A 72,089-nucleotide genomic window follows, 5' to 3' on the forward strand; every position below is an offset into this window, starting at 1 on the left:
TATCCCATCGCCATTGCCTTCTTTGGGTGTATCCACCATGTATATGTCATATGACGAGGTGGCTTTCCAGTGCCCTATAGGTGCCGGTTCATGTTCGTCTCCTACATCGTCGTCCATACCGTCGATGTCTTCGGAGTCGAAGTCGAGCATGTTGGTTAAATCATCGACAGTGGCTACGAAGTGGGTGGTTGGTGGGCGTCGAATTTCTTCGTCATCCGCATCCCAATCCTGTTGGCCATAATCCGGCCAGGGCTCTCCTGACAAAGAGAGAGACCTTAGTGAATTTAGAATGTCGGTACTGTTCGGCGGCAGAGCTAGGTCATAACCATCGCGACAGTGCGGCGCGCCCGGCTGTGGCTCGAATCCGTCGAAGATCAAGTCTCCGCGGATGTCGGCTGTGTAGTTCAAACTTCCAAATCTGACCTGATGGCCAGGGGCATAGCTTTCAATCTGCTCCAGATGGCCAAGCGAATTAGCCCGCAATGCAAAGCCGCCGAATATGAAGATCTGTCCAGGGAGAAAAGTCTCACCCTGGACCGCATCGCTATCAATGATAGTAGGAGCCATCAAGCCTAACGGCGACGACACAGAGGAACTCTAAATGAAAGCACCAATGTCGGTGTCAAAACCGGCGGATCTCGGGTAGGGGGTCCCGAACTGTGCGTCTAGGCCGGATGGTAACAGGAGGCAGGGGACACGATGTTTTACCCAGGTTCGGGCCCACTTGATGGAGGTAAAACCCTACGTCCTGCTTGATTGATATTGATGATATGGGTAGTACAAGAGTAGATCTACCACGAGATCAGAGAGGCTAAACCCTAGAAGCTAGCCTATGGTATGATTGTATGTTATGGTTGTTGTCCTACGGACTAAAACCCTTCGGTTTATATACACATCGGAGAGGGTTAGGGTTACACAAGGTCGGTTACAAAGGAGGAGATATCCATATTCGTATTGCCCAGCTTGCCTTCCACGCAAAGTAGAGTCCCATCCGGACACGAGACGAAGTCTTCAATCTTGTATCTTCATACTCTGATAGTCCGGCCAATGGAGACAGTCCGGCTATCCGGAGACCCCCTAATCCAGGACTCCCTCAAGTCCTAAGTTCCGTTAAAGCGAATATTGCAGGGCGTCGATGTAACACCCCGTATGTAACCTGCCATATTTGTATTCCAACTCTTGCCATTTCCGGCACTAAGTTATGTTATTTCCTCGTTGTAGGGTTTTTGTCTTCGTGTGCTTTGTCTTTGTCATGCATCTCTTATCATGTCATCATGTGCATTGCATTTGCATACGTGTTCGTCTCATGCATCCGAGCATTTTCCCCGTTGTCCGTTTTGCATTCCGGCGCTCCTATGTCCTCCGGTGTCCCTTTCTACCTCTTTTCGTGTGCGGGTGTTAAACGTTCTCGGATTGGACCGAGACTTGTCATGCGGCCTTGGTTTACTACCGGTAGGCCGCCTGTCAAGTTTCGTGCCATTTGGACTTCGTTTGATACTCCAACGGTTAACCGAGGGACCGAAAAGGCCTCGTGTGTGTTGCAGTCCAACACCTCTCCAAAGTGGCCCAAAACCCATCAAAACCCCTTCCATCACCTAGGCCATTCGATCACGATCGCGTGGCCAAAAACCGCACCTCATTTGGAGCCTCCTAGCTCCCTCTACCTCTATATTAGATCTCCCCCCGAAATTTTCGGGCAAACCCTAGTCCCCTCCCTCTCCACGCGCCGCCGGACAAAATTCCGTCCAGCCGGACACGTCCGCTCCGCCCGTCTGCCGCCACATGTCGGGCTGTCATTCGCCCCGCCCGGTGCCCACTTCACCGCGCCGCCCGAGGCCCGCGGAGCCCGAGCCGAGCCCCCGCGGCCCGAACCGTCTTCGCCGCCGCCCAGATCCATCGCCGCCTGCGCCTCCCTCGCTGCTCCGCCGCGGAGCCGCCTTCCGTCCTCGTCGCGGGCGAGCTCCGCCACCCGCCGACCCGCCGGACCGCAGCACCGCGCCTCCTTGCCTCTCCACCGCACCGACGCCATCCGCCGGCGCCGCTTCGACGTCGACGCCCGCAAGTCCCCTCTCCGACGAACTCCGGCGCAACTCCGGCCGGCCATCCTCGAATCCGCCGCCGCTACAGTACCCGCCGATCGGGTCTGGATCTGAAACCCTAGATCTGGGTTGACTTCTTCCCCTCTCCTAGATAATTTTTGCATACTTTGACACGCCATAACTCTCACTACTAGGGAAAAGCCTATACACAGAATTTTACCAGTAGCGCTGTACAAAATCAAGCGCTGCTGCTACTTAGTAGCAGAGCGCGTAAATAAACTGCGCTACTGCTATGACTTTAGCAGTAGCGCGTACTAGCGAAAAGCGCTGCTGCTACGTTTGAACTGGGCGCACATGGCTAGCCCAACCTAGCAGTAGCGCGTATAATGGCCCAGCGCTACTCCTAATCTCCTTAGCTGCAGCGTGTATTCTAGAATGCGCTGTAGCTAACGTAGCAGTAGCGCCCTTTCTGGAACGCGCTACTGGTACTTCTGACTTAACCACGCGGTTCGTCCTTCCCCACGGCCACTTAATCCCCCAAATCAACTCCACTCTCGCCACCGCCGTCGCCCCTCGGCCGCCGCGCGCTCTCCCCACGCCACCCCCGACCCCAGATTCAACGCCGGCCTCGCCCCCGACCTCAACGCCGCCCGGGACGCCGCCCCCGACCCCGACCTCAACGCCGCCCCGGACGCCGCCCCCGCCCCCCCGACCTCAACGCCGCCCCGGAGCCCCGACCACGACCTCGACGCCGCCTGCCCCTCCCTCGTCGCAGGCACCCGAGGTGAGCACGCCTGCTCCTCCCTCTCCCCTACCTCTTCCTAGGGTTTCTACCTCCATCAAATTAGTTAGGGTGGAAACGAATCGGATGCGGATGCGGCTCAAATGAGTTAGGGTTCATGTAAGGGTGGAAACGAATCAAATTTCTAAGATAAATCATAAAACGAGTAAAATTTGACAACTTATTTCACTTTATAGTTGGATAATTGGAATATCCGCTACCACTTTACACCCCTATAGGTTCATCAAATTAGATGGTACTTAGGGCAGTAGTTCTTAGGTACTAATTAGTTAGTAAGGACTAGGTACTAATTAGGTACTAGAATATTTTTATTTATAGTAAGTTTATTTTTAGTAAGAACTAGTTGAATTAATAGAACTAGTTAGTAAGAACTTGTTGCTATCTTTTTAGTTAAATCAATTTTCCCGCATCGACGTGGACGATGCCTATCCCGCATCCTCGTCGTCGAGTTGGCTTATTTCAGTGCAAGCAAACATGTCCAGCGCTTGGTAGACAGGACCTACTACTGTCCTGGGGCTGAACTAAACTGCGAGGAGCTAAGTCATTATGTTTCATGGCTTGAGGATCTTGATACCGTCAAGACAAATTTTCTTCCTGGACTTAGAAATCTTAGTACTGAAAACATGCGACCAATAGTGTTCGTCATGAACTACGGTCACATCTATTTAGGAAGGATGGTAAGATTTTTACTATTTGTCCTCAGTGCATATTTTCCATACATTATTTGTGAAGCTAAACTTCATTGCTAAGTATGTGACCATACGATGTTCTTCAACAGGGACTCCCGATGAATGTTGTGCCTTATGGGATCGAGACTAGAGGTACCATGAGTATTATTAGCTTACGGCCAAGATATCCTACATGTTACTTTAGTGCATTCAAGATCAGTGATGAATGCTTAATAGTGCAAGACTGGACCAGATATGTGATGGGGGAGCGCAGACAAGTACTAGGGGGCAGCAAACAGATGTGCTACCCAAAATTAGGAGACAGGTTCATCTGTATGCTCCAACTTGATCAAGGAGGAGAGCTACACATGTTTTATGTTGTTTTACCTAAGAGAGAGCAGCAGGAGTGATTAGCTAGAAATGAGTTTGAGGATGATGATGTGCTACACTATTACTATGATGATAAAATAGCTAGTGTTGGTGGTAATGACTGATGATTATTATTAGCTAGTGTTAGTGGTGATTAAATAAATATTGTTGGTGCTAATGATTATGATGATGATTAAATAGCTTGTGCTGGCGGATTAGATTCAAGTGGAGGCAACATGTGGTGCACATCGAAAGTACTACTAGTCCAAACTAGATCAAGTTTGGATTAGTAGTATACTTTTGACATGCACCACATATTGCCTCCACTTGAACCTAATCCACCTTCATTTGACACACTGTTATGGACATAATGATGTAAACCTCATAACTGGTATTGTACCAATATTTATATGATGGCGCATAAATACACTAAAAATAAAAAAATAAAAAAACAATACTAGTAGCGATGGAAAGAAAACACACTGCCAGTAGTTACATTAGCAGCAGCGTGGGAGTGAACAAGCGATGCAGCTATTTGTCCTAGCAGTAGCGCGTGCGGCACGCGTTACTGCTAAGCAATAGCTGTAGCGCCTTATTAGTAGCGCCTACCCGCGCTACTAGTGAGCACAAAACCAGCGCTACTACTAGGGTTTTCCCTAGTAGTGTCTGCATCCGTGGCTCCAATTCGTGCGTGTAGCATATCGAAATGTTCGTCTCGACGAGTACTCCATTTCATCTCATTGCATCATGTTCATTCGAGCTCATCTTGATGCCCTAAATGCTGTTGGAAGAGGGCTATGCGATGTTAGTTTCAGATCCTTATCAGCAATTGGACATTTGTCATTTTTGCCATGATTAATGTGTGTATGCTATGATCTTGAGCTCTACATGTGATTTGACGTATGCCATGCCATCTTTACAGGGGTGTATGCAATGTATTTTTGTGATCTCTGTGGTGACTAGCACAAGCATGCAAAGTAGCTTACTTAATGTTGCTGATTTCAGGGACTTAGAATTTCACTAAGTCCTTTTCCTGCTGTAATTTTTATGCCATGTGTTCATGTTGCTACCAAGTGATCCGTGCCTCTTTTGAGCATGATCAGTAAGGATGTTTTGTAGATATTGTGGCGCTTTATCCATCCATGTCCTGGTTTGCATTTATGGAGCACCCTAGCTTGAGTCAATCGAGCTCTACTTTTGCTATAAAATGTTCCTGGCAGAATGTTTACATGTTAAGCATTTTTGCCGAGCTTGTTGTAGTTGATCCATGCATGCTATGTTGTTGCTCTTGCCATGTCTAGCTTCTATGCCATGTCTACTTGCTGGGTGTATGCTTAGTTTCTCATGAAATGCCTTGTGGTGAGTACATCGAGCTCGTAAACATGCCTACTTGATATCTGTTTTTCCATGTTCCAGTTTTTCACTAAGTCTGAATCTGTTAACGATAATTGCTATGTTCACATGGTTGCCATTGTATTTTCTGATCCCTTTTGGCTTATGGTCAGTAAGGGACTTTTCTTGTATGCTTTGAGTAGCTTCATGCCATGCTTTGCTTTGCCATGATATGTTTCGGTAGCATGTCGTTATCTTGCTCTAAACATTGCTTCCTGATGTTAAATTCCTGACTTGATGTTAATTTCACTAAGTCTGAAACCTGATATCTTTTGCACTTTTGCCATGCTTGTTTGAACCTGCTATTGAGTGAATTAGCCGTAGGTCAGTGTTCATATTTTGTCAAGAATCTTGAGTGGATCCCTTCCATGTACTTTGTTGCTATGTTAGAGTGCTGTAGCATGTTGTTCTTGATGCATTTAGATGGCCTCGTGCTGTTAATCGCAGCTTTGTGCCATATTTGTTTTGCTTGTCATTTCCAAACCGTGCATCCGATTCCGGTGATCTTTATATCGATTTCGACCGAAATCAACTCACCTTTCCAGTGGAACTCTTGGTTTTCCAAGTTGAGGCCAGGTTCAATCATTCCTTTCCGAATCATGCATATGCATCGCATATTGCATCCCGCATATCATGACATGTTTTGCATCATGTTGCTTGTGCATTGCACGTGGTTGATTGTGTCTCCCTTTGCTTGTTGTTCTTGATTGGGTAGAGCCGGGATATGAGTACGTGATCGAGGAGCCCGTTGAGTACGCTTACGAGGATCAAGTCAACTCGGAGAACTTTGCAGGCAAGATGACCATACCCTCGAAATCACTTCTATCTTTGCTTGCTAGATCCTCGCTCTTTTGCTATGCCTATGCTACGATACCTACCACTTTCTTATGATGCCACCCATATTGCCATGTCAAACCTCTAACCCACCTTGTCCTAGCAAACCGTTGTTTGGCTATGTTACCGCTTTGCTCAGCCCCTCTTATAGCGTTGCTAGTTGCAGGTGAAGATTGGAGTTTGTTCCTTGTTGGAACATGTTTATTGTTGGGATATCATTGTCATATCTTGTTTATCTTAATGCACCTATACACTTGGTAAAGGATGGAAGGTTCGGCCTTATGCCTGGTGTTTTGTTCCACTCTTGCCGCCCTAGTTTCCGTCATACCGGTGTTATGTTCCTTGATTTTGCATTCCTTACACGGTTGGGTCATAATGGGAACCCTTTGACAGTTCGCCTTGAATAAAACTCCTCCAGCAAGGCCCAACCTTGGTTTTACCATTCGCCGCCTAGCCTTTTCCCTTGGGTTTCGTGGACTCAAGGGTCATCTTTATTTTAAACCCCCGGGCTAGTGCTTCTCGAAGTGTTGGTCCAACCCAGACCACCGTGCGGGGCCATCCCTTGGCAACTTGGGTTATGTTGGCTTCCGTACGCTTAGCTTATCCGGTGTGCCCTGAGAACGAGATATGTGCAGCTCCTATCGGGATTTGTCGGCACAGCGGGTGGTCTTGCTGGACTTGTTTTACCATTGTCGAGATGTCTTGTAACCGGGATTCCGAGTCTGATCGGATTGTCTTGGGAGAAGGAATATCCTTCATTGGTCGGGAGAGCTTGTGATGGGCTAAGTTGGGACACCCCTGCAAGGATTTGATTTTCGAAAGCCGTGCCCGCGGTTATGGGCAGATGGGAATTTGTTAATGTTCAGTTGTAGATAACCTTTAACTTAAATTAATTAAAATGAATCAACAGAGTGTGCGGCCGTGATGGTCTCTTTTCGGCGGAGTCCGGGAAGAGAACACGGTCTCGAGTTATGTTTGATCGTAGGTTGTTCTAGGGTCACTTCTTGATCATAGTTTATCGACCGTGCCTTTGCCTTCTCTTCTCGCTCTCATTTGCGTATGTTAGCCACCAAATATGCTAGTCGCTTGCTGCAGCTCCACCTCATACCTTTACCCTACCTATAAGCTTAAATAGTCTTGATCGCGAGGGTGTGAGATTGCTGAGTCCCCGTGACTCACAGATTACTTCAAAACCAGATGCAGGGACCGATGATACCGCTCCAGGTGATTCGACTGAGCTCAAGTGGGAGTTCGATGAGGACTCGGGACGATACTATGTTTCCTTTCCAGACAATCAGTAGTGGTGCCTAGTTGGGGCGATCGGGGACTTTGTCGCATTTGGGGTTGTTCTTTATTTTGGGTTCCGTAGTCTGACCTTGAGTGTATCTGGATGAATGTAATGATATTTATGCTATTTGTGTGACGTGGCGAGTGTAAGCCAACTATGTATCTCTTTCCCTTATGTATTACATGGGTTGTTGTGAAGATTACCTCACTTGCGACATTGCTTTCAATGCGGTTATGCCTCTAAGTCGTGCTTCGACATGTGGGAGATATAGTTGCATCGAGGGCGTTACAGTCGAGTCCATGTGCGGCTCCAACGCCGCGGACTCTGCGGCCTCGGATGGCTTGATCTGCTTCGGTTCTAAGGTCGTTGCAACCGTAGGAACCATCTCCTGGGTGTGATCCAATGACAGATTTAAGTCACGTTCATCGGGATGAGGGGGAGTGATCGCCACGGGGCCCCCTCAAAGATCAGGTCTCCACAGATATCCGCGATGTAGTTCAAGCTACCGAATCCGACCTGATGGCCAGGGGCGTAGCTGTCGATCTGCTCCAGATGGCCAAGCGAGTTGGCCCGCAGTACGAAGCCGCCGAATACGAAGATTTGTCCGGGGAGGAGGATCCCTCCTTGGACAGCGTCATTATTGACGATTGAAGGGGCCATCGAACCTTTTGTCGACGGCATAGTGGAACTCTCAATGAAAGCACCAATGTCGGTGTCAAAACCGGCGGATCTCGGGTAGGGGGTCCCGAACTGTGCATCTAGGATCGATGGTAACAGGAGATGAGGGACACGATGTTTACCCAGGTTCAGACCCTCTCTACGGAGGTAATACCCTACTTCCTGCTTGATTGATCTTGATGAATATGAGTATTACAAGAGTTGATCTACCACGAGATCGTAATGGCTAAACCCTAGAAGCCTAGCCTATGAATATGGTAATGAGTAAATGTGTTGTCCTTTCCGGACTATCCCCTTCGGTTTATATAGACACCGAGGGGATCTAGGGTTTACATAGAGTCAGTTACATCAGAAGGAATCTTCGATCGCCAAGCTTGCCTTCCATGCCAAGTAGAGTCCAATCCAGACACGGTGCAGTCGTCGGCCTTCATGTCTTCACAGCCCATCAGTCCGGCCCATGGATAACAGGCCGGACGCCCGAGGACCCCTTAGTCCCGAACTCCCTCAGTTAGGTTTACCTTAATACTTCTGTTGTAGTTGCGGATGCTTGCAATAGGGGTTAATCATAAGTGGGATGCTTGTCCAAGGAAGGACAGTACCCAAGCACCGGTCCACCCACATATAAAATTATCAAAGTACCGAACGCGAATCATATGAACGTGATAAAAACTAGCTTGACGATAATTCCCATGTGTCCTCGGGAGTGCTTTCCTTCATATAAGAGTTTGTTCAGACTTTTCCTTTGCTACAAAAAGGATTGGGCCATCTTTTTGCACCTTATTTACTTTTATTACTTGTTACTCGCTACAAATTAGCTAATCACAAAACTATATGTTACCGATAATTTCAGTGCTTGCAGAGAATACCTTGCTGAAAACCGCTTATCATTTCCTTCTACTCCTCATTGGGTTCGACACTCTTGCTTATCGAAAAGGCTACGATAGATCCCCTACACTTGTGGGTCATCAAGACTCTTTTCTAGCGCCGTTTCCGGGGAGTGAAGCGCCTTTGGTAGGTGGAATTTGGTAAGGAAAAATTTATACAGTGTGCTAAAATTTACTGTCACTTGTTACTATGGAACATAATCTTTTGAGGGGCTTGTTCAGGGTATCTTCACCCCTACCAGTAGAGCAAAGAGTTGCTCCTCAACCTACTGAACCTACTGAAAATGTTTACTTTGAAATTACTTCGGGTATGATAGAGAAATTGCTAGCTAATCCTTTCACAGGTGATGGAACATTACATCCCGATTTGCACCTAATCTATGTGGATGAAGTTTGTGGATTATTTAATCTTGCAGGTATGCCCGAGGATGTTATCAAGAAGAAGGGCTTCCCTTTATCTTTGAAGGGAGAGGCATTGACATGGTTTAGGCGATGTGATGATATGGGATCATGGAACTACAACCGATTGAAATTGGAATTTCATTAGAAGTTTTATCCTATGCATCTTGTTCATCGTGATCGTAATTATATATATAATTTTTGGCCTCGCGAAGGAGAAAGCATCTCTCAAACTTGGGGGAGGCTTAAGTCGATGTTATATTCATGCCCCAATCATGAGCTCTCAAACGAAATGATTATTCAAAAAAATTATGCTCAGCTTTCTCTCAGTAATCGCTCCATGCTCGACACTTCTTGTACTGGATCTTTTATGATGAAGACTATTGAATTCAAATGGGATTTATTGGAAAGAATTAAACGCAACTCTGAAGATTGGGATCTCGATGAAGGTATGGAGTCAGGTATAACACCTAAGTTTGATTGTGTTAAATCTTTTATGGATACCGATGCTTTCCGTGAATTTAGCACTAAATATGGACTTGACTCCGAGATAGTAGCTTCTTTCTATGAATCCTTTGCTACTCATGTTGATCTCCCTAAGGAGAAGTGGTTTAAATATAATCCTCCCATTGAAGTAAAAGTAGCTGCACCTATTAAAGTTGAAGAAAAGACTATCACTTATGATGATCATGTTGTTCCTACTACTCATATTGAGAAACCACCTTTCCTTGTTAGAATAAAGGATCATGCTAAAGCCTCAACTATGGTTCATAAGAGTAATACTAGAACACCTACTCCCTCAGAGCAAATTAAAGTTGAACGTAGTGTTGCTATGGTTAAAGATCTCTTGGCCGATAATATTGATGGGCATGTTATTTACTTCTGTGATGAATCTGCTAGAATTGCTAGACCCGATACTAAAAATAAACATAGACCTGTTGTAGGTATGCCTGTTATTTCTGTTAAAATAGGAGATCATTGCTATCATGGCTTATGTGATATGGGTGCTAGTGCAAGTGCAATACCTCATTCCTTATATAAAGAAATTATGCATGATATTGCACCTGCTGAGATAGAGGAAATTGATGTTACTATTAAACTTGCCAATAGAGACACTATTTCACCAGTTGGGATTGTTAGAGATGTTGAAGTCTTGTGTGGGAAAGTTAAATATCCTGCTGATTTTCTTGTTCTTGGTTCCCCACAAGATAACTTTTGTCCCATTATATTTGGTAGACCCTTCTTGAATACTGTTAATGCAAAGATAGACTGCAATAAGGATACTGTTTTTGTTGGTTTAGGGGATATGTCTCACGAATTTAATTTTGCTAAATTTCGTAGACAACCCCATGATAAAGAATTGCCTACTAAAGATGAAATTATTGGTCTCGCTTCTATTGCCGTGCCTCCTAGTGATCCTTTAGAACAATATTTGCTAGACCAAGAAAATGATATGTTTATGAATGAAAGAAGGGAAATAGATGAAGTATTCTTTAAACAGGGACCTATCTTGAGACACAACTTGCCTGTTGAAATCCTAGGGGACCCTCCTCCACCTAAGGGTGATCCCATGTTTGAGCTTAAACCTTTACCTGATACTCTTAAATATGCCTATCTTGATGAGAAAGAGATATATCTTGTTATTATTGGTGCTAACCTTTCAGAGCATGAAGAAAAGAAATTATTGAAAACCCTGAAGAAGCACCATGCTGCTATTGGATATACTCTTGATGATCTTAAGGGCATTAGTCCCACTCTCTGCCAGCACAAAATAAAATTGGAGAAAGACGCGAAACCGGTTGTTAATCACCAACGATGGTTAAATCCTACGATGAAAGAAGTGGTAAGAAAATAAATACTAAAGTTTCTAGAGGCAGGTATAATTTATCCCGTTGTTGATAGTCAATGGGTAAGTCCTGTCCATTGTGTCCCTAAGAAAGGAGGTATTACTGTTGTTCCTAATGATAAAGATGAATTGATCCCACAAAGAATTATTACAAATTATAGAACGGTAATTTATTTCCGCAAATTAAATAAAGCTACTAAAAAGGATCATTACCCTTTATCTTTTATTGATCAAATGCTAGAAAGATTATCCAAACATATACATTTTTGCTTTCTAGATGGTTATTCTGGTTTCTCTCAAATACATGTGTCAAAAGAGGATCAAGAAAAGACAACTTTTACTTGCCCTTTCAGTACCTTTGCTTATAGATGTATGCCTTTTGGTTTATGTAATGCACCTGCTACCTTTCAAAGATGTATGACTGCTATATTCTCTGACTTTTGTGAAAAGATTGTTGAGGTTTTCATGGATGATTTCTCCGTTTATGGAACTTCTTTTGATGATTGCTTAAGCAACCTTGATCGAGTTTTACAGAGATGTGAAGAAACTAATCTTGTCTTGAATTGGGAGAAGTGCCACTTTATGGTTAATGAAGGTATTGTCTTAGGGCATAAAATTTCTGAAAGAGGTATTGAAGATGATAAAGCTAAAGTTGATGCTATTGAAAAGATGTCATGTCCCAAGGACATTAAAGGTATAAGAAGTTTCCTTGGTCATGCCGGTTTTTATAGGAGGTTCATTAAGGACTTCTCTAAAATTTCTAGGCCTCTGACTAATCTCTTACAAAAAGATGTTACTTTTATCTTTGATGATGATTGTGTAGAAGCATTTGAAATACTTAAGAAAGCTTTGATTTCTGCACCTATTGTTCAGCCTCCTGATTGGAATTTACCCTTTGAAATCATGTGTGATGCTAGTGATTATGTTGTAGGGGTTGTTCTAGGACAAAGAGTTGATAAGAAATTAAATGTTATCCAATATGCTAGTAAAACTCTAGATAGTGCTCAAAGAAATTATGCTACTAGTGAAAAAGAATTTTTAGCAGTTGTGTTTGCTTGTGATAAGTTTAGACCTTATATTGTTGATTCTAAAGTAACTATTCACACTGATCACGTTGCTATTAAATATCTTATGGAAAAGAAAGATGCTAAAGCTAGACTTATTAGATGGGTTCTCTTACTACACGAATTTGATTTGCATATTATTGATAGAAAGGGGGCTGAGAACCCTATTGTAGACAACTTGTCTTGGTTAGAAAATGTTCTTGATGACCCACTACCTATTGATGATAGCTTTCCTGATGAACAATTTGCTATGCTAAATGTTTCTTGTACTGCTCCATGGTATGCTGATTATGCTAATTGCATTGTTGCTAAATTTATGCCACCTAGTTTCACATACCAGCAAAAGAAAAAAATCATGTAATTTAAGACATTACTTCTGGGATGACCCATATCTTTATAAAGAAGGAGTAGATGGTGTTATTAGACGTTGTGTACCTGAGCATGAACAGGAACAGATCCTACGCAGGTGTCACTTCAAGGCTTATGGAGGACACCATGCTGGAGATAGAACTGCACATAATGTATTGCAATCCGATTTTTATATGCCTACTCTCTTCAAGGATGCCCGTAAGTTTGTCTTGTCTTGTGATGAATGTCAAAGAATTGGTAATATTAGTAGACGTCAAGAAATGCCTATGAATTATTCACTTGTTATTGAACCATTTGATGTTTGGGGCTTTGACTACATGGGACCGTTTCCTTCCTTTAATGGTTATACACATATTTTAGTTGTTGTTGATTACGTTACTAAGTGGGTAGAAGTTATTCCAACTAGTAGTGTTGATCATAACACCTCTATTAAGATGCTTAAAGAAGTTATTTTTCCGAGGTTTGGAGTCCCTAGATATTTAATGACTGATGGTGGTTCACATTTTATTCATGGTGCCTTTCGTAAAATGCTTGCTAAGTATGATGTTAATCATAGAATTGCATCTCCATATCATCCACAGTCTACTGGTCAAGTAGAACTGAGCAATAGAGAGCTTAAATTAATTTTGCAAAAGACTGTTAATATATCTAGGAAGAATTGGTCCAAGAAACTTGATGATGCATTATGGGCCTATAGAACTCCATACAAAAATTCTATGGGTATGTCTCCGTATAAGATGGTTTATGGAAAGGCATGTCACTTACCTCTTGAACTAGAACATAAGGCATATTGGGCCATTAAAGAGCTCAATTATGATTTCAAACTTGCCGGTGAGAAGAGGCTTTTTGACATTAGCTCACTTGATGAATGGATAACCCAGGCCTATGAGAATTCCAAACTGTTTAAAGAAAAAGTCAAAAGATGGCATGACAAAAGGATACAAAAACGTGAGTTTAATGTAGGTGATTATGTATTATTATGCAACTCTCGTTTAAGATTTTTTGCAGGCAAACTTCTCTCTAAATGGGAAGGTCCTTACGTCATCGAGGAGGCCTACCATTCCGGTGCCATAAAAATCAACAACTTCGAAGGCACAAATACGAGGGTGGTGAACGGTCAAAGAATGAAACATTATATCTCAGGTAATCCCATAAATGTTGAAACTAATGTTATTGAAACCATAACCCCGGAGGAATACATAAGGGACACTTTCCAGAATGTTTCAGACTCCGAAAAGGAATAGGTACGTGGTACGGTAAGTAAACCGACTCCAAAACAGTTCTAATGGAAATTTTTCTCCGTTTTGGAATATTTAAGAAAATAGGAAAATAAGTAGTAGTCTGGAAAGGACACGAGGCTTCCACGAGGGTGGAGGGCGCGCCCCCTATCTCGTGGGCTCCTCGTGCGCTCTCTGGACTCCGTTTTCTTGCACGATACTTCTTTTGGTCAGTAAAAATTCATTATATAATCTTCCGAAGGTTTTGACCACCGTATCACGCAAATATCTTCTGTCTTTGTTTTGAGTTGTTTTTCTGATAGATCTAGATCGCCATGGCGTCTTCAAGTGTGCCCAAGGACAAGTTCTTCGAGAAGGTCATCAACCCCTACCTTGCGGAGGTGCTGTAACACCCTCAAACCATTGAGATGCATGAGGGGTTGCTGCAAATCCACGATGTTGAGGGACCAAGGAGGACCGGAAGCATGGAGACAAGGCTCGAGGCAATGGAGCAACAAGTTTTCAAGTGCCAGGAGATGGTGGAATGTGGACTCGACTCCAATCATATAATGATCATGGAGTTCACCTACAACCACAAGCTGGATGACAAGAACATTGGGGAGGCCATCTTCAAGCTTCACGAGAAAATCGAGCGCCTCCAAGCCCAGATCGATGACCTACAAAACCAAATCTGTGAGTATGAATATAGATTCAAGAGGATGAGTTTGGCTGCAGATTTGAGGATCCCGGAGAGTCGATCATCCTTCTATGATGGTGAGCCTATGCCTTGGAAGATGGACGACAATCCTACATCATCAGCAACTCCATCATCGCCACCTTCGAGGAAGGAGACATACACACATTGGTATGGGCACTCCCCTTGGAAATTGCCAAGCTTGGGGGAGTGCCCCGGTATCGTATCACCATCACTTTTATCTTTACTATTTTTCTTAGTTCGATCCTTTTGGTAATATCTTGATCTAGTAGAATAAAGTTTTAGTATGATCTAGCTTTGAGTTTTTCTTTATGATCCTTCTATGTAATCGAGTCCGTGAGCTATATATAATAAAGATTAGTGTTGAGTCAAGGGCTTGATTATCTTACTATGATCTTGAGAGAATAAAATAAAAGAAAAAAGAATAAAAATAAATAAAGAGATCATATGGATCTTATGGAGAGTAATGACTTCACATATAAAGAGTATGATGAATAAAAGTTGTTGAGAGTTGACAAGCATAGTTTTGGTCATCGTTGCAATTAATAGGAAGTAACAAAGAAAGAGAGGTTTTCAAATATAAATATACTATCTTGGACATCTTTTATGATTGTGAGCACTCATTAAAGTATGACATGCTAAAGAGTTGATGTTGGACAAGAAAGACAACGTAATGGGTTATGTTTTCTTACATCTGAGATAAATTATATTGTCATGGATCATCCAACATGTTGAGCTTGCCTTTCCCTCTCATGCTAGCCAAACTCGTTGCACCAAGTAGAGATACTACTTGTGCTTCCAAATATCCTTAAACTCAGTTTTTCCATGAGAGTCCATCATATCTACCTATGGATTGAGTAAGATCCTTCAAGTAAGTTGTCATCGTTGCAAGAAATAAAAATTGATCTCTAAATATGTATAATTTATTATTGCGGAGAAAATAAGCTTTATACGATCTTGTGATGTGGAAGAAATAAAAGCAACGAACTGCATAATAAAGGTCCATATCACAAGTGGCAATATAAAGTGACGTTCTTTTGCATTAAGATTTCGCGCATCCAACCATAAAAGCACATGACAACCTCTGCTTCCCTCTGCGAAGGGCCTATATTTTATTCTTATCTTATACTTCTTGCAAGAGTCACGGTGATCTTCACCTTTCCTTTTTTACATTTTATCCTTTGGCAAGCACAATGTGTTGGAAAGATCCTGATATATATAGCTAATTGGATGTGAGTTTTCATGAAATATTATTGTTGACATTACCATTGAGGTAAAAAGTTAGGAGGCAAAACTATAAGCCCCTATCTTTCTCTGTGTCCGACTAAAACTTCATAACCATAAATATCGCATGAGTGTTAGCAATTGTGAAAGACTAAATGATGGTTGAGTATGTGGACTTGCTGAAAAGCTCTTATATTGACTTTTTCTGATGTTATGATAAATTGCAATTGCTTCAATGACTGAGATTATAGTTTGTTCGTTTTCAATAAAGTTTATGATTCATACTTGAAACTGTGAATGAATTGTTACTTTAGCATAAGAGATCATATGACAATATATATATATATGTTGCTGTTCTAAGAATGATCATGATGCCCTCATGTCCGTATTTTATTTTATAGACACCTCTATTTCTAAACATGTGGACATATTTTTTGATTTCGGCTTTCGCTTGAGGACAAGCGAGGTCTAAGCTTGGGGGAGTTGATACGTCCATTTTGCATCATGCTTTTATATCAATATTTATTGCATTATGGGTTGTTATTACACATTATGTCACAATACTTATGCCTATTCTCTCTTATTTTACAAGGTTTACATGAAGAGGGGGAATGCCGGCACCTGGAATTCTGGGCTGGAAAAGGAGCAAATATTAGAGACCTATTCTGCACATCTCCAAAAGTCCTGAAACTTCACGGGAGCACGTTTCAGAATATATAAAAAATATTGGGCGGAAGAAGTACCAGAGGGGGCCACCCACCATACGCGAGGGTGGGGGCGCGCCCTACCCCCCCTGGGCGCGTCCCCTGCCTCCTGGGCCCACTGGCAGCCCTCTGATGCCCATCTTTGACTATATGGAGTCTTTCGTGGAGGAAAAAAATCATAAGCTAGCTCACGGGACGAAACTCTGCTGCCACGAGGCGAAACCTTGGCGGAACCAATCTAGGGCTCCGGCGAAGATGTTTTGCCGGGGAAACTTCCCTCCGGGAGGGGGAAATCATCACCATCGTCATCACCAACGATTCTCTCATTGGGAGGGGGTCAATCTCCATCAACATCTTCACCAGCACCATCTCATCTCAAACCCTAGTTCATCTCTTGTATCCAATCTTTGTATCCAAACCTCAGATTGGTACCTGTGGGTTGCTAGTAGTGTTGATTACTCCTTGTAGTTGATGCTAGTTGGCTTACTTGGTGGAAGATCATATGTTCAGATCCATTATGCATATTAATACCCCTCTGATTATGAACATGAATATGCTTTGTGAGTAGTTACGTTTGTTCCTGGGGACATGGGAGAAGTCTTGCTATAAGTAGTCATGTGAATTTGGTATTCGTTCGATATTTTGATGAGATGTATGTTGTCTTTCCTCTAGTGGTGTCATGTGAACGTCGACTACATGACACTTCACCATTGTTTGGGACTAAAGGAAGGCACTGGGAAGTAATAAGTAGATGATGGGTTGCTAGAGTGACAGAAGCTTAAACCCTAGTTTATGTGTTGCTTCGTAAGGGGCTGATTTGGATCCATCTGTTTCATGCTATGGTTAGGTTTACCTTAATACTTATGTTGTAGTTGTGGATGCTTGCAATAGGGGTTAATCATAAGTGGGATGCTTGTCCAAGGAAGGACAGTACCCAAGCACCGGTCCACCCAAATATCAAATTATCAAAGTACCGGACGTGAATCATATGAACGTGATGAAATCTAGCTTGACGATAATTCCCATGTGTCCTCGGGAGCGCTTTTCTTCATATAAGAGTTTGTTTAGGCTTGTCCTTTGCTAGAAAAAGGATTCCGCCATCTTGCTGCACCTTATTTACTTTTATTACTTGTTACTCGCTACAAATTATCTTATCACAAAACTATCTGTTACCGATAATTTCAGTGCTTGCAGAGAATACCTTGCTGAAAACCGCTTATCATTTCCTTCTGCTCCTTGTTGGGTTTGACACTCTTACTTATCGAAAAGGCTACGATAGATCCCCTACACTTGTGGGTCATCACATTGCGAAACACTCGATGCATGATGTCATAGACCTTCTCAAGATCCTTGGATTCTCCAATAATACCACGGCCCCGAATGTACAGAGGGGCAAGCTTCTCCTTAGGCATGGAATCAGGATGGTCGTGAGGATGAATGCCACCATTCCCTTCAAGTCCGGTATCGTCATACCCAATAGCATTGCAGAAAGCCCTCCAGGGCACTTGAAAGAGCTCATCACGGCACATGAACGTGAGAGTGCGAGTGGGCTTGGTGGGAATCACAACTTCTTCTCCATCAGACTCAACGGGGCGCTTGAGTCTCCTAGCCCTCTTCTTGGTCTTGCGAGGAGCAGAGCGAGAACCAGAGCCACCTGCACACACCCACACGAGGAGAACACAGGAAACCCAGCAAAGATGAGAGGATTGCACACATGAACAAAGGAATAGGTAGATTGCAAAACAGAGAAGATAGAACAGAGCTACGTGGTTCAGATACCGCAGTTGTACCGGCTCTACGACCGGTAGTACCGCTCCGGCGGTTGTACCGCCCATTGAGGCGGTAGAACCGCTGGGAAAGTAGCACTACCAGTTGGAGAAGGACTGGCCACGAGATATGAATCAATCTAACCATATTCTAACTTCTAAGAAGTGCAAACTAAGCAAGAGGCAAATATAGATCTCTTCCACCCAATAGTTTAAACAATAAACGCGGAATGCCAAGTAATGCCCTAGAAGAAGGTAAAGAACCCTAGAACGAAGAACGAAGGAAATGGGGCATTACCGGCATCCATGGGAAGAGATCGGGAAGGAGGGGGCCTCCACGGAGAGAATCCACAGAGAGCCCACACACCCGGAGCGCGAAGAGCACTCCGGGGCAGGGGCAATGGCGACCGGCGGCTTGGGAACGAGATGGGAAGGACAGAGGATGAAGGGAAAAGAAAACCCTTCAGCCCCGTCATATATATGCCCACGGCCGCGAAGCGGTTGTACCGCTCTAGGGAGCAGTTTACCGCTTCCTGGTATGTGCCAGCGGTTGCGAGCGGTACTTCCGTCGCCTAGAAGGCAGTGGTAGTACCGCCTGTAACCAACCGGTAGTACCGGCCAGAAGCAGACCCTGGGGTTGAGCGGTGGAACCGCTCACGCACCACTGGGAGTCCTCCTGGGACGGTACAACCCGAGTGTACCAGCGGTTGTACCGCCCGTAACACCGGTTGTATCGCCCAGTCACCATTACCCGAACCAAGATCAAATGTGTGCAATTGGATTGGATGGTTTTTAGGGGAAGGAAAAGGGCTTGGGATGGAGCACGACACTAGAATATGGTGTGGTGACCTCCAAAAGGGCACAAAGCAACCAAACAAGAGAAACCGCAACTTGGAGACATAGAACCTAACACAAGACTACGACAAGAACCAAAAGAAAGCCAAAACCAACTCCCTTCAAAAGGGAGGGTGATGGCTGAGGTCACCTATGTTTGAGTGAAAGGTATGGCACCGTGAAGATTTTAACCTTGGGCCCATGACCAAAACTCGTCTTTGAAGCACAAGTACCATAAAAATGGCTAATGTGAAAGATTATATTAATTTATGCATAATGGGGGAAGGGAGAGTTCATTGAGAGAACAACAATTCCCCTATGTCCATGCCTACACCTAAACAAGATAACAAGTTGAGTATGGTGGGGTGTGCAAGGGTTCAAGCAACATTGCTCGAATCAATGATATTTAGCTCATGCCTTAACTCGCGAAATCTTGCTTCATCCAAGGGCTTCGTGAAGATATCTGCAAGGTTATCAAGAGTGTTGACATAGTTGAGGTCGATCTCCCCTCGCCTAATATGATCCCATATGAAGTGATACCGAATCTCAATGTGCTTCGTCTTGAAGTGTTGCACCGGGTTGAGAAAAATCTTGATGGCACTTTCATTGTCACACCAAAGAGGCACTTTGTCACAAATGACACTGTAATCCTTTAAAGTTTGCCTCATCCATAGAAGTTGTGCACAACAACTACCGGCGGCCACATACTCCGCTTCGATGGATGAGAGAGACACGCAACTTTGCTTCTTAGAAGACCAACTCACCAAAGAGCAGCCAAGGAATTGGCACCCTTCGGAAGTTGACTTTCTATCCACTTTGTCTCCCGCCCAATCGGAGTTCGAATATCCTACAAGGTTGAAGCTTGCTCCTCTTGGGTACCATAAGCCAAAGTTTGTGTTATGAGCCAAATATCAAAAGATTCGCTTGACCGCCACAAAGTGGCTTTCCTTAGGTGCGGCTTGAAACCATGCATAAATTCCCACACTCAACATGATATCCGGTCTAGATGCACAAAGCTAAAGAAAGGAGCCAATCATGGAGTGGTATACCTTTTGATCCACCGCTTTACCATTGGGATCTATGTCAAGTTCGCATTTGACGGGCATTGGAGTGGAAGTCGGCCTGGCATCACTTAGCTTGAATCTCTTGAGCATGTCTTGAGTGTATTTGGCTTGGTTGATGAAGGTCCCTTCTCTTCTTTGCTTGACTTCGAACCCGAGAAAGAACTTAAACTCTCCCATCATGGACATCTTGAACTTTGAGGTCATGAGAGCGGCAAATTCCTCACTGAAAGCTTTGTTAGGGGAACCAAAGATAATATCATCAACATATAGTTGGCACACAAACAACTCCCCTTTGACCTTCTTAGTAAAAAGAGTGGGGTCGATTTTCCCAATTTCAAACCCACGATCTTGCAACAACTCAGTAAGGTGGTCATACCACGCACGTGAGGCTTGTTTAAGGCCATAGAGTGCCTTATCGAGTTGGTACACATGATCGGGGAAATAGGGATCCTCGAACCCAGGGGTTGTTTGACATACACCAACTCATCAATAGGACCATTAAGAAAAGCACTTTTCACATCCATTTGTTGCAACTTGAAATTATGATGAGAAGCATAAGAAATCAACAAACGAATAGATTCAAGGTGAGCAACGGGAGCAAAGGTTTTACCTAGTCGATACCCTGGACTTGGGAGTAGCCTTGTGCTACCAAACGAGCCTTGTTGCGGACTATAATTCCATGAGCATCTTGCTTGTTCTTGAATATCCACTTGGTTCCAATGACATTATGGTTCCCCATTGGCCTTGGCACCAATCTCCACACATTGTTGTGCTCGAAGTTTTTGAGTTCTTCATGCATGGCATTAAGCTAATCCGGATCTTCGAGCGCCTCATAGACCTTTTGGGGTTCAACACAAGAGACAAACGCGTGATGTTCACAATAGTTTGCCAACTGTCTACGAGTGCTTACCCCCTTTCATATGCTTCCAAGCATATTTGTCATGAGATGACCCTTGGTAGAGAGCTTGGATGCAATCTTGGCGGCACGACGCTCCAATTCCTCCTCAGGAGTGAGTGGAGGAGCGGTTACTTGATCATCTTGAGCGTCGTCTTAAGCTTGTTCTTGATCTTGAGCTTGCTCTTGATCTTGAACTTACTCGGAGGAGAGAACTTGACCTTGGGCATCACTTGGTGGTTCACCACCGTCTTGAGGTTGATCTTGCCCTTGGTCTTGTTCATGAGGTTGAGGGCCTTCACTTTGCTCTTCGGAAGCGTGTGGGCCTTGGGTTGGTGATGGATCCACTTGAGTGGAACATTGTCCTTCTCGTTCGGCCACAAGGGGTTCCTCAATGGGTAGGATAAAATCAACACCCATTCTTCTTATGGCTTGGGGAGGAATTTCATCACCTACATCACAAGTGCCACTTTGCTCCACTTGGGAGCCGTTATTCTCATCAAACTCCATGTTACACGTTTCCTCAATAAGTCCCGTGGACTTATTGAGGACACGGTAAGCATGAGAGTTTGTAGCATAACCAACAAATATGCCCTCTTGAGCTCTAGCCTCAAATTTAGACAAACGAACACCTTTCTTGAGAATGAAACACTTACACCCGAACACCCGAAAGTACTTGAGGTTGGGCTTGTTACCGGTGAGTATCTCATATGGAGTATTGTTCAAGCCTTTGCGGAGATAGAGCCGATTGGATGCATGACACGTGGTGTTGATGGCTTCGGCCCAAAAGTTATATGGAGACTTGAACTCAGCCATCATGGTCCTTGCTGCATCCATCAACGTCCGGTTCTTCCTATCCGCTACACCATTTTGTTGAGGGGTGTAAGGTGCGGAATATTGATGCTTGATCCCCTCATCACTAAGAAACTCATCCAAGGTGTAGTTCTTGAACTCGGTGCCGTTGTCACTTCTTATTGTCAAGATCTTTGCATTGTGTTGGCGTTGGGCTTCATTTTCAAAGTCAATGACGGTTTGTTGGGTCTCACTCTTCCTCCTGAAGAAGTATACCCAAGTGTATCTTGAATAATCATCCACAATTACCAAGCAATACTTCCTACCACCAAGACTATCAAAGGATGGAGGCCCAAAGAGATCCAAGTGAAGGAGCTCCAAAGGCCTCTTTGAGTAAATGATAGTCGTGGGAGGGTGAGCCTTCTCATGTAGCTTTTCTTCAATGCAAGCACTGCAAGCACGATCTTTGGCAAAACTAACATTTGTTAGTCCACGGACATGGTCCCCCTTGAGAAGACTTTGCAAAGATCTCATATTGACATGGGCTAAACGGCGATGTTAAAGCCATCCCACGTCAACTTTAGCCATTAGGCATGTCGCAGTCTTAGTGGGTCGCTCCGAAAAGCTAATCACATAGAGACTTTTCTCGACATGCCCAATAAAGGCTACTTTAAGAGTCTTGCTCCACAGGAGGGCCATGGTATCAATATTAAAGAAAGTGGCAAAGCCCATGATTGCAAGTTGACGAACGGAAAGTAAATTGTATGCAAGGGACTCAACAAGCATGACCTTCTCAATCGTGAGATCATGAGAAATGACAACCTTGTCAAGCCCCAATACCTTAGAGGACGAGGCATCACTCCACTCGACATTGGTGGGCATAGTTGGAATCTTGTGCACGTCCACCACCAAGTCCTTGCTTCTGGTCATATGATTAGTGGCTCCACTATCGAGCAACCATGATCCCCTACCGGAAGCAAACACCTACAAGAGACCAATGCTTGGTTTTAGGTACCCATTTTGTAATGGGTCATTTGATGTTAGTGACAAGGGTCTTAGGAACCCAAATAGACCATTCAATGTACTCATAAGGAGAACCAACAAATTTAGCATAAACATGCCCATCACTAGCACGACATAACACATAGGAAGGGTTAAGTCACCGGCTTTGTTGGAAGGGGTGGCATTGCCCTTCTTGACACCACCACCCTTCACATTGTTATTCTTCTCCTTAGAGGCACCCTCTCCCTCTTTGACAAAAGTTTGTGTGAGAGGAGGAGGTCGTTTGGCCTTGTCATTCTTCCTATTCTTGGACTTGGGTGCGAACCCAATCCCTTCCTTAGCCACAACTTCCTTTTGATTGCTCAAAAGATCGTTGAGATTCTTCTCACCTTGTATGCACGACACAAGGCCTTTCTCAAGTTGCTCCTTCAACTTTGCATTCTCCTCAACAAGATGCACATGCTCATAACAAGGATTAGTAGCATTTGCATTATCAATTAAAACCATATGAGTAAAAGTGGCTTTCTCCTTGGTTAGCCTCACTTGGAGTTGATCATGAGACTCTTTAAGACTAGCATGAGTACTCTTCAAGGCCTTGTGAGCCTTGTCAAGTATATCAAACTCCTCCTTGAGTCTAGCAAGATCCACCCCAAGTTTGACCTTCTCGAAATTTAGCACACGAGACACAACAAGAGCATGATCAAGATCTTTGTTTAATTTACCATGGTCATCGTTGTGTGACTCCTAAAGAGCCAATCGATGACCATGCTCTCCCTCAAGAGCATTAGAGAGATCCGATATCTCATCGGCATAGTCACGACTATGCCCCTCCATCTTAGAGATGGTGTCTTCGTGAGCCTCGATCATGTCATTGGCTTCACCAAGTTGTTCCAAGAGAGCAACGAAGTGCTTCTTGGATTTACCCTTGAGCTTACTCATAAAAGACTCAAACTCATTTTCCTCCTCGTTGGACCCCCACTTTCATCAATGCAATCCGTCAAAGAAGGATGAGTAATGATGGTAGTTTTTATGTTGGGGGTTACCTTGTTGGTGGCTTTAGCCATGAGGCACTTGGCGGTGATGTTCTCATTGGGTGAGTCGAAGAGGGACGCCCGTGGGGTTGTTGCAATGGCCACGGAGGCCATGGCAACCGTCTCACCGTCTTCATCATCATCATCGTCCTCATTGTACTCTTCTTGTGCCACCAATCCCTTGGGAGGAGTCTTCTTGGTGAAGTGGTTCTTATTGGGGAAAAACTTGGCCTTGTCCTTCTGGATGAGCTTGCCACCATTGTCTTCCCTCTTCTCATAGGGGCACTCCGCAACAAAGTGGATAACATTGCCACAATTGTAGCAAGTCCTCACACATTGCTTGCCCTTGGCGCCACTTGAGTTGCTCTTGTTGAAGTTGGGCCTTGAGTTCTTCTTTCTCCAAAATTGTCTTGAAGCGAGAGCCATGTGCTCATGATAATCATATTTTGTATCCTCGGGGTTGCTCTCCTCTTCTTCCTCTTCCTCCTCTTCTTCCACACTAGCCTTGGCTTTCAAGGCAAGGTTGGGCTTCTTTGCTCTTTGAGAACGCAACACCGCATTGTCGGCGGTCTTGTCCAATATACTCATTGCCACAAACTCATCCAACACTTCACTTGAGGACAAGGTGTGGAAGTCCGTCCTTTGACGGATGACGGAGGACATGGACTTATGGTAAGGCATCATGGCTTTGAGAAATTTCCGCTTGATCCAATTTTCATTTGTATCCTTGCTCCCATGATCTCGGAGTGAGACCGCGAGTGTGGTTAGTCTCCGGTAGAACTCACGAGGTTCTTCACCTTCATTCATAGCAAATTCATCGACTTTATCTTGCACTACTTCATAGTTGGAGCATTGAATGCTTGCGCTTCCCTTGTAAAGGGAAACAACATGGTGCCATGCTTCCTTTGCCACGGTGAATGGTCGGAGATGCGCAATATCTTTAGGAGGGATTGCATCTTGAATGATGAAGAGAGCATTCTCGTTGAATTGATGATCTGCGGCTTCTCTTGGGGTGAAGTTGCTTGGGTCATGCGGATAGAAACCTTGCTCAATGATTCTCCAAAGGTTAGTATTAACATGATTTAAATGACGTTTAAAGCGATAGACCCAAGCGTCAAAATCCTCATTTTTCACAATCTTAGGAGGAGAACTGGCATGATTTAAATGAGTGGAGGGAATCGTTCCTCCATAGGTAAGTGGAGGTTCCACATGGGCAAATATGCCATTTCCACTTTTACCACTAGACAGAGGAACTTTATCACTAGAAGCTTCCCCCTTGTCGGAGTTAGCATCCGTCACCTTGTTAGTGGGATCAACCACTTCCAACGGTGCAGTGGACAATTTAAGACCATCAAGAAAGTTCTTAAGCACGCCTTTGACCTCGGCCGTCATGGAGGTTTTAAATGTTCCCAAGGCCACATTGAGCTCCTTACGTCAGAGCGAGGTTCCCCCATCGGCCGTAGACGAGGATGGAATCACACCGGGTGCTCCTCCTCACCGTCTACGATGTCAACCATACTCTTCGGATGGCAAAGTCCTTAATAAAGAGACGAGTCTCTGATACCAATTGAAAGGATCGATATAGTTGACTAGAGGGGGGGTGAATAGGCAACTAACAATTTTTAGCTTTTCTTTACCAATTTAAACTTTGCATCAAAGTAGGTTTTCTAGATATGCAACTAGGTGAGCAACCTATATGACACAACAACAACAAGCACACAAGCAAGCAAAGGATACAACACAATATAAACTTGCACAAGTAAAGGTACGAGATAACCAAGAGTGGAGCCAGTGAAGACGAGGATATGTTACCGAAGTTCCTTCCTTTTGAGAGGAAGTACGTCTCCGTTGGAGCGGTGTGGAGGCACAATGCTCCCCAAGAAGCCACTAGGCCACCGTATTCTCCTCACGCCCTCACACTTTGCGAGATGCCGTGATTCCACTATTGGTTCCCTTGGAGGCAGCGACCGGACCTTTACAAACAAGGTTGGGGCTCTCTCCACAACTGAATTGGAGGCTCCCAATGAAACCACGGAGATTCACCACAATGGAATGTGGCTCCGAGGTGACCTCAACCGTCTAGGGTGCTCAAACACCCAAGAGTAACAAAATCCACACAAGAAAGTATGGGGGAAGCAAATATCCTTTGGTGGAAGTGTAGATCTAGGTCTCCTCCTTCAATCCCTAGAAAATTAACAAGTTTGAGTGGCTAGAGAGAGAGATCGGGCAAGAGAGCTTGAGTGGCATTAATGGTGGAGTGAGATAGGTAAGAGGTGAATGTGGTAGGTGGAAGAACCACCCTTATATAGCAAACCCTAAAATCCAACCATTAGTATGAAATCAGCACTACAGCGGTACAACCGCACCTCGTCCCGGTACAACCGGAACTCACGGTTTACCTGTAGAACCCTACCAGGCGGTACAACCGGGCGAGCGAGCGGTTGTACCGGTCGGTGTGAACAACCGGAACAACCGCCCAGCCACCGCTCAACCACCGCTTTGAAATAGTAGGGTGTCACCCCTGTGTGCGGTGATTGAGCGGTATAGCACCGGTGCAACCGGCTGGCCTTGGATGCTTGGGCGGCTAAGTCCCAAGCGGTAGAACCGCTCAGGGCACCGGTGGTACCGGTGTGCGGAGAACAACCGGACCAACCGGGCCACCACCGCCCAAGTACCGCATCAAAACAGAAGTTTGTCCGGTTGTTGAGCGATACTTGTCCGGAACAACTGCCGCAGTCATTGTTGAGCTTGGTGGCGGTACCACCGCCCGGGAGCATAGGTACAACCACTCGTTCACGGCTGGGTTGTCCAACCCTAGGGTATTTGTAGGATCGAAAGTATGTCTAGAGGGGGGGGGGTGATTAGACTACTTGACCAAATAAAAACTTAACCTTTTCCCAATTTTAGTTCTTGGCAGATTTTAGCTAATTTAGGACAAGTCAAGCAATCATCACATAATTCAAGCAAGCATGCAAAGAGTATATAGGTAGCGGAAAGTAAAGCATGCAACTTGCAAGAATGTAAAGGGAAGGGTTTGGAGAATTCAAACGTTATTGGAGACACGGATGTTTTTCCCGTGGTTCGGATAGGTGGTGCTATCCTACATCCACGTTGATGGAGACTTCAACCCACGAAGGGTAACGGTTGCGCGAGTCCACACAAGGCTCCACCCAAGGGTAACGGTTGCGCGAGTCCACACAGGGCTCCACCCACGAAGGGTCCACGAAGAAGCAACCACCCACAAAGGGTCCACGAAGAAGCAACCTTGTCTATCCCACCATGGCCATCGCCCACACAGGACTTGCCTCACTAGCGGTAGATCTTCACGAAGTAGGTGATCTCCTTACCCTTACAAACTCCTTGGTTCAACTCCACAATCTTGTCGAAGGCTCCTAAGTGACACCTAGCCAATCTAGGAGACACCACTCTCCAAGAAGTAACAAATGGTGTGTAGGTAATGAACTCCTTGCTCTTGTGCTTCAAATGATAGTCTCCCCAACACCCAACTCTCTCTCATAGGATTTGGATTTGGTGGAAAGAAGATTTGAGTGGAAAGCAACTTGGGAAGGCTAGAGATCAAGATTCATATGGTAGGAATGGAATGTCTTGGTCTCGACACATGAGTAGGTGGTTCTCTCTCAGAACATATGAGTTGGAATGGTGTGTGTGTTCTGATGGCTCTCTCCTCGAATGAGAAGAAGGTGGAGGGGTATATATAGCCTCCACACAAAATCCAACCGTTACACAGTTTTCCAATCTCGGTGGGACCGAATCAATAAACTCGGTCGGACCGAAAATGTAAACCTAGTGACCGTTAGAGATTTTCGGTGGGACTGACATGCAACTCGGTAGGACCGATGTGGTTAGGGTTTGGGCATAACGTAATCTCGGTGAGACCGATTACACAAACTCGGTGAGACCGAATTTGGTAATTAGCTAACCAGAGAGTTGGTCAGGCAAACTCGGTGGGACCGATTTGCTCTTTCGGTGAGACCGAGTGGAACTCGGTGAGACCAAAAAGTTACAAAGGGGAAACACTGAGTTTACATTGCAATCTCGGTGGGACCGATTCGCTCTTTCGGTGAGACCGAAAAGTTACGAAAGGGAAACAGAGAGTTTGCAACCCCATCTCGGTGAGACCGAGATCCTTATCGGTAGGACCGAATTGCTAGGGTTTGGCAGTGGCTAATGACAAGTGAAACTCGGTGGCGCCGGATAGGAAGAATCGGTAGGACCGAGTTTGGCTTAGGGTTTAGGTCATATGTGGATATGGGAAAGTAGTTGAGGGTTTTGGAGCATATCACTAAGCACATGAAGCAAGAGGCTCATTAAGCAACACCTCATCCCTCCTTGATAGTATTGGCTTTTCCTAAAGACTCAATGTGATCTTGGATCACTAAAATATAAAATGAAGAGTCTTGAGCTTTTGAGCTTGAGCCAATCCTTTGTCCTTAGTATTTTGAGGGTTCCACTTTCACATCCATGCCATGCCAATCATTGAGCTTTCCTGAAATAATCATCTTGGAATAGCATTAGCTCAGTGAGCTATATGTTGTTATGAATTACCAAAACCACCTAGGGATAGTTGCACTTTCAATCTCCCCCTTTTTGGTAATTGATGACAACATATAGATCAAAGCTTCGACAAATGATAATAAGCAAGAATTATATCGTCGCTTTGAGAAGTATGTGATAAGTAAGAGCTCCCCCTAAATTTGTGCATATTTAAAATTTGCTTTGGACTGCAAATGCACAAAGAGTTAGAGTCATGGGTTACTCTTCCATGTCACATACATCTTGGTGGAGCGCTCAAAATGATAAGAATGAAATACATGCACTCATCACCAAGAATAGTGAATGATCACACAAGATAGATAGGATAATAGCAATAAGCAAACATTAAGTGTAGCTTATGATCAAACACATGATCATCAATGTCTCACAAATAACGTAGTATCAAGCACTCAAAAGCAAACAAGTTTGAAAAACCACCAAATAAAGCAAGAGAGAAAAGTAACACTCTCTCTCTCTCGAAGCCTATGATCTATACATCTTCTCCCCCTTTGGCAACAAGTTACCAAAAAGTTCCTAGAAAATGCATAGTGCTAAATCGACGCTCAGGCTTGATCTTCTGGTGGTGGTGGAGTCCGAATCACTCCAAGGACGAAGGCTTCGGTAGATGCTGAAGTAGTCGCTGGAGTTGGAGCTGAAGTAGATGCTGGAGCTGAGGCTGTAGCTGGTGCTGAAGTGGTGGCTCTGGTGTCAGCAACTGGCATGGCAGACGACCTCGGACCTCTTGGCACTCTGGCAAAGGCAGTGGTAGTCCTGCCTCTTCTCTCCTGCATGTCCTCTTGGAGCTGCTCCACTGCAGACTGAACTTCCGTTACTTTGACATCCAAGTCATAGAACTTCTGTTCCATGATTCTCTCTAGGCTCTGCTGATTCTGAGTGAGGGTGGCCAGACTTTGCTCAATCCTCAGCGTGGATGCAATCAAGTAACCAAGTTGCTCTTGTTTGGTCTTCAAGAAGTACTCAGATGCCTCCTCTTGAGTAGGCATCTTGGCAGCTTTCTCCTTCCTCGCCTTCTCCTTCTTTGCAAATGCTTGGGCAGATGATGGCTCGTTCTCAGTCATGACAACTTGATTGTCCTCGAAATCTGGACGGATGGGCAGGTGTTCCTTGTCCAATAGATATATGCCCGTGCCCATCTTGGAGTTGATGAGCTCCTGAATTTGAGGGGCATATCCGCAGCTCCTCTTCTGATCTGCTGCAGTCCTCTTGATAGTTTCCACTATGAGGCTCATCACCGTAAACTTCTGAGGCACATCAAACACATGTAGCAAGTTGATAGCATGGCCTCTGATCATCTTGTGATCACCTGACTTGGGCAATAAGGTGTGCCTCAAGATCCAATTGATAGTCGGGAGCCCTGACAGAAGGTAATGTACTGATCCAAACTTGAAGGTATCAAGTGCTTCATTTGGGATCTCCTTGTACATATTCGACATCGAGTTGTGGTCCATCTTCTTCTTGGCATAGATATCCAAGTCATCATCTTGCTCCTCTGGGGCATTAATGATCTGTGCCCATTCAGCAACTGTGGATTGGTACCTTGTACCCTCAGACATCCATGTGATCCTCCCATCCGGATAAAAGTGTGACGTGGAGTAGAACTGCATGATGAGCTCCTCGTTCCACTTTGTGAGCTTCTGCCCAACAAAGTCAGCTACTCCACAAGCATGAAAGCTGTCATATACTCCTGGGTAGTGTTCCTCCTTCTCCCTCATGTAGGTCCAGTCAACCCATCTCATGTCACAGACAATTGGCTTCTTATCTAGCAAAACAGTCTCATAGAAATCCTGCTGCTCCTTGGTGTGAAACCTGTAGTCCACTGTTGTCCTTCTCCTTGAAGCATATGGGTCTGCTTCTCTCCATTTCCTTAGCCCTGAATCTCTCCTGAGCTTCATGTCCTCAGCCACAGGATGAGCATCGTTGTGGTCTGGGATCTTGGGCTTTAGCTTTCTCAGGACATTCTCTTCCTCATCCTCAGCAACAGTCTCAGGCACTGGGGCCTTGTTCTTCTCAGCTGCAGGAATGCTCCTTGTATTTCTCTTAGGCTTTGGCTTTGGAGCTGACTTGGCCTTGAAAGCAGCTCCCCCTGATTTTATGGCATCTCCCATTAGCTTGGGTGCCTTGGGCGCTAGTGCAGCTATCTCTTCTTCCTCTTCTTCTTCCATGATGGAAGCCTTTCCAAGCACTCTAGCCACAGTCTTCTTCACCCTCTCCTTCCTTTTCTTGCCCTCAGCTGCAACTGGCTCTTGGGGAGTGGGCTTCTCAGTTGAGGCTCTTGCCTTTGACATGGGCTGCCTGCCTGCTGGCCTTTTGATTTTCAGACCTGGCTTAGTGCCTTGAGCTGGCTCAATTCTCTTGGAAGTGGCCTCTTCCTCTGCCACATAGTCCTCATCTTCGGAATCTGAAGTTCTCTTATTCCTTTGTCTCGTGGCAGCCTTTGGCACATTGCTAGGAGTGCTCCTGCTGCCTTCATCAGATGAACTGGAGGGACTAGTGCCCTCACTCATCACCACTTGCTGCTCTGACATATTTTGGCTATCACTTTGATCAGACATGCTGCAAACTGACTGCTGACCCTGTGAATAGATTATAGATGAGATAGAAAAGATGAGCATCACAAAATGCAGAGATTTTTGCAAAAGAATGATCCAAAAACTTAGTTTTAGTTTCCCACTGAAATCATCTCGGATCTACCGATTTTCAAACTCGGTGATACCGACGCAGTTTTGAAACCTAACCTAGTGAACTCGGTAGGACCGAGTCACAGTTTGGTGGCACCGAGACTGCTAGGGTTTCACTGAGTTTAAAAATCGGTCACACCGATAAGTAATTCTCGGTCAGACCGAGTCTCACTTGTGCAATGGCATAAGCCAAATCGGTGGGACCGAGTTTTTAACTCGGTGGGTCCGAGATGGTTTCGGCGGAAACCTAAACCTAGAATTTTCGAATCAACCCTAATCTACGGGTGTTTTGACTGGATAGAAGTTTCTCAAACGTGGCTAGAATCAATATGATCACAATGTGCTAGGAATCAGATTGAGGAATAGCACAAAGATCAAGTCCATACCCTAGTTCGGCGGGGACTTGCTACGGCGGCAACGGCGGGGCAGAATTCCCGTTGACGGCGACGGAGACCAGCGACTGGAGGCTGCTGGCGGCGAGAAGACGATCCGGAGACCTCGAGGGCAGAGCAGGCTATCGCGCGGGCGAAGGGGTTCGGAGAAATTTCCAAAATTTTGCCCGTGACTATATATAGCCCGACCCTGTCGGTGTGACCGAGTGGAACAACTCGGTGGCACCGAGATTCATAACTGCAAGCAGTTACTGAAACTCGGTGTGACCGAAGTGTTCAAATCGGTTGCACCGAGATCGAAAACCTAGATCAACTTAATGATCTCGGTAGGACCGAAAGTGGAGTATCGGTCAGACCGAGAATCATAAAAAGGTTTTGGAAGTTTAAGTTTATGACGAATCGGGGACTCCGAGCGCTCCTCACACAGAGTGGTTCGAATCTGACTTGATCAAATTTTGTGATGCAGCATGAATAGAGTTTGAGACGAGAAAAGCATAGATACCTAGAGGAGGTTCTTAGGCATTCTTGTCCATCCACTTGGCGAAAGAAGATAAAACCAAACAATCAAAACAACAAGTGGATGTCCTCGAATGAGTAAATTATGCAACCAGCATGCTCACACAATAAGATGGCAAATGAAATATGTGTCAAGGCATGCACAACCAATTCTAGCATCTATCAAGCAATTTGTGATGACTAGGTCATCTATATATGAGTATATTGACTTAGGAGTCAAGTGAGAACACTTGATCATAGGTCATACTCATCGTTTAAGCTCAAGTGGGTTTATCACTTTTACATAAAGCATTGTTTTGTTCACATCTTTAGAGTTGCTTTAGCTCAAGTCTTAGAGTAAAGCTCCCCCTAGATGTGATATCCCCCCTTAGAGGGATGAACTAACCTTGGGTTTTGTCGATGATGACTTCATGTAGATGTTGAAGATGTGGATGCTCAATGTTGATGTAGATCACTTGGAGCTATCCATTTGAGTGAATTGCACTTTCAATACCTACATGGGTTAGTCCCACAAGGAACAAACAAGGATTTCCATAGACATAGAGTGATGCACACAAAAAATGATGTCCATGAAAACTTTTAGGTTACCTTGTCCCTTGTCTTACCAACAAGAGGGTTTGTGACTCCTTGAACTAGTGCAAGATGTGGAAATTGATTGCACTTGTTCTTGCCAAAATGATAAGAGTGAAGTATGTTGGCGGAGTCACCCTCAAGAACTCTCTACTTCTTCTTCTTTTGGATCCACATCATCTTGATGGGAATCCTTGGAGTTGTAGTCGTACTTGATGAAGTGGAGCTTTAAGTAGTCTTGAGAATCCACTTGACTAAGGTCTTTGGAGCTTCTTCAAATGCATCAATTTCCTCTTGAAGCTTGTCCTTCCCTTTTTGCTTCTAGTCTTGTGGTGGAAGATCACCTTGAGCTTGTGTCCCCTTGAAAGAAGTATACTTCTCTTGTTGAGGGACAAACTTTGTCTTGGGGTATTGATCTTCTTCCCACTCAACTCCATTAGCATTGAACTTTCGTTCAAAACCAACACCTTGATTCTTCCGGTGCATTCCTTGCTTGCGCACAATTTCCTCGAATTGCTTACTCCCGGCAAGGCTTTTGTACACTCCTTTCTCTATAATTCCCTTCAATAAGCTATTTTCTTGCTCAAGTGTAACTTGGCTAAGAGAATCATTAGTGGAATCAAGAGAACTACTAGAAGCAACAATATTGGATTTAGCATGATCATTGTTACTACTAGAGGAAGAATCTTTCTTGTTAGACTTGACTTGAGGCATGTAAGTGGATAAGAGTAAACGCTTGGCAATGTAAGAAGAACTTTTCTTGCGGAGATCATCATTGATTGCTTTTAAGAACTCATGCTCTTGCTCAAGATTGAGCTTTTCAAAGCGTAATTTTTCATGAGCTCTTAAAAGTTCTCGATGATCTTCGAAGATAGTGTCATGAGCTAACTTAAGAGTTTTTAGTTCTTTAGTTAGAGCCTCAATCTTCTCCTTATCATTGTCATTCGTTTTTATCTTGATTAGCATGATTAATTTGTCTTTCATCATAGTATTCATCACTAGAGTTGTCAACAAGCAAATCATCACCTAACAAGTCATCTTCATCACTATTGAAATCAACATACTCGGGGTGTGTTACCTTAGGACCTTTGGCCATGAAGCATCTTCCAATTCCCTCATTTGGTGAGTCAAATATGTCGTAGGAGTTGGTTGACACAAGTGCTAGACCGGCAACACCTTCATCTTGAGTATCTTCGGAGTCGGAGTGATAACTTCTCTCGGAGTGGCTGTCGGAGTCGGAGCCGGATACCCATTCACCAACATGAGCTTGATGTCTTCTTCTTGTGTAGCTCCTTGATGATTTTTCCTTCCTTTCCGAATCCTTGCTTCTCCGTGAGTATCTTCGTTCATAACGATCATCTCTACTCCTTCTCTCTCTTGGTGGTGATTCTTTGCTTCTTCTTCTTGGAGAATCTTCTCTTCTCTTGTAGGGAGCCGTACACTCATTGGAATAGTGTCCGGGTCTTCCACAATTGTAGCAGTTTCGCTCTCGACTAGAAGATCTTTTGTCATTGTAGGACCTTGACTTGAAGCTTCTATCTTTGCTTCTACTCTTGTAGAACTTGTTGAAGTTCTTCACCATTAAGCTCAATTCTTCATTGAAGTCTTGTTTCTCACTTGATGATGTAGGGGCTTCACATGAGGCTTTATAGGCACCACTTGATTTGTTGTGAAGTTCCTCTTTATCCTTAAGTGACATCTCATGAGCAACAATTCTTCCAATCACCTCCGTTGGCTTGAGATCTTTGTAATTGGGCATCATTTGGATCAATGTGCACACGGTATCATATTTTCCATCCAAGGCTCTTAGAATCTTCTTGATGATGAATTTATCGGTCATCTCTTCACTTCCTAAGCCGGCAATCTCATTTGTGATGAGAGCAAACCTAGAGTACATTTCAGCGACACCTTCACCATCCTTCATCTTGAACTTGTCAAGTTGGCTTTGAAGCACATCCAACTTGGATTCCTTGACGGAGTCGGTACCTTCGTGCATATCAATCAAAGTGTCCCAAATTTCCTTTGCATTCTCAAGACGGCTGATTTTGTTGAATTTTTCGGGGCACAATCCGTTGAAGAGAATATCACAAGCTTGAGCATTGTATTGCAACATCTTCAACTCATCAACGGTAGCTTCACGGTTCGGTTCTCTCCCATCAAAGAAGTCACCTTGCAAACCAACACACACAATAGCCCAAACGGCAGGGTTATGTCCAAGAATATGCATTTTCATTTTATGCTTCCAACTAGCAAAATTAGTACCATCAAAGTAAGGACCTCTACGGTGATAATTTCCCTCGCTAGACGCCATACTCTCCTAGGTTGTGAAACCAAGGCTATGACCACCAAAAGCTATGGAGATCAAAGCAAATGAAGACCAAAGCTCTGATACCACTTATAGGATCGAAAGTATGTCTAGAGGGGGGGGTGATTAGACTACTTGACCAAATAAAAACTTAACCTTTTCCCAATTTTAGTTCTTGGCAGATTTTAGCTAATTTAGGACAAGTCAAGCAATCATCACATAATTCAAGCAAGCATGCAAAGAGTATATAGGCAGCGGAAAGTAAAGCATGCAACTTGCAAGAATGTAAAGGGAAGGGTTTGGAGAATTCAAACGCTATTGGAGACACGGATGTTTTTCCCGTGGTTCGGATAGGTGGTGCTATCCTACATCCACGTTGATGGAGACTTCAACCCACAAAGGGTAACGGTTGCGCGAGTCCACACAGGGCTCCACCCAAGGGTAACGGTTGCGCGAGTCCACACAGGGCTCCACCCACGAAGGGTCCACGAAGAAGCAACCACCCACAAAGGGTCCATGAAGAAGCAACCTTGTCTATCCCACCATGGCCATCGCCCACACAGGACTTGCCTCACTAGCGGTAGATCTTCACGAAGTAGGCGATCTCCTTGCCCTTACAAACTCCTTGGTTCAACTCCACAATCTTGTCGGAGGCTCCCAAGTGACACCTAGCCAATCTAGGAGACACCACTCTCCAAGAAGTAACAAATGGTGTGTAGGTAATGAACTCCTTGCTCTTGTGCTTCAAATGATAGTCTCCCCAACACCCAACTCTCTCTCATAGGATTTGGATTTGGTGGAAAGAAGATTTGAGTGGAAAGCAACTTGGGAAGGCTAGAGATCAAGATTCATATGGTAGGAATGGAATGTCTTGGTCTCAACACATGAGTAGGTGGTTCTCTCTCAGAACATATGAGATGGAATGGTGTGTGTGTTCTGATGGCTCTCTCCTCGAATGAGAAGAAGGTGGAGGGGTATATATAGCCTCCACACAAAATCCAACCGTTACACAGTTTTCCAATATCGGTGGGACCGAATCAATAAACTCGGTCGGACCGAAAATGTAAACCTAATGACCGTTAGAGATTTTCGGTGGGACTGACATGCAACTCGGTAGGACCGATGTGGTTAGGGTTTGGGCATAACGTAATCTCGGTGAGACCGATTACACAAACTCGGTGAGACTGAATTTGGTAATTAGCTAACCAGAGAGTTGGTCAGGCAAACTCGGTGGGACAGATTTGCTCTTTCGGTGAGACCGAGTGGAACTCGGTGAGACCGAAAAGTTACAAAGGGGAAACACTGAGTTTACATTGCAATCTCGGTGGGACTGATTCACTCTTTCAGTGAGACCGAAAAGTTACGAAAGGGAAACAGAGAGTTTGCAACCCCATCTCGGTGAGACCGAGATCCTTATCGGTAGGACCGAATTGCTAGGGTTTGGCAGTGGCTAATGACAAGTGAAACTCGGTGGCGCCGGATAGGAAGAATCGGTAGGACCGAGTTTGGCTTAGGGTTTAGGTCATATGTGGATATGGAAAGTAGTTGAGGGTTTTGGAGCATATCACTAAGCACATGAAGCAAGAGGCTCATTAAGCAACACCTCATCCCTCCTTGATAGTATTGGATTTTTCTAAAGACTCAATGTGATCTTGGATCACTAAAATATAAAATGAAGAGTCTTGAGCTTTTGAGCTTGAGCCAATCCTTTGGTCTTAGTATTTTGAGGGTTCCACTTTCACATCCATGCCATGCCAATCATTGAGCTTTTCTGAAATAATCATCTTGGAATAGCATTAGCTCAATGAGCTATATGTTGTTATGAATTACCAAAACCACCTAGGGATAGTTGCACTTTCAGTATTACCCCTGGGGTGGAGGTTGGGTAAGCGCCAACAGCCAGCGGTACAACCGCTCACACGGGCGGTACAACCGCTAGGGGAACACATCAAGCAGTAAAGAAGGAAGGGAAGCTCTCTCTCTCTCTCAAAAGACAAAGAATGTAAAGGAGGGTGTGGCAGATGTGTACGTGCAATGATCCCCCAAACTCCTTTCAATGTGGATTCCCTCTTAATAGTACGGGTTCCCTACGACCAAAGAGATAAACACGTAGAAAACCCCGTCTTTGATCTTTTCCTTCCAGAGAGAATAGCTAACCGATGTAAGTCTAATCACCGAGAACCTGAAGCACTTAGCACACGATTAGACCAACAAAGGGTTGCCATCATCATCCAAAACACAAAGTAGGAAAATGCCCTTACACACGCCCATCCTCCATGATCATGTTGTGCATGATCACACAAGCAGTCATCATCTTCCAAAGCTTCTGAGTGCTCCATGTCAATGCAGGGTTTCGAACGATACCCCATCGAGATTGAAGCGCACCAAAAGCACACTCCACATCCTTCCTAGCACTCTCCTGCAGTTGGCAAAACCTCTATCTCTTTTCTCCTTGCGGATAGGTATGGTCTTCACAAGAGTTGACCATTGAGAATAGATACCATCATCTAGGTAATATCTCTTGTTGTAATGGTGGCCATTGATCTCAAAATTAACCTTTGGGGAGTGGTCTTCTGCAAGCCTTGCAAACACTGGAGAACGTTGAAGCACATTGACATCATTTGTGAGAACCAGCCATGCCAAAGAAAGAATGCCATATCCACAAATCTCGTGAAGCCACCGCTTCAAGTATGACAGTGACACCTTTCACATGCCCCTTGTACTGCCCCCGTCAAGCAAATGGACAGTTCTTCCACTTTGAGTGCATACAATCTATATTACCAAGCATGCCTGGAAAACCCCTGTCAGCATTGATCACCAACAACCTCTCTGTATCAGCGACAGTCGGCTCTCTCGGGTACTCGGGGTCGAACACTGCCACCACGACCTTGCAGAAACTATACACTGAGAGGAGACATGTGGACTCACTCATATGCACATACTCATCCACAAGATCACCAAGAATTCCATATGCAAGCATGCGGATAGCCGGAGTGCATTTCTGGTAAGAAGAGAAGCCAATCTTACCAAGAGCGTCCTCTTTGCACTCAAAGTATGGGTCATATCCTACCACTCCCTCCCGAATACGAATTGAACACATGTCTCCTCATTCGGAATCGGCGACGAAATTGATGTGGTTTGAAGAGTGCGGCATTCTCAAAGTAATCGGCATAGAGAAGGGTGTGGCCTTTATCCCTTATGCGGTTCAAGGCCGGAGCATGGTCGGGGATTGATCCCCTGAACCGCGGCCGCTTCCTACTAATGTGGTCATGGATGACCAATGCAGCGACCACAAGCTCTTTATCATCCGAGGATGATCGTCCGATGAGCAAAAGAAGTTGTGAAAGAAATACTCATCCCCGCTATCTATTGTACCTTGTGAGCAAAGCGTTGAACACCTTGCGGTCATGGTTGAGACGTGGCCGGGAAATGCACGTCCAACTCCCCTCGCAGGCAACAAAGCAAGGTTCGGTCGGTGGTGGGTGCCCTGCGGCAATGCACGCCTGCTGGAAGTTATTGGGGTCGATGGGCAACGTCGGCGGCCGTAGCTCCTCTTCCACCGGCAACAAGGAACCATGAACGCCGGCAAAAAGCTTTCCGGATCGCGGGCGTGGGACGGCTATGTCATGGCGTGGTCGTGTTTTGAACGGCCTTGGTGGAAGGAAACGCGTCCGGGGACAGGGTGACGGTGGCGATGGCGTGGGACGGAAAGACGACAGGGAAAGAGAAAAAAGGGGCGTTTGTGTCACCGACGGGCGGATCAGGCAGGACAGAGCACATGCCTCGCCCGCCCGCGCACGTTCGTTTGGCCGCAAACGCGGTCTAAAGTTGGGCTGGAAATGAGTTGAAAGCAGATCGAAAACGGACATTGGTCCATTTGCTACCGCGTGTTGGGCCGCCTGTTCTATCAGTTTATCATTAGAGCGTGACTGGATCATTCGTGGTTGCACGTTGAAGTTGCCCTCTCAGTCCTTGGTATCTCAAGTGTGTACTGCGTACGCGCGACGACAGTCGGTCCACTGCCGCGCGACTGTGTGCGGTTGCCGATCGACCGACGTAGGTGCTGTTCTATCAATGCTCTTCAATTTCCTTCGTAAGAAAATAGTTCTATACGTTACGCGTGCCAGTCGGTAGTTATATCAATGTATCACCAGGAACAGAAATGGACTTCATGTGCAGTTAATATCACTTGTACTGGACCTAGTTGCTCTGACATGCTCCACATCGAGCAATTTAACTGAACGGCTTTACGAGGGTAGCATCATGATGCTACGTGCGCGTCTCCTGTGCGGGTACGTCATCAAATCGGCTGAGCCCAGTCAACTGACGGTTCCCTGGCAGTTTCGCAACGAAACGAGAGTCAAACCGTAGTTTTCACCACCGGCCATGTCCGACTGTAAAAATAGACTACGTAATCCAGGACAGTAACACGAGGGCAGAGCAAGAAGCAATCGACGCTCGCTGTCTGACCTCACATTTCGCAGCTGCATCGGATAGGGTACGTGGATTTGTTAAGTTTCTATTACTAAAATAGTAAGGTCGAGAGACTACCATTTCACCGACGAAATTTTCCTCGTCCATTTCACCGGCCAGTCATGAGATCGACACTTGGACAGCACTTGGGAGAGCCCCCACCGGTGGAGCACGTCCTGCGCACAGCTGCCCCGGAGCGACCACGAAATCCACACAATCAAAACGCTGACAGGACCCTTTGAGCAAAGGGACCGCATACTAGAATAGTATGCCAGGCTGCTAGATACAAGGGGGCCGGGCTCTTCCGAGTTGGGGTTGCCGCTGGGCCGACGTACATAGCCGTACGTCATAAACCATACTACTCGAGCTCCGTTAAAAGCATGAAGTATTAGGCCAACTTCGCCCGCGATCCTATCTTGTCCTGGTGCGTCAGTTTGAGGTAAACTGAACAAATAGCGTGGCCCAACGCGTGGCCTCAAATGAATAAATGTTCCGATTCCGTTCATTTTCGACCCTCTTCGGCCCAAACTTGCGCTCAGTTTGAAGTGAGACGGACGCGCGCGGATGGCCTCGACGCACGCCCTTGTCCCCGGCCCGTCTGTCGGGGACACTAGCTTTCACCCTCTCTTCCCCACCCCGCCCCGCCTCCGGCGCTGTCGCTATTCTCCGGCCGCCTCCTCACCGCGCAGCCCCCCCAGCCGTCCATACCAAACCACGTCTCGACATGGCCACCACCACGCCCGCGCTTTCGCTGTAGTTTTGGTCGTCGATCGGAGGAGGTTTGACCGTCGCCGTCTTTGTCGGTGGCAGAGGGGACACGACCGCCGGCGACGTACCACGGCAGCGGCGGCAGATTCCAACGAGAGCTCCAAAGCGGTCAGTAGCCGGCCGGCAACCACCCCTACTGCGTCGAGGTGATCATCGCGGCCTCTTCGCCACCACAACCGCAAGGTGTTCGACATTTTGCCAACAAAGGTATGGACAGTGAAGACGAGTTTTTCTTCCATCACTTTCTTTGTTCATCGGACGATTCGTCATCGGATGATGACAATCTTGTGGTGGCTGCACTGGTCGTTCACGACCATATTCAACGGCAGCTTCCTCGGTACAGGGGGTCAGTCCCTGGCCGTGCTCCCAACCTGAACCGCAACAGGGAGAGAGGCCACGCCTCGCTCTATGCCGATTACTTTTTCAACACCCCGCTCTTTAAGCCGGATAAATTCCGTCGCCGTTTTCGAATGGCAAGGCGTGTGTTCAATCGTATCCGAAAGGGAATGGTTGCTCATGATCCATACTTCGAGTGCAAGACGGATGCCCTTGGCAAGCTTGAATTCTCCTCTTACCAAAAATGCACCGCGGCCATCCGCATGCTTGCATATGGAATTCTGGGCGATCTGGTGGATGAGTATGTGCGCATGAGTGAGACAACATGTCGAATGTCAATGTACAAGTTTTGTCAGGCTGTGATCGAGGTGTTTGGCCCAGAGTACTTGAGGCAGTCAACTGCAGCTGATACAAAGAGATTGTTGGCGACCAACGCAGCTAGAGGCTTTTCAGGCATGCTTGGCAGCATAGATTGTCTGCACTGGGAGTGGAAGAACTGTCCATTTGCTTGGCAGGGCTAGTACAAGGGGCATGTCAACGCGTGCACTGTCATATTAGAAGCGGTGTCTTCGCAGGATCTTTGGATATGGCATTCTTTCTTCGGCATGGCAGATTCTCACAATGATATCAACGTGCTGCAGTGTTCTCCAGTCTTCGCAAGGCTTGCAGAAGGCCACTCCCCACCTGTCAACTTTGAGATCAACGGCCACCAGTACAACAAGGGATACTATCTAGCTGATGGTATATATCCTCAGTGGTCAACTTTTGTGAAGACAATCTCGAAACCCCAAGGTGAGAAGAGAAAGAGATTTTCCCAAATGCAAGAGAGTGTTAGAAAGGATGTGAAACGTGCTTTTGCTGTACTTCAATCCCGATGAGGTGTCGTTCGAAACCCTGCACTGTCATGGAATGAAAAGAAGCTTTGGAAGATGATGACTGCTTGTGTGATAATACACAACATGATCGTCGAGGACGAGCGTGATGAAAATATCTTCGACCAAGGATTTGATTATCAAGGTGAAAATATTGAGTCCCTGCACCAAGACCCGATCACATTTAAACAATTTGTGCATTTCCATCATGTCATTTGAATCTTTAAAATGACTTGATTGAACACGTGTGGGATCATATTGGCAATCAATAGACGTATTGATTCATTTTATGTTCAGTCAAGACAATTTCGATTTGATTGTAATTTTTTTTTGTTAAGGACAATTTTAATTATATTGTAAAACTATTTTAATTTTTAGACAAATATTTAGACATACAAACTAATTTTGATAAGAATGTAGGTATTTTTGGCCATGGCGAACAGGATGGGGCAAATGGATACGGCCGCGTGTTAGACGCATGGCCACCGCATCTCAAAAAATGTCCGGATACGACCTTAAATCACTATCCAAACGGACAGAATCCAAATAAAATGGACGTCCGTTTGGATCGTGCGGTGGAGTTGGCTTTAGAATCATCCAGAAACGTGAAGAGGGTCAGGGAGAAGGATTGGCCGTGCATCACCCATCGCAGCATTTTTTTTCTCCCCGAGAATGACGCATTTCGTCCTTCTAGAGACAGAACGACAAGGAAAGCAGAGCTGACAAACGTAAGTGAGAGAGAAGCTGACGTGAAAAATATGCCATAATTTTTGCAGCTTCCTATTGACTCACACATAATTCTTTCATACAGGACGAGACAACACCCTACTTCACAAAGGGTCGAGGGTATATTCACATACGTGGACTCTTTCGATCAAACCTCCTATCTTGAACTTGAAATGATACTGCTAACTTGGTACCGAACAGACGCAAAATACCAAAATGCAAATGCTTATAGGTGCCCGGCTTCCTGCTTTGATGGCCACAGTGGCACGGGCCGGAGCTAGGCGACCGGGGATTACGCAGCCGAGGGCGCGGCGACGTACTTGACGGTGCCGGCTTCCGCAAGCGCTGCGCGGAGCGGCTTCTTGGCCGCCGCCTCGAGCTCGTCGGCGTCGGCGGCCAGGGCGGGCAGGCCCTTGAAATCGAGGCTCTCGTCGTCGTTGTAGATGTCCCACCAGTTCCTGACGAGGATCCTGATGTCCTCCCTGTCCATGTTCTCCTCTTTGCCCGTGAACCTCCATGGCTTCGATCCCTGCGACCATGTGTGACCGATCCATCCGTAAGAATGCAAGCAATAGCCAGAAACCGACCGAAATTCATACCAGCGACCGACAGGGCAGTCCACTTACCGCAGCGCAGTAGTGCACCACCTTGACCTTCTCCAGCTGGACGTTCTCCGGGTGCCTCCAGAGCATCGCCAGCACAAGGTTGTAGACCAGCGGGATCGGCTTGTACTGCTCCTTGAAGAACATGTTCAGGAAATCCTGCAGATTAGGGAGCAAGAACAAGGTGAGCACGAACGCCGTTATTACTGCCAAATCTGGACTCTCGAGAAAAAATCATTAGCGGCTTACCTGCTCCGCGAATGGGGTCGTCGGCGTCACGCGGAGGGTGTCAAGGAGCGCCTTGGCGGTGGCCATGCTGGGCTCGTGCACGAACATGCCGGCGTTGAAGTAGAGCGCCGGCGGCCGGCCCATCTCGGCGGCCGGCCACGTCACCTTGTCGGGACACTGCTGGCAGTAGCCGATCTGGTACTGCGGGGTGTGGCTCCACGTCTTCTCGCAGAAGCAGTCCATCACGGCGTAGAAGTGCCCCTTGGGCAGATCGAACAGCTCGTCGATGTTTTCGAACACCTGGATGTCGGCGTCGAGGTACACCATCCTCTCGTACTCCACAAACTGCGTTCAAAACCAAGTCAATAACAGATCAGCACACCATTACTGCCATACACACTGACAAACGTGAGCGAGACATGCAGGTGGTATGGTAATTTTACCTCCCAGATGCGGAGCTTGGAGTAGTTGATGACGTAGTAGGCCATGGCAAACTGGGTGTGGTTCTCGGGCGGGTACACGGGGGCGATCTCGCGGACGATGCAGCCCTGGGAGACGAGGATCTTGCGGTGGAGCTCGGGCACGTCGGGCAGCACGGCTACCACCAGTGGGTAGGCCGAGCCAACCTTGCGCAGGCCCTTGGCAAGCCCAACCACGCCCATCCAGTAGTCCCCTGCCCCCGCCAAGAACGTCACGTACGCCTTCGTCGCGGGCTTCGCCGCCGCCACGGCAGCCTTGGCGGCCATCTTGCCGGCCAGCTCGGGAGCCATCTTGATCTAGTCTCGGGGAGGAAGCTTTCTTGGGTTCGGGCTTGAGCTTTTGTGTTCGGGCTTGAGCTCTTGAGGCTCGTCGAGAGTGGGATTTTTGGCTTGGGATTTCTGATGAGGTTTCACGGTGGGTAGCGAGGCTATAAATAAGGAAACGCAGGGCGGACTGGTCCACTGGATAACGCCCCACGTCGTCGGTCAGGGAGCATGGCCTGTGCGATCGGACGCGTACGCCTGGCGGAGATTGTAGATCGGACGGCCGGGACGCCGTGGACGGAAGCTTCTCGCGGGGGCAGTTTCGGTAGCGGCAGCAGGAAGGCGCGAGAAGTGTACAGAATGCGAGAGCGATCTTTCGTCCCCTCTCCATGGCACGGCGGGCCCCGCATTCACTGCCATGGTTAAACCGAAATTGCATTGTCAATCGGGTGAGAAGGGCGCTAATTGCTCTTGTGATTGTGTTTAGTTGCGTACGTACATGGCAACCGTCGCAGAATCTCTCGAGTGATCGTTGCCGAATTAGTCAAAATTATGCAAAAGGCAAAGGTTGAAGGCAATTGATGATCCATTTTAACTAGAGTTTACTTTCTTGGGTGGGATATTCCTGTCGTCGGATCAATGGACAATCCTCACCCCGACGTCCTACCTTAGATCCCACTGACATCTGAACTTGAATGAGAAAGAAATATGCTATACTTATGTTCTTGATGCCACGAAAATAACGGTGAATCATTCCTCTCCCATTTTCGTGAATAGATTCCTTCCTTATTTGATTACTAGAATCTTTCCTTTATCAATTATTTTTCACTAGAATCTTTCAGATTTTCAAGTTTTACGTAGTCCTTCCTTCTTCTAGTCTAGTGTTCCTAGGAAGCGATGGAAAAAATTACACACATTTCTACTAGAAAAATGCTAGATCTACGTACGACCTACGTAATGTTACGTAACTTGCCTTATCTAATCTCTTTGGCCCCCCTGATTTCAACCGGGGTGGGGCCTCTCCCCATATTTTCTCTACAGAATGACTAATTCACATCTAGATGTTTTTTAGTGATCTCACATTTAAATGTCCAGCCGTCCGATCTGTTTGCTTTGTTTTGATTGAGTGTTTGCCCGCATCACTATCGATCCTCGTATCCTCTTGTCGGCCCGGGAGGCCTACAGCGGAGAGGAATTGTTTCTTTTTGTTTTTTTGTTGGGCCGGCGTCTCCTTTGTTTGATATGGGATATATACGAAGTCTAGCCCAAGAGTACAAGAGTACATTAGATCGATACGTTAGCCACCACCCGAGTCGCCCTCTCCTTTCGCCTGTTCCGCTCCCCCAGTTCTCCCGTTCCCTCCATTGTTCTTCCATTTTTCTGTTTGTTTTTGTTTCGAAATCTGAAGAAGAAGACGACCTGGCCTGTCTGTGTGCTTTGAATATTTTTTTATGGCTCTGTGTTCTTTTTTCTTTTCTTTTTCTATACTATAAATTTTTTGTGAGTGTTTCGCCACTAGTTTTTCCACCATCGTTTCGCCACTAGTTTTTTGTAAGAGTTTCGCCACTATTTGTTTTGAAATCTGAAGAAGAAGACGACCTGACGTGTCTGTGTGCTTTGGATATTTTTGTTATGTCACTGTGTTCTTTTATTCTTTTTTTCTACACTATAATTTTTTTTGTAAGTGTTCCGCCACTAGTTTTTCCACCATCATTTCGCTACTAGTTTTTTGTAAGAGTTTCGCCACTAATTTGTTTCAAAATCTAAAGAAGAAGACGACATGACTTGTCTGTGTGCTTTGGATATTTTTGTTATGTCACTGTGTTTTTTATTCTTTTTTTCTATATTATAATTTTTTTGTAAGTGTTTCGCCACTAGTTTTCCATCATCATTTCGCCACTAGTTTTTTGCAGTTGGATATTTTGGTGCAACTATCTAGGTGTCAATTATCTACTCGCGACTATTTAGGTGTCAATTGTCGAGGGTCCCTAATTGCATGCCGACAATCGACTCGCAGTTGATAACTAGTTGCAACCCGCTCATCGACTCGTAGTTGATAACCAGTTGCAACCCGCTCATCGACTCGCAACTAAGGATGTGTGTGTGTGTGTGTGTGTGTGTGTGTGTTTGTAGAGGGTCACTAGTTGCATGTCGATAACCGACTCACAACTAGGGGGGGTGTCTTTTTGTTAAGGGTCCCCGGTTGCATGTCGACCATCAACTCACAACTAGGAGGTGTGTGTTTGTTTGAGAACACCTAGTTGTAACTTGACCATCAACTCGCAACTAGGGGTGTGTGTGCGTCTTTTTGTCAAGGGGTCCCCAGTTACAAGTTCACCATCAATTCGCAACTAGGGTGTATGTGTGTGTGTGTGTCTCTTTTTGTCAAGGGTCCACAATTGCATGTCAAGCATCGACTCGCAACTAGGGTGTGTGTGTTTTGTTGAGGACACCTAGTTGCAAGTTGCCCATCGACTCACAACTAGGGTGTGTGTGTGTGTTTATTCATGGCCCCCAGTTGCATGTTGACCATCCACTCGCAACTAGGGGATGTGTGTGTGTGTGTTTTTATTCGTGGCCCATCATTGCAAGTTTACCATCAACTCGCAACTGGGGTGTGTGTGTGTGTGTGTGTGTGTGTCTATGTGTGTGTGTGTCTCAAGGATCCGCAACTGCATGTTAACCAACTCGCAAGGGGTGTGTGTGTCTTTTTGTCAAGGGTCCCCAGCTGCATGTCGACCATCAACTCGCAACTAGGATGTGTGTGTGTCTCTTTTTGTCAAGGGGTCCCCAATTTCATGTCAAGCATCAGCTCGCAACTAGGGTGTGTGTGTTTTGTTGAGGGCACCCAGTTGCAAGTCGCCCATCGACTCGCAACTAGGGGTGTGTGTGTGTGTGTGTGTGTGTGTTTATTCGTGGCCCCCAGTTGCAAGTTGACCATCCACTCGCAACTAGGGGATTTGTGTGTGTGTGTGTGTGTGTGTGTTTATTCGTGGCCCACAATTGCAAGTTTACCATCAACTCGCAACTAGGGGGTGTGTGTGTGTGTGTCTCAAGGATCCGCAACTGCATGTCGATAACCAACTCGCAACTAGGGGGTGCGTGTGTGTGTGTTTTGTTGTGGCCCCCAGTTGCAACCCGCTCATCGACTCGCAACTAAGGATGTGTGTGTGTGTGTGTCTTTGTAGAGGGTCACTAGTTGCATGTCAATAACCGACTCACAACTAGGTGTGTGTGTGTGTCTTTTTGTCAAGGGTCCCCAGTTGCATGTCGACCATCAACTTGCAACTAGGAGGTGTGTGTTTGTTTGAGAACACCCAGTTGCAAGTTGACCATCAACTCGCAACTAGGGGTGTGTGTGCGTCTTTTTGTCAAGGGGTCCCCAGTTGCAAGTTGACCATCAACTCGAAACTAGGGTGTGTGTGCCTCTTTGTGTCAAGGGGTCCCCAATTGCGTGTCAAGCATCGACTGCCAACTAGGGGGTGTGTATTTTGTTGAGGACACCCAGTTGCAAGTTGTCCATCGACTCGCAACTAGGTGTGTGTGTGTGTGTTTATTCGTGGCCCCCAGTTGCAAGTTGACCATCCACTCGCAACTAGGGGATGTGTGTGTATGTGTGTTTATTCGTGGCCCACCATTGCAAGTTTACCATCAACTCGCAACTAGGGTGTGTGTGTGTGTCTCAAGGATCCGCAACTGCATGTCGATAACCAACTCGCAAGGGGTGTGTGTGTGTGTTTGTGTCTTTTTGTCAGGGGTCCCCAGATGCATGTCGACCATCAACCCGCAACTAGTATGTGTGTGTGTCTCTTTTTGTCAAGGGGTCCCCAATTGCATGTCAAGCATCGGCTCGCAACTAGGGGGTGTGTCTTTTGTTGAGGGCACCCAGTTGCAAGTTTCCCATCGACTCGCAACTAGGGGTGTGTGTGTGTGTGTTTATTCGTGGCCCCCAGTTGCAAGTTGACCATCCAGTCGCAACTAGGGGATGTGTGTGTGTTTTTTTATTCATGGCCCACAAATGCAAGTTTACCATCAACTCGCAACTAGGGTGTGTGTGTGTGTGTCTATTTGTGTTTGCGTGTGTGTCTCAAGGATCCGCAACTGCATGTCAATAACCAACTCGCAACTAGGGGGTGCGTGTGTGTGTGTTTTGTTGTGGCCCCCAGTTGCAACCCGCTCATCGACTCGCAACTGAGGATGTGTGTGTGTGTGTAGAGGGTCACTAGTTGCATGTCAATAATCGACTCACAACTAGGGGTGTGTGTGTGTCCTTTTGTCAAGGGTCCCCGGTTGCATGTCGACCATCAACTCGCAACTAGAAGGTGTGTGTTTGTTTGAGAACCCCCAGTTGCAAGTTGACCATCAACTCACAACTAAAGGTGTGTGTGCGTGTCTTTTTGTCAAGGGGTCCCCAGTTGCAAGTTGACCATCAACTCGCAACTAGGGTGTGTGTGTGTGTGTCTCTTTTTGTCAAGGGGTCCCCAATTGCATGTCAAGCATCGACTCGCAACTAGGGTGTGTGTGTGTTTTGTTGAGGACACCCAGTTGCAAGTTGCCCGTCGACTCGCAACTAGGTGTGTGTGTGTGTGTGTTTATTCGTTGCCCCCAGTTGCAAGTTGACCATCCACTCGCAACTATGGGATGTGTGTGTTTGTGTGTGTTTATTCGTGGCCCACCATTGCAAGTTTACCATCAACTCGCAACTAGGGTGTGTGTGTGTGTCTCAAGGATCCGCAACGGCATGTCGATAACCAACTCGCAAGGGGTGTGTGTGTGTCTTTATGTCAAGGGTCCCTACTTGCATGTCGACCATCAACTCCCAACTAGGATGTGTGTGTTTGTTGAGAGACCCCAGTTGCAAGTTGACCATCAACTCACAACTAGGGGTGTGTGTGTGTGTGTCTTTTTGTCAAGGGGTCCCCAGTTGCAAGTTGACCATCAACTCGCGCAACTAGGGTGTGTGTGTGTGTGTGTGTCTTTTTGTCAAGGGGTCCCCAGTTGCATGTCAAGCATCGACTCGCAACTAGGGGTGTGTGTGTTTTATTGAGGACACCTAGTTGCAACTAGCCCATCGACTCGCAAGTAGGGGTGTGTGTGTGTGTGTGTGTTTATTTGTAGCCCCCAGTTGCAAGTTGACCATCAACTCGCAACTAGGGGATGTGTGTGTGTGTTTTTTTTTCGTGGCCCACAATTGCAAGTTTACCATCAACTCGCAACTAGGGTGTGTGTGTGTGTCAAGGGTCCGCAACTACATGTCGATAATCAACTCGCAACTAGGGGGGTGTTTGTGTGTCTTTTTGTCAAGGGGTCCCCAGTTGCAAGTTGACCATCAACTCGCAACTAGGGTGTGTGTGTGTGTGTCTTTTTGTCACGTGGTCTCTAGTTGCATGTCAAGCATCGACTCACAACTAGGGGTGCGTGTGTTTGTTGAGGACCCCTAGTTGCAAGTTGACCATCTACTAGCAAGTAGGGTGTGTTTGTGTGTGTGTACCTAGGGTCCCCAATTTGCATGTCGATAACCGACTTGCAACTAGGGGTGTGTGCGTGTGTGTGTCTTTTTGTCAAGGGCTACCAAGTTGCATGTCAAGCATCGACTCGCAACTAGAGGGGTGTGTGTTTATTGAGGACCCCCAGTTGCAAGTTGCTCATCGACTCACAACTTAGGATGTGTGTGTGTAGAGGGTCACTAGTTGCATGTCGATAACTGACTCACAACTAGGGGTGTGTGTCTTTTTATCAAGGGTCCCCGGTTGCATGTCGACCGTCAACTCACAACTAGGAAGTGTGTGTTTGTTTGAGAACCCCCAGTTGCAAGTTGATCATCAACTCGCAACTAGAGGTGTATGTGTGTCTTTTTGTCAAGGGGTCAGTTGCAAGTTGACCATCAACTCGCAACTAAGGTGTGTGTTTGTGTCTCTTTGTCAAGGGGTCCTCAATTGCATGTCAAGCATCGACTCACAACTAGGGGGTGTGTGTTTTGTTGAGGACACCCAGTTGCAAGTTGCCCATCGACTCGCAATTAGGGGTGTGTGTGTGTGTGTTTATTCTGGTCCACAATTGTAAGTTTACCATCAACTCGCAACTAGGTGTGTGTGTGTGTGTGTCTTCTTGTCAAGGGTCCCCAGTTGCACGTCAACCATCAACTCACAACTAGGGGGTGTGCGTATGTGTTTTGTGTGGCCCCTGGTTGCATCTCAACCATCGACTCGTGACTAGGGTGTCTGTGTTTGTTGATGAACGCTAGTTGCAATTTGGCCATCGACTCGCAACTAGGGGAGGGTGTGTGTTTTATCGAGGGTCCCAAGATACAAGCCCACCATCGACTCGCAACTAGGGGGAGTGTATGTGTGTGTTTTTGTCGAGGGTCCCCTGTTGCATGTCGATAACCGACTCACAACTAGAGTGTGCGTGTGTGTGTGTGTTTTTGTCGAGGGTCCCCAGTTGCATGTCGATGACCGACTCGCAACTAAGGTGTGTGTGTGTGTGTGTGTGTATCTTTTTGTCATGGGTCCTCAGTTGCACGTCAACCATCGACTCGCGACTGGGGCGAATCGTACTTGTTTGTTGTTGCTCCAGTTGCAAGTCAACCATTTACTCGCAACTAGGGGACGTATGCTTGTAGCGGCCCTAGTTGCAAGTCAGCCATAGACTCACAATTGGGACGCGTTGTAATTTTTTTGTAGTTGCCCTAGTTGTAAGTTAACCGCCGACTTGCAACTAGGGGCGTATGTTTGTAGGGCCCCGGTTGTACATTTTTTCAGACACATATTTTTTGTACATTTTTCTAGTACGTGTTAAACATCTTTCAAATACCACGGCGAACATTTTTTTAAGTGCTATGAACATTTTTAAGTTGCACATACATTATTTTAATGCACGATGAATGTTTTATATTTTTTGACGAAACTATATTTTTTTTAGAAAATATGCATTTATATTTTTCAGAAACTACAAACAAAAGTGTGAAAAACAATAACCGGACGATTCAACATGTACATAACCAAGCAGCACGTATTAACATTTTTTGTTGAGGGCACCCAGTTGCAAGTCGCCCATCGACTCGCAACTAGGGGTGTGTGTGTGTGTGTTTATTCGTTCCCCCAGTTGCAAGTTGACCATCCACTCGCGACTAGGAGATGTGTGTGTGTGTGTGTTTATTCGTGGCCCACAATTGCAAGTTTACCATCAACTCGCAACTAGGGTGTGTGTGTGTGTGTTTGTGTGTTTGTCTCAAGGATCCGCAACTGCATGTCAATAACCAACTCGCAACTAGAGGGGTGCGTGTGTGTGTGTTTTGTTGTGGCCCCCAGTTGCAACCCGCTCATCGACTGGCAACTAAGGATGTGTGTGTGTGTGTAGAGGGTCACTAGTTGCATGTCAATAACCGACTCACAACTAGGGATGTGTGTGTGTCTTTTTTTAAGGGTCCCCAGTTGCATGTCGACCATCAACTCGCAACTAGGAGGTGTGTGTTTGTTTGAGAACACCCAGTTGCAAGTTGACCATCAGCTCGCAACTAGGGGTGTGTGTGTGCGTCTTTTTGTCAAGGGGTCCCCAGTTGCAAGTTGACAATCAACTCGCAACTAGGGTGTGTGTGCCTCTTTTTTTTGACTGTGAACTGTGGGGCAAAACCCCTACAGCAGATCAAAACTTTATTGAGAAAATAACAGATACAATAAGTTGATTACAAGGAGTAACCAGGTTACAAGGAACAAAAAGAAAAGAGAAAGCCCTACCAAACTAGCTTAGGGTGGGAGGTAAGAGATCCATTTGAGCAGGTCATCCTTGTAAGCAGCTCTGATCCTGTGCTGCATGAGGCTAATATCCTGCCGAAAAGCAAACCTCCATTTATTGAAACTGGCCCTCTCATTTCTGAACACTTTGGCATTTCTGATGAGCCAAATATGCCAACAAGCAATGAATACCACTTCAGAAAAGAAAGGCCTAGCAAAACCTCTCCTTGCCTGAGTAACCAGCTCAATCATGGATGTGCCAGCAGACCAATCAATCTGTAGATAATTCCAGACCCTTACACTGAAATTGCAATTGAAGAATAAGTGATCTCTTGTTTCCCTAGCCTGCAAAGGGCATAGCCTACAGTGGACTCCATCCTCCATGTGCCAGTGCCTCCTTTCAACTATATCCTTGGTGTTTAACCTGTCCATAATAAGCAACCAAGCAAAGACCTTGATCTTGAGAGTACAGGAGGATTTCCATATCCAATAGAGCAAAGGATTGGAGGACTCAAACTGAAAGGAGTGTGAGTAAAACATCTTGGGTTTGTAAAACTTGGAGGAGCCCTGCCAGAACCAACAATCCTTCAAGCTGGGGTCCCTTCTGTGTGAGTTCATTAAAACCTTTATCAGATTTAACTCATCAAAGGCTTGAGCCGATAAGGGAAGGTGAAAAAATTGGTGCAGATCCTGGGTGTTGAAAATTTCTTTAATTGAGACCCAGGGGTCCTTGGCAAAAGAGAAAAGCCTTGGGAATCGTGCCTGCAAACTAGATGTCTCAGAGCCAAGGTTCCAATTATCAGACCAAAAGAGAGCAGTGTCCCCTTCATTGATCTGTACCCAGGAGCAGTCCCTAAAATGCTGCATGACTTTGCAAATATCTCTCCACCAGAAGGAGCCACAGTCATTTGTTCCTTGGGGCATTCTCTCAAAATAATATGAGTCCCAAACTAGAGATACCCAAGAAATTTGTCGTTTGTTCAGGAAATTGCTGGCATGCTTGAGAAGGAGAGCCACATTCTGAACCCCCAGATTAAGAATACCAAGACCTCCTTTGCTTTTTGGCCTACATATGAGTTCCCAAGCCGCCAGAGATGGAGCTGGCTCATCTCTATGCTTTCTCCACAAGCACTGCCTTTGAATTCTTTCCAACTGCTTCAGAATACCAGCTGGGAGAGCAAGACTACCCATAAAGAAAATTGGTAAAGAGGATAGCGCCGAGTTTAGGAACTGTAGCCTTTCTCCTTGGTTAAGGAAAGAAGAACCGGCAGTCATTCTTCTCTCCATACAGTCAACCAGTGGCATGAAGTCTACCATTTTGGGTCTGGTGGTCCCCACAGGTAATCCCAGATAAGTAAATGACATTTTACCAATTTTGCAGTCAAAAGTAGTTGCTAAATCCTTGATTACAGCAGAGTCAACATTGATTGGAATAATGAAAGACTTTTGATAGTTGACATCCAGACCAGTGGACTGAGAGAACACCTGTAGCATATCCTTCAGAGCCAGGAGTTGGACCCTGTCTGCAGGGAGGATGATCAAAGTATCATCAGCATACTGGATCACAGGGTAGTCTGTATCATGGTAGGGAATAGGTAAATGCAGAATTTCCCTCCTGTACATATCATTAATTACTGTTTGTAGCAGGTCAGCAGCTATGACAAATAGCAGGGGAGATACAGGGTCACCCTGTCTAACTCCTTTCTTACAAACAAACTTCTTCCCAGGGACTCCGTTGAGCAGAACAGAAGAAGTACCACTGGTAAGGAGCTGTTTGTAACGCCCTCGATGTGGCTATAGCTCCCATGTGTCGAGGCACGACTTAGAGACATAACCGCATTGAGGGCGTTACAAGTTGGTAATCAGAGCCTTCCCCGACCTTAGGAGCCCCATTGCTTGATCGTTTTTAGCAGCCGAGTTGTGTCTAGAAAAATGTTTTGAGTCATTTAGGAATTATATATCGGAGAGTTAGGAATTCTTTTTACTTCCCAGTCTCCTCATCGCTCTGGTAAGGCATCCTGACGTAGAGTTTTGGCTCTTCTCTTCTCAAATTTCACTAATTTTTTTTAGGATCACGCGAGTATCTTGGATTTGTTCCGATGGCTTATGATGAGAATACTGTCTTGGTGCCTCCTGTCAGGGGTTTAGTGGAAGTGTCCCGGGGAGTTGAGCTCTGAGGTGTTGTCATCATAATTTTATCGTTGCAATTCTGGAATACTTGAGATATGTTCGCCGACATCGAAAATCTCTTTTATGCAGTTCGTTGGTGAGATAACCTCGACGCCACCCAGTACTGGGGCGGGAGTTCGGGAGTATCGCCATAACTTGTATAACGGATGCTTTTCGAAGGTTGAGGTAGATGGTTTCCGAAGTTTTCTTGGTTATGTGTTGAAGGATGGATACAGCTGGATGTAGGATTTGCTAGTTTGGGTGAGATATTATGCTTCCCCTGTATCCCCAACACCTGATTGCATAATCGGAATAGTTCGGGAGTTTCATAGGTGGGAATTCAAGTAGCCTTAGGATATCTTTCCGACAGATGTATGATATGAAATTGGGGTTCGACGTCTAGTGGTTCGTCTATTCACGGTCGATTTTACAGTGATCTCGTTGTGTCTTAAAGAGTCCTTGGCTATGCTGACTCGGGGACGCTTCGTAGGTCATGTGCACTGCCTTGTACATGATGGTGCTGTACGATCGAGCCCGTGTAGGTCCCACCACGAAAACTTCGGACGAAATTTCTATCATATGTGTGTTCCGGCTTATTCCGCAAGCCAACCCTTGGTTTTATTTTCAGTTGTGGCATTCGAGTTGCTTCGACGTCATATGTTGATTCCATCCCCTGTTGATGTACCCCTTCTACGTGATTCTTCGTGGCTTCGCAATTTAGGAATATGTGACCACTTCAAGAGAAATGCATTCGTTCATTTTGTTCGGATGTGAAGACTATATGTTGCAATTTTTCATTCCGTTGGATTCAGCTTCAATATTTATCTGTCAATGTGCTAATGGTGGTCAACCTCTTCAGGATGGCTCCTCCAACGCGCACGACTCCGAATCCTGATCCGCCACTGCCTCCACCTCCTCCAGAGGCATGGCAAGCTGTGATGGCCGCAACCAATGCAAACACTCAGCTGATCATGCAAATTCTCCAAGAGCGCAATCAAGGCAGTCAAGGGAATCAAGGCAGCAGTCAGAGTCACTTTGCTACACTCAACCAGTTCCTTGCTAACGGGCCAAAGACTTTCAGTAATTGTGTTGAAGCAACCGATGCTGACGATTGGCTTGTGGATCGGTGTAAGCATTTCGAGTGCAGCAACGTCAGGCCTGAGGACTTTGTGAAGTTCGCTTCCTTCCAACTCAAAGATCAAGCTGCAGAATGGTTCCAGCAGTACAAGGATTCCAGAGGTGGACGTGTTATCACTTGGGATGATTTCCGTCGAGATTTCCGAGCTCATCACATTCCGCAGAGCGTGGTTGAAAGCAAGCGTGAGGAATTCCGCAATCTGAAGCAAGGCTCTTTGTCTGTCTATGACTACAACAAATTGTTCCAGAAACTTGCCCGCTTTGCCAAGCAGGACGTGCCTGATGAGAAGAGCATGATATATCAGTTCAGGGGTGGTCTCAGAGAAGATATTCAGCTCGCTCTTGTTCTCTTCGAGCCTTTGAGATACGATGAGTTCTACAACATGGCACTGAAGCAAGAGGATGCTCAGTTGAGGTGTGATGCTTCCAGGAAGCGAGTCAGAGATGTTACTCCTTCTTCCTCTACTCAAGTGGCCAAGCAGCAGAAGTTTTGGCTTCCTCCTCCTCCGTTCCGTCAGCCGTATCAGCAGAAGAGCAAAGGTGGCAGTGGTTCTTCCCACCCACCCAACCCAGGCTTTCAGAACAAGACTTCGTCTCAACCTCCAAGATCGAGTGCTCCGTATCACCGTCCGCTTTCAGAGGTCACGTGCAACAAGTGCCAACAGAAGGGTCACTATGCCAACAAGTGTTTCAACCAGAGGCGTCTTCCTCCTCCTCCTCCTGTCAGATCGGCAAGTACAGCTGTGGTTAAGCATAATCCCAAGCATGCCAAGGTCAATTTGATGAATGCAGCTCAGGCAGAGGACTCGTCAGATGTGATCATGGGTAACCTTCCTGTTAATGATATTCCTGCAAAAGTTCTTTTTGACACTGGTGCATCGCATTCCTTTTTGTCATGCCCTTTTGCATCGAAGCACAATGTTGATACCGAGATTATGCCCAAAGTCATGCAAGTTGTTTCTCCCGGCAAGCTTTTGACTTCTAGTTTGGTTGCTCCCGATGTCTCTATCACGTTGGGCGATTACAAGTTTCTCTCTTCTCCGGTGGTTCTTGGTAACTCGGATATTGATCTTATTCTCGGAATGGATTGGCTTTCTAAGCACAAGGCACACCTTGATTGTGCAGCCAGACAGATTCAATTGACTCATTCGTCTGAGGATGTAATTATCTTTGCCGCTCGGGATAATACTATCCGTCTGTTTTCTCTCAATGAGAAGGGTGAATTGGATGCCATCTCGCAAATTCCAGTCGTTTCGAATATCAAGACGTCTTTCCAGAAGAGCTCCCAGGAATGCCTCCGCACCGGCCAGTTGAATTCGTTATTGAACTTGAACCTGGCACGGAACCTGTGTGCAAACGTCCTTACAAGCTCGGACCTGAAGAGTTGAAGGAGCTGAAGAAGCAACTCGATGAGCAAGAAAGATTGGGTCTCGTCCGGCCTAGTACTTCTCCGTGGGGTTGTGGTGTTCTTTTTGTGAAGAAGAAGGATGGAACGGACCGACTTTGTGTTGATTACCGTCCAGTGAACAAGAAGACCATCAAGAACAAATATCCACTTCCCAACATCAATGAGCTGTTCGAACAACTCAAGGGTGCTCAAGTATTCTCCAAGCTTGATCTCCGTATGGGTTATCACCAGATTCGCATTCGTGAAGAAGATATTCCCAAGACAGCATTCAGAACAAGCTTTGGTTCATATGAATACACTGTCATGTCTTTTGGCCTCGCCAACGCTCCTCCGACGTTCTCTCGCATGATGAACTTCATCTTCAACGCCTACACCAATGACTTCGTTTTGGTCTATCTCGATGACATTCTGGTTTTCTCCAAGAACAAGGAAGATCATGCCAAGCACTTGCGTTTGGTTCTCGATAAGCTCAGGGAACATCAGTTCTATGCCAAGTTCTCCAAGTGTGAATTTTGGCTCGATGAGGTTCTTTATCTTGGTCATATCATCTCTGCCAAGGGCATTTCCGTGAATCCCGAGAAGGTATCCGCAATTGTGAATTGGGAACCTCCTCAGAATGTGAAGCAACTCCGCAGTTTTCTCGGTCTCGCAAGCTATTGCCGAAGATTCGTTGAAAACTTTTCCAAGATCGCGAAGCCTCTCTCAAATCTTCTTCAGAAGCACGTCAAGTATGTTTGGTCTCTGGAGTGTGATATTGCTTTCAACACTTTGAAAGAGAAGTTGATCACTGCTCCAGTCCTGACTCCGCCTGATGAATCCAAGCCGTACGAGGTCTTTTGTGATGCCTCTCTCCAAGGTCTTGGCGCAGTATTGATGCAAGAGAAGAAAGTTGTCGCTTATACATCTCGCCAGTTGAAGCCTAATGAGAAGAACTACCCCACTCACGATCTCGAGTTGGCGGCAGTTGTGCATGCTCTTTTGACTTGGAGACATCTTCTATTGGGAAGAAAAGTGGACATTTTCACTGATCACAAGAGTCTCAAGTACATCTTCACTCAGCCTAATCTCAACCTAAGGCAAACTCGATGGGTCAAAATGATTCAAGAGTATAATCCGAGTATTGAGTATACTCCAGGCAAGGCTAATGTGATTGCTGACGCTTTGAGCATAAAGGCCTACTGCAACAGTCTGATTCTCAAGCCTTATCAACCCGAGCTTTGTGAAGCTTTCCGCAAGCTTAATCTGCAAGTTGTTCCTCAAGGTTTCCTCGCCAACCTTCAAGTCTCTCCTACCTTAGAAGACCAGATTCGCCAAGCCCAGCTTCTTGATGCTATGGTGAAAAAGGTGAAGATTGGGATTGCCAAGAGTCAGTCCAAGTACAAGTGCTACCGCCTTGATGACAAGGACACTCTCTTCTTCGAGGATCGTATTGTTGTGCCCAAAGGTGAACTTCGTAAAGTGATCATGAACGAGGCTCACAATTCTCTCCTCTCCATCCACCCTGGGAGCACGAAGATGTATCAGGACCTCAAGCAAGCTTATTGGTGGACTCGAATGAAGCGCGAGATCGCTCAATTCGTGAATGAATGTGATGTCTGCAGAAGAGTGAAGGCAGAACACCAAAGGCCAGCTGGTCTCCTCCAACCTCTTGCCATTCCAGAATGGAAGTTTGACCACAACGAAATGGACTTCGTGACTGGGTTTCCAAAGTCCAAGCGTGGCAATGATGCTATATTCGTCGTCATCGACAAGCTCACCAAAGTGGCTCACTTTCTGCCTATCAAAGAGTCGATCACTGCAGCTCAATTGGCGGAACTCTATACCTTGTCTCTCTGCACGGTATTCCTCAAGTGATATCTTCAGACCGTGGCAGCATCTTTACCTCGAAGTTTTGGGATTCTTTCCAGAAGGCCATGGGCACTAACATCCGCTTCAGCACTGCTTTCCATCCTCAAACAAGCGGTCAAGTCGAGCGTGTCAACCAAATTCTTGAAGATATGCTCAGGGCTTGTGTGATCTCCTTCGGCATGAAGTGGGAGGATTGTCTTCCTTATGCTGAATTCTCCTATAACAACAGTTTTCAAGCAAGTTCGGGCAAGGCCCCTTTTGAAATTCTGTATGGCAGGAAGTGCCGTACCCCTCTCAACTGGTCTGAAACCGGTGAACGTCAGCTGCTGGGTAATGACTTAATCACAGAAGCAGAAAAAATGTGCAAAGTCATTCGTGATAACCTCAAAGCAGCCCAATCCCGCCAGAAGAGCTACTATGATAGTAAGCACTGTGATTTGGCTTTCGAGATCGGAGATCATGTTTACCTCCGTGTCTCTCCTATGAAAGGTACTCGTCGCTTCGGTATCAAAGGGAAGCTTGCCCCTAGATACGTGGGACCTTTCAAGATTGTCAGCAAGAGAGGCGACCTCGCCTATCAACTCGAGCTTCCTTCAAACTTTGCAAATGTTCATGATGTGTTCCATGTCTCTCAACTTCGAAAGTGCTTCAAGACTCCTGACCGCACCGTCAACTTCGAGGACATTGAGCTCCAAGAAGATCTCTCTTATCGTGAGCACCCAGTTGCTATTCTTGAAGAGACTGAACGCAAGACTCGCAACAAGTCAATCAAATTTCTCAAAGTCAAGTGGTCACACCATTCCGACCGTGAAGCTACCTGGGAACGCGAGGATCACCTCCGTTCTGAGTACCCGGAGTTTTTTCAGTCCTAGATCTCGGGACGAGATCTTTTCGTAGTGGTGGAGTGTTGTAACACCCCGGATGTAACTTTCCCTATTCGTACTCCAACTCTTGCCGTTTCCGGCGTTAAGTTATATTTATTTCTCGGGTTCGGGTCTTTGTCTCTGTGTGTTGTTTTCGTTTTCATGCATCTCATATCATGTCATCATGTGCATTGCATTTGCATACGTGTTCATTTCATGCATTCGAGCATTTTACACGTTGTCCGTTTTGCATTCTGGCGCTTCGTTCTCCTCCGGTGGCCATTTCTAGCTTTCTTTCGTGTGTGGGGATTAAACATTTCCGGATTGGACCGAGACTTGCCATGCGGCCTTGGTTTACTACCGGTAGACCGCCTGTCAAGTTTTCGTATCATTTGGACTTCGTTTGATACTCCAACGGTTAACCGAGGGACCGAAAAGGCCTCGTGTGTGTTGCAGCCCAACACCCCTCAAATTTGGCCCAAAACCCACCAAACTCTGCTCCATGTCCTAGAGCGTTCGATCACGATCGCGTGGCCGAAAACCGCACCTCATTTGGACTCTCCTAGCTCCACTTATGCCTATATATACCCCCTCCAATTTCGGATCTCGTCTTCCTCCTCGAACCCTAGTTCTAAAAAAAAACAAATCATCCCCGCCAGATCCGCCGCCGACGGACGTGTCCGGCCGCACCGGAAAACGTCCGACTTACCCCGCCGCCGCCACGTGTCCGCCTCCCGTTGGCCGCGCCGCCGCCCCACATCCCCGCCGGCCCGGGAGCCCAAGGCCGGCCCCCGAGGCCCGCGCCGCCGCCCGGTTGCGCAGCCGCCCGCGCCTGCATCTCCCTCCTCGCCGGCCGCCTCCCTCCGCCTCAGCCGCGCCGGCGCCGCCCGCCGCCCCCGTCGCCACCTCGCCGGCCGACCCCGCCTCCGCCGCGGGCTCGCCGCCCCGCGTCCCCGGTGGTCGCCGTCGCCGTCCGCCGCCAGGTCCGGCCCGGATCCGACCGGGTCCTGCTCTCCCACTCCTCCTCACCAGTTTTGCGACCTCGCCGGAGCAAGTCAACCCTCGCCGGAGCTCCTCGGTTCGCGTGCCGATCCAGATCTGGGACGAACCCTAGGTCAAAATTCTTCTAAGTCCTCAGATTTTTCAGTCCAAGTTTCTATGTTCGAGGCTCCGTAACTTTGCATCCGTAGCTCCGATTTGGACATATGATATATCAAAATGTTCGCCTCGACGAGTACATCATTTCATTCCATTGCATCATTTTCATTTGAGCTCATATTGATGCCCAAAATGCTGTTAGAAGAGGGCTTCGTGAGTTAATTGTTAGATCTGCTAGCTCATCTTAGACTTTTGTCATTTTTGCCATGATTATTGTGTGCATGATATGCCTGTGAGTCCTTCATATGTTTTGTTAAGCATTTTGTCTTCTTTCCAGAGGTACAACCCATGCATTTTTAGGATGTGTGTGGTGACTTGTGCAAGCTTGCAAAGTGAGGCACCCGGCAAATCGGTTTTCAGGGACTTAGTTGTTTTCACTAAGTCTGGGATATTTTAGTTCATGATGCCATATGTTCAGCTTGTTTCCTAATGTTCCGTGCCTCTTTTGAGGATGATCAGTAAGGGACTTTTGTTACTCATGTTATGCTCTATCCATCCATGTCTTTGTTTGCATATGTGGAGTGCTCTGGGTTGACTCAATCGAGCTCAACTTTTGCTTCGTGGTGAATCTGGGCAGATCGTCAACTTGTTTGCGATATTGCCGGAGTTATTGTAGTTGATCCGTGCATGCCATGCCATTGTTCTTGCCATGTCTAGCTTGTATTTTGTGCCTTATTAATAGATGTATGCTTGCCTTGCTGTGACTTGCACCGTGGTGAGTGCATCGAGCTCGTTTACATGCCTTCGTGAGTTATTTTTCAGCATGTCTCAGTTTTCACTAAGTCTGAAAACTGATTGTGTTTTAGCTATGTTCGTGTGCCCGTTAATATATTTTGTGATCCATTTTGGCCCCAGGTTACTTTGGATCTTTTGTTAAGCTTGTTGAGTAGCTCCATGCCATGTTCTTACTTGTCATGTTCAGGTCATTTATCATGTTGTTTTGCTGCTCCAAAGAGAGCATCGTGATCTGAAATTTCAGACAAGTGTTAATTTCACTAAGTCTGGAATCTGTTTTGCATTTGCGTTTTTGCCATGCTTGTTTGAACCTCTTAATGGATGATTTGGCCGTGGCTCAGTGCTAGTCTTTTGTTAAGCATCTTGTGTGCATCCCTGCCACGTATTTTGTTGTCATGTTTGGTGGCTGTATCATGTTCATCTCGTTGCATTTAGATGCCTAATTGCTGTAAATCGCAGACCGGTGTCATATCTTAAAACGCTTGCCATTTCCAAACCGTAACTCCGATTCCAATGATCTTTATATCGTTTTCAAGCGATTTCATCCCCTCTATCCAGTGGCACCCTTGGAATTCCAAGTTGAGGCCAGGTTCATGCATTTCCTGTCATATCTTGCATTTTGCATCCCGCATCGCATCCCGCATAGCATATCATCATTTCATCATATTGCTTGGTCTTGCACGTGGTTGATTGTATCCTTGTTGCTTGTTTGTCTTGTTGGGTAGAGCCGGGAGACGAGTTCGCTACCGAGGAGCCCGTTGAGTTTGCTTGTGAGGATCCAGTCAGCTTTGACAACTGTGCAGGCAAGATGATCATACCCTCGAAATCACTACTATCTTTGCTATGCTAGTTTGCTCGCTCTTGCTTTGCCAATGCTACGATGCCTACCTTTTGCTTGTCAGCCTCCCAATTGCCATGTTGAACCTCTAACCCACCATGTCCTAGCAAACCGTTGATTGGCTATGTTACCGCTTTGCTCAGCCCCTCTTATAGCGTTGTTAGTTGCAGGTGAAGGTTGGAGCCGTTCCTTGTTGGAACATTTATTTACTTGTTGGGATATCATTATATTGCTATGTTATCTTAATGCATCTATATACTTGGTAAAGGGTGGAAGTCTCGGCCTCTCGCCTAGTGTTTTGTTCCACTCTTGCCGCCCTAGTTTCCGTCATATCGGTGTTATGTTCTCGGATTTTGCGTTCCTTACGCGGTTGGGTTATAATGGGAACCCCTTGATATTTCGCCTTGATTAAAGCTTTTACAGCAATGCCCAACATTGGTTTTACCATTTTCCACCTACCCTTTTCTTTCCCTTGGGTTCTGCAGACTCAACGGTCATCTTATTTTAGCCCCCCACGGGCCAGTGCTCCCTCTGGGTGTTGGTCCGACCGAGTAGACTGCGGGGCCACCTCGGGGCAACTTGAGGGTTGGTTTTACTCGTAGGATGTCTCATCTGAGTGTGCCCTGAGAAAGAGATATGTGCAGCTCCTATCGGGATTTGTCGGCACATTCGGGCGGTGTTGCTAGTCTTGTTTTAACCTGTCGAACTGTCTTGTTGTACCAGGTTACCGAGTCTGATCGGTGTGACTCGGGTGGAGGTCTATTCCTTCGTTGACCGTGAGAGCTTGTCATGGGCTAAGTTGGGACCCCCTGCAGGGATTGAACTTTCGAAAGCCGTGCCCGCGGTTATGGGCAGATGGGAATTTGTTAATGTCCGGTTGTAGATAACTTAAACCTTAATTAATTAAAATGAATCAACCGTGTGTGTTGCCGTGATGGCCTCTTTCCGGCGGAGTCCGGGAAGTGGACACGGTGTTGGAGTTATGTTTGCGCAGGTTGTTCCTTCTAGCTTCTCGCTCGCGCTTGCCTTCTCTTCTCGCTCTCTTTTGCGTATAAGATAGCCACCATATACGCTAGTCGCTTGCTGCAGCTCCACATATATTTGCCTCATCCATTCCTACAAGCTTAAATAGTCTTGATCGTGAGGGTGCGAGATTGCTGAGTCCCTGTGGCTCACAGTTACTATAATTCCAGATGCAGGTCCAGGTGATTCCGCTCCAGGTGACGAGTACGAGCTCAAGTGGGAGTTCGACGAGGACTCTCAGCATTATTATGTTTCCTTTCCCGATGATCAGTAGTGGTGCCTAGTTGGGGTTTGATTCAGGGCCTTGTCGCATGTTGGGTTCTTTTCCATTTTGGCGCCGTAGTCGGGCCATGAGTGATTGTTTGATGGATGTTATTTATGTACTCTGATGTGACGTGGCGAGTGTAAGCCAACTATGTTCTCCCCCTTTTATTATGTATTACATGGGATGTTGTAATGATTGCCTGACTTGCGACATTGCTTTCAATGCGGTTATGTCTCTAAGTCGTGCCTCGACACGTGGGAGCTATAGCCGCATCGAGGGCGTTACACTGTTTCATCCAAAGAATCCACTTATCATTAAAGCCCTTATACCTGAGAATTTGAAAGATAGCTTCATGCTCAATGGAGTCAAATGCCTTTTCAAAATCCAATTTAAGGATTACTATTGGCCTCTTGGACTGGTGGCATTGATGCAAGTACTCGAAAGTCCAACCCAGGCAGTCCTGTATTGTTCTGGTTTTGATGAAACCATATTGGTTCTTATGGATGCACTGCATGATCATTGCTTGAAGTCTATTTGCAGCCATTTTGGACAAAAATGTAAGCCCCATACTAGTGAGAGAGATAGGTCTGAAGTCTCCCACTTCCTCAGGAGAAAGTTTTTTGGGCACAAGAGTAATAAAAGAACTATTGATGTTATCTAAGACAGCCTTTCCCTCATGAAAGGCCTGGGCTAACTCATAAAAATCCCCAGAGATAAGGTGCCAGCATTTCTTAAAAAACAAGCCATTAAATCCATCCGGACCAGATGCCTTATCCACAGGCATATGCTTGACCACATTATCCATTTCCTCCTTTTCAAAAGGCCTAGTGAGCACCTCAAGGCCAGACACTGGTGAGATAAGCGAAGATAAGTCAAAACCCATCACAATCCCTCTAGAGGTGCCCATTCTATTCTTATAACAGTTCCAGATAAGTCCAGCCATTTGGGAGTGATCAGAGACTACAGTTCCATCAGGTAGTCTTAGACTAGCTATGGAGTTTCTCCTATGCCTCTCAGTGGCCATAGCATGGAAAAATTTAGTGTTTTCTCCCCCACCTTAAAGTATCTGATAGAGCATCGCTTCTTCCAGTACAGAAACTGTAAGTGCAGAAGCTTTTCCAAATATGTTTTGACAATTCTTCTGAAGTTGTTCTCTTGAATAACAAGAGGCCTCCACTCCTCTAATTCATCCAAAAGGAAAATGACATGATTGCATTTGCTAATCAATAGCCTCAATTTGGAAATATTCATTTGCCATCTCTTAAGACACATTCTCAAACACTTAAATTTGTCTGCAATTTTAGCAGTTATGTGTGTCTTCTGAGAGGGCCGCTTCCAAGAGGATTCAACACAATTCATGAAACCTTCCAGTTCAAGCCAATAGTTTTCAAACCTAAAGATGTTTGATTTTGGAATGGAAGTTTTGATGGACACTAGACAAGGCACATGATCCGATGCAGTCCTAGCCAGGGGCAGAACTTCAGTCATGGGGTAATCAGAAATCCAATCTACAGAGGTAAAAAACCAGTCTAGCTGCTCAAGAAGTGGGGTATCCTGCATATTGGACCATGTGTAGGATCTGCCTTTGATTGGAAGTTCAAGGAGGCCCAGGTGACCGATAATCTCATTAAAAATGAACATGTCATTTATGTCCCCACCCGGTAAGTTTTTGTTATCCACAGATCGGAGGAAATTAAAATCACCAAGTAGCAACCAGTGCTCATTAACAGGTATAGCCAGGTTGTATAACCAATTAACAAAGTTGTCCCTGGCTACACCCTGACAAGGACCATAAACAGCCACAAGAGTCCAAGTTTCATTATTTTGCCTGGAAGTAAACTGAACCACCACAGCAAACTGCTGCACTTCAATTATAGTGCCACTAAAAACTGCAGAATTCCAGACAACAATAATTCCACCAGAAGCTCCAATTGAAGGAGAACAGACAAAAGAGTCAAATCTTTTAGGGCAGAAAGATTTGATTGTCCGCGAGTCAAAAGAAGTACATTTTGTTTCTTGCAGACAAGCTATTGAACATTGGCTCTCCTCAATTTTCTGCCTAACAGCTCTCTGTCTAGCTTCAGAATTCAGGCCTCTTACATTCCAACAAAGAACATTCCAATTTCTACAGCTATTACTCATTATAGCAAAAGTTAAAGGCCAGAAACCACATGGCACACAATACCACATTTTTAAAAGAAGACAGTTTAGTCTGTCCCAACATCACCAAGCACCAAAGTTCCAGAAGCAGGAAATTGCCTAAAAATAAAGAAAAAGCAAAATTAAGGGCTTGCAAAACCCAATATGCCAAGGACCCACTAATCATCATGTTTAGGCGAAGCTACAGCAGGTGGGTCCACAATAAGTGCATCCACAGTTAGCAGAGCAGCATCAATCTGAAGCTCACGTCCAACTTCTTGGAGTCTACTGACAGGGGTTGCAGGAGGAATTCCATCAGAAGCAGGCTCTTCATACATCTGGGCCGTGAAAGGCTTGGCCTTGGGCTTCTTCCTCTTGGGCTGAAGTGCGAGCTCTTGGAATGTGGGCTTGAAACCATCCCGCTGAGCCGAGCTTCTGGTGCAGCGTCGAACTGTGGTGTCAACAATTGGAGTTGGCGCCAGAGTCTTCCGTGGCTTGCGAGTTTTGACCGCAGCAGAAGAGGGCACCTGCACAGGTTGCACAGCAATAGGATCAGAAAAAAGCGCCCTGGCAACTGGCCGAGCTGGCTCCTCTTCCCTCCATGTAAGGCGTGGCAGGTCCGAATCGCTGAAAGCCAAATCCCAGCTCCTCTTAGACAGAACAACATGTGACAAAGGTTGCAGCATCACTGGCCTGAGTACAGAGAATGCTACAGGAGCTTGCAAAAGGTTCTCAAAAGACCTCCTCCAAATCATCTCCGGGGGCAAAGGAGGCCCAAAAGGAATCACAGGTAGAGCAATCTCCTTCGCGACAGTAGGAGGATGATACACCACAATTGCCCAATTGTTCGCTGTATCTTCATTGACCACAGGCAGCATAATTGTTTCAGATAGATCATCCTCCACCACAATGACGGGTGGATCCTGGTCAGTAGCGGAGCTTGGCTGGGCGGAGAGATCCACCACCATTGACTCTTGATCTTGAACAGGTTCAGGCTCAACATTGTCTTGGCCATTCCCCCAATTGTCCTCGGCCACTTCAATGATCACAGGCTCTGGCGGCGGAGGAGCGACTGCATTCCACCCCAAGGCGGGGTAGACAAGAAGATTAAACGGGGGCAAATCCGGGAAAGGAACACCCGGAACTGGATGCGGATTACCATTGAGGGGCATCCAATCTTCATCCTGGGGCATCTGCTCAGCAAAGTTCGCTCCCAAAATGTATAGAGGCGCAGTCCAAGAAACCCTCGCCCCACCATAGGCCGCAAAATCCATGAAGACCACATCACGTGGTACAAGGAAATCCTCTGGGAAGGAAGCGAAGACCAAAGAGCGAACCAAATAGGGGTCCTCACTGATCCAATGGTGGAATTTGCCAAAAGTATTCACCGCTGCCCTAATGCATTCAGTGTTACGAAGGTCCAACAGAATACCAAGAAACATAATAAGTCCCTGACGAAAACCCTGAACTCCCCGAAAATTTTCACCCTCGTCATGCTTCATAAAACGCACAAAACGGTCATTACCCAGCGGCTTAGGCGGAAGTTGTAGCAGAGAAAATCTGACGGCAGCATCTCTAAGCTCAAAGAGCCCAATAGACCGGATCCAAGGCTGAGCTGACCGAACATGAACCCCATGCCCATGCAACCACTGCACTACTTCCTCTCTAGCAGCACCAATCTCATCTGGTTGAGGAATAGGCATTACCTCCGCAAGCATGAACTCCTCATGGCGGCGCACAATTGGGGTATGTGGCGTCACAAAGGTTCGCGGCAGACGATCTTCTCCCCCATCAACGATGTGGTGACCAGCAGGTACATACCGCAGGGGATCCAAATGGAAGTTGGCCATCGGAGTCGGGAGCTCCGCCTCCAATGACGGTGAGTGAAGGGGCGGGGGAGGGGTTGCAGGCGGCGAAGTCGGTGGTGTCTTGGGGCCAAGGCTGGTGGAACTGGACGACGGTGTAAATGCGGAAGTGCAAGGGAGGTCCAAGTTTGGTAAAGGATTTGTCAGAGAGATATTCCCGCAGTGCGCCTCGGAAGATGGAGCGTTAACAGGTTTGGCTTGCCACACGAGCCCCAAGATTCTAGCAAATTTGTTGCAATCTTTTTTGACGTGACCAGACCGAAGGCAAGAGATACACCAAAGCGTAGATGTACACGCAGAAGCAAAATGACTCTTCTCCAGGCACTGCTGACACGTAGAAATTTCATCGACCATATCAGAAATTAAGTTGTCGAAATCTTCCCTTGCTTGTTGAGACGAGGGGATATCCAGCTGCTCCCCAAAGGAAACCAGCGAAGCCCGGCCCACCTCATAGGAGGATGATGACTCATCAAGGCCCTCCGAGTCCACAAAAGCGGGCCCAACATGGCCCGGCACGTCCTCATTCAAAGGAACAGAATTCCCGCCCGAGATTGGTGGCGTGCGATCATCATGGGGCCGAAGATCATGCACCGTACCAAACGAGATAGATGGTCTCGCCGACGTCCACCGGAGAGTCGCCGGCAAGGTTGGACGAATAATAACCCGCTCATGAGAAGAAATTGAGTAGCCCGCCTGTTCAACATCGCAAATGCAACTTTCCGTAGCTGGATAACGATAATCCTGGCAAGCACCATAGCTTTGAAAAACTGCAAATGAGAGCTTTTTGCCAATTGAATGAGCAGATTTGAAAGAAGACTTAAAAGGCTTAGAGCGCAGGGCTAAAACCCCAAGAGCAGCACGTCTCTTTGAGGGACTCACTAGGATCCACTCAGCATCACACTCCAAATTCCAGATCTTGAACTCACGACTCCAATTAGGACCACCGTTACTCCACAAATGAAAGTAACATTTGAATTGTTCGCAAGAAAAAGACCGAAGGCGAAGAATAATCATGGCAACAACCTTGCAAGATACTTGAAATCCAAATACCTTGTCCTTTATCAAAAACACCATGAAATCAATGCCCGATCCACCAATAGCTGCTTCCAGAGCCGCCGCCACAGAATCTTCGTTCAAACGAAAGTTGTGGCGCCCAAACGAAACCACCATGGTGAAGATGTGGGAGTCCTCCATGGGGTGTACCGAAAAGCCCGTAGATCTGAAAACCTTCTCCGCAAAAGCCAAACCCTTGGAGAAGTCCAGGCCAAGGGTGGAACCCGCCATGGAACCCATTAAAGATGGGTATGAACGTGTAGATCTTGGAGTGCCGAAGAGATCCACTGGAGAAGAACTAGACTTTAGTGGCTAGTGGAGGAGATCGCCGGAAGGGGGTGGAGATCGCCGGGGTGGGGGTGTGTGCCTCTTTTTGTCAAGGGGTCCCTAATTGCGTATCAAGCATCGACTGGCAACTAGGGGGTGTGTGTTTTGTTAAGGACACCCAGTTGCAAGTTGTCCATCGACTCGCAACTAGGGGTGTGTGTGTGTGTGTGTTTATTCGTGGCCCCAAGTTGTAAGTTGACCATCCACTCGCAACTAGGGGATGTGTGTGTGTGTATGTATTCGTGGCCCACCATTGCAAGTTTACCATCAACTCACAACTAGGGTGTGTGTGTGTCTCAAGGATCCGCAACTGCATGTCGATAACCAACTCGCAAGGGGGTGTGTGTGTGTGTATTTTTGTCAAGGGTCCCCAGATGCATGTCGACCATCAACTCTCAACTAGGATGTGTGTGTGTCTCTTTTTGTCAAGGGGTCCCCAATTGCATGTCAAGCATCGACTCGCAACTAGGGGGTGTGTCTTTTGTTGAGGGCACCCAGTTGCAAGTTTCCCATCGACTCGCAACTAGGGGTGTGTGTGTGTGTCTGTGTGTGTGTGTGTTTATTCGTGGCCCCTAGTTGCAAGTTGACCATCCACTCGCAACTAGTGGATGTGTGTTTGTGTGTGTGTGTGTTTGTGTGTTTATTCATGGCCCACAATTGCAAGTTTACCATCAATTCACAACTAGGGTGTGTGTGTATGTGTCTATTTGTGTTTGTGTGTGCATCTCAAGGATCCGCAACTGCATGTCGATAACCAACTCGCAACTAGGGGGTGCGTGTGTGTGTTTTGTTGTGGCCCCCAGTTGCAACCCGCTCATCGACTCGCAACTAAGGATGTGTGTGTGTGTGTGTGTGTGTTTGTAGAGGGTCACTAGTTGCATGTCAATAATCGACTCACAACTAGGGGTGTGTGTGTGTCCTTTTGTCAAGGGTCCCCGGTTGCATGTCGACCATCAACTCGCAACTAGAAGGTGTGTGTTTGTTTGAGAACCCCCAGTTGCAAGTTGACCATCAACTCACAACTAAAGGTGTGTGTGCGTGTCTTTTTGTCAAGGGGTCCCCAGTTGCAAGTTGACCATCAACTCGCAACTAGGGTGTGTGTGTGTCTTTTTGTCAAGGGGTCCCTAATTGCATGTCAAGCATCGACTCGCAACTAGGGTGTGTGTTTTGTTGAGGACACCCAGTTGCAAGTTGCCCATCGACTCGCAACTAGGGGGGTGTGTTTGTGTTTATTCGTTGCCCCAGTTGCAAGTTGACCATCCACTCGCAACTAGGGGATGTGTGTGTTTGTGTGTGTTTATTCGTAGCCCATCATTGCAAGTTTACCATCAACTCGCAACTAGGGTGTGTGTGTGTGTGTGTGTCTATGTATGTGTGTGTGTCTCAAGGATCCGCAACGGCATGTCGATAACCAACTCGCAAGGGGTGTGTGTGTGTGTCTTTTTGTCAAGGGTCCCTAGTTGCATGTCGACCATCAACTCGCAACTAGGATGTGTGTGTTTGTTGAGAGACCCCAGTTGCAAGTTGACCATCAACTCGCAACTAGGGGTGTGTGTGTGTGTGTCTTTTTGTCAAGGGGTCCACAGTTACAAGTTAACCATCAACTCGCAACTAGGGTGTGTGTGTGTCTCTCTTTTTGTCAAGGGTTCCCCAGCTGCATGTCAAGCATTGACTCGCAACTAGGGTGTGTGTGTTTTGTTAAGGACACCTAGTTGCAACTTGCCCATCAACTCGCAACTAGGGGTGTGTGTGTGTGTTTATTCGTGGCCCCCAGTTGCAAGTTGACCATCAACTCGCAACTAGGGGATGTGTGCGTGTGTGTGTATTCGTGGCCCACAATTGCAAGTTTACCATCAACTTGCAACTAGGGTGTGTGTGTGTGTCAAGGGTCTGCAACTACATGTCGATAACCAACTCGCAACTAGGGGGGTGTTTGTGTGTCTTTTTGTCAAGGGGTCCCCAGTTGCAAGTTGACCATCAACTCGCAACTAGGGTGTGTGTGTGTATGTCTTTTTGTCACGGGGTCTCCAGATGCATGTCAAGCATTGACTCACAACTAGGGGTGCGTGTGTTTGTTGAGGACCCCTAGTTGCAAGTTGACCATTGACTCGCAAGTAGGGTGTGTTTGTGTGTGTGTACCTAGGGTCCCCAATTTGCATGTCGATAACCGACTTGCAACTAGGGGTGTGTGCGTGTGTGTGTGTTTTTGTCAAGGGCTCCCCAGTTGCATGTCAAGCATCGACTCGCAACTAGAGGGGTGTGTGTTTATTGAGGACCCCCAGTTGCAAGTTGCTCATCGACTCGCAACTTAGGATGTGTGTGTGTAGAGGGTCACTAGTTGCATGTCGATAACCGACTCACAACTAGGGGTGTGTGTGTCTTTTTATCAAGGGTCCCCAGTTGCATGTCGACCATCAACTCATAACTAGGAAGTGTGTGTTTGTTTGAGAACCCCTAGTTGCAAGTTGATCATCAACTCGTAACTAGAGATGTATGTGTGTCTTTTTGTCAAGGAGTCCCCAGTTGCAAGTTGACCATCAACTCGCAACTAAGGTGTGTGTGTGTCTCTTTATCAAGCGGGTCCTCAATTGCATGTCAAGCATCGACTTGCAACTAGGGGGTGTGTGTTTTGTTGAGGACACCCAGTTGAAAGTTGCCCATCGACTCGCAATTAGGGGTGTGTGTGTGTGTTTATTCGTGGCCCGCAATTGCAAGTTTACTATCAACTCGCAACTAGGTGTGTGTGTGTGTTCTTGTCAAGGGTCCCAGTTGCACGTCAACCATCAACTCACAACTAGGGGGTGTGCGTATGTGTTTTGTGTGGCCCCTAGTTGCATCTCAACCATCGACTCACAACTAGGGTGTCTGTGTTTGTTGATGACCGCTAGTTGCAATTTGGCCATCGACTCGCAACTAGGGGAGGGTGTGTGTTTTATCGAGGGTCCCAAGATACAAGCCCCCCATCCACTCGCAACTAGGGGGAGTGTATGTGTGTGTTTTTGTCAAGGGTCCCCTGTTGCATGTCGATAACCGACTCACAACTAGAGTGTGCGTGTGTGTGTGTGTTTTTGTCGAGGGTCCCCAGTTGCATGTCGATGACCGACTCGCAACTAAGGTGTGTGTGTGTGTGTATTTTTTTGTCATGGGTCCTCAGTTGCACGTTAACCATCGACTCGTGACTGGGGCGAATCGTATTTCTTTGTTGTTGCTTCAGTTGCAAGTCAACCATTTACTCGCAACTAGGGGGACGTATGTTTATAGCGGCCCTAGTTGCAAGTCAGCCATAGACTCACAATTGGGACGCGTTGTAATTTTTTTGTAGTTGCCCTAGTTGTAAGTCAACTGCCGACTTGCAACTAGGGGTGTATGTTTGTAGGGCCCCGGTTGTACATTTTTTCAGACACATATTTTTTGTACATTTTTTCTAGTACGTGTTAAACATCTTTCAAATACCACGATGAACATTTTTTTAAGTGCTATCATCATTTTTATGTTGCACATACATTGTTTTAATGCGTGGTGAATATTTTATATTTTTTAACGTAACTATATTTTTATGTATTTATATTTTTCTGAAACTACAAACAAAAGTATGAAAAACAATAACCGGACGATTCAACATGTACATAACCAAGCAGCACGTATTAACATTTTTTTTATCCGGAAATATTTTTTACCATACAGACACTTTATATTCTCTAACATGTGTAATTCACCCAAAAGAACAGAGAAAACTAAAAATTAAATGTAAAGGAATGGAAAGCTTGCTTCCATCGCTTTTTTTACCAGATGCGTAGCTAGCCCTTTCAGTTCTAGAAGAGGTAATACGTTACGTATTAGCTTCTTTTTTTCTGAGATAGAATAGTGC

The 72,089-nt window shown here is 46.2% G+C and overlaps 2 protein-coding genes across 2 annotated transcripts; one reads left to right on the forward strand and one right to left on the reverse strand.

The window, feature by feature from the left end:
* The first annotated feature begins 40,659 nt into the window (after positions 1–40,659).
* LOC147976025 (uncharacterized) lies at positions 40,660–41,367 on the forward strand. The gene is made up of 2 exons (XM_087520688.1): positions 40,660–40,987; positions 41,102–41,367. The coding sequence occupies exons 1-2, from the start codon at positions 40,660–40,662 to the stop codon at positions 41,365–41,367; spliced, it is 594 nt and encodes a 197-aa protein (XP_087376814.1).
* A 739-nt stretch (positions 41,368–42,106) lies between these two features.
* LOC125551872 (galactinol synthase 1) lies at positions 42,107–43,808 on the reverse strand. Its single transcript, XM_048715253.2, has 4 exons — positions 43,361–43,808; positions 42,939–43,262; positions 42,714–42,848; positions 42,107–42,616 (listed from the first exon to the last, which is right to left on the reverse strand). Exons 1-4 carry the CDS (start codon positions 43,685–43,687, stop codon positions 42,380–42,382), a joined length of 1,023 nt encoding a protein of 340 aa, XP_048571210.2. The 5' UTR covers positions 43,688–43,808; the 3' UTR covers positions 42,107–42,379.
* Positions 43,809–72,089: the final 28,281 nt, after the last annotated feature.

This window comes from Triticum urartu, chromosome 4A, assembly GCF_056163025.1.
Source record: "Triticum urartu cultivar PI428250 chromosome 4A, HENAU_Tu73, whole genome shotgun sequence".
NCBI classification, from domain to species: Eukaryota; Viridiplantae; Streptophyta; class Magnoliopsida; order Poales; family Poaceae; genus Triticum; species Triticum urartu.

Bases quoted from the DNA above. Each gene is read 5' to 3' on its own strand.
- LOC147976025 (XM_087520688.1), top strand. From the start codon at position 40,660: ATGGTTGCTCATGATCCATACTTCGAGTGCAAGACGGATGCCCTTGGC. The intron at 40,988-41,101 runs GTCCATTTGCTT...TCGGCATGGCAG, and splicing joins GCACTGGGAGTGGAAGAACT to ATTCTCACAATGATATCAAC.
- LOC125551872 (XM_048715253.2), bottom strand. From the start codon at position 43,687: ATGGCTCCCGAGCTGGCCGGCAAGATGGCCGCCAAGGCTGCCGTGGCG. The intron at 42,849-42,938 runs GTAAGCCGCTAA...CCTAATCTGCAG, and splicing joins CGACCCCATTCGCGGAGCAG to GATTTCCTGAACATGTTCTT. The intron at 42,617-42,713 runs GTAAGTGGACTG...ACATGGTCGCAG, and splicing joins TGGTGCACTACTGCGCTGCG to GGATCGAAGCCATGGAGGTT.